At 34.6% G+C, this 72089-nt stretch overlaps 2 protein-coding genes and 1 pseudogene across 2 annotated transcripts; 1 reads left to right on the plus strand and 2 right to left on the minus strand.

The window, feature by feature from the left end:
- Nucleotides 1-21798: 21798 nt before the first annotated feature.
- On the minus strand, nucleotides 21799-23200 carry LOC148565748 (uncharacterized; annotated as a pseudogene).
- Nucleotides 23201-25750: 2550 nt separating this feature from the next.
- Nucleotides 25751-28666, plus strand: LOC107640951 (transcription factor MYB35-like). The gene is made up of 3 exons (XM_016344456.3): nucleotides 25751-25883; nucleotides 26514-26643; nucleotides 27871-28666. Exons 1-3 carry the CDS (start codon nucleotides 25751-25753, stop codon nucleotides 28664-28666), a joined length of 1059 nt encoding a protein of 352 aa, XP_016199942.1.
- An 11104-nt stretch (nucleotides 28667-39770) lies between these two features.
- Nucleotides 39771-40385, minus strand: LOC148565749 (uncharacterized). Its single transcript, XM_088487224.1, has one exon. It carries the CDS (start codon nucleotides 40383-40385, stop codon nucleotides 39771-39773), a length of 615 nt encoding a protein of 204 aa, XP_088343350.1.
- Between the last annotated feature and the right edge of the window lie 31704 nt (nucleotides 40386-72089).

Here is a 72089-nt window from a genome sequence, read left to right on the forward strand (position 1 = left end):
AATTACTTAATTAATTATTAGTTAAATAATTAATATAAATTATTAATTAAATAAAATATCAATATTTAATATAATTAATCATTATAATTATTATTGAATTAATTATTATTTAATTATTTAATATAATTATTTAATTAATTAACATTTTATACAATTATTTATTTTTTACCCAACTTGCCATTTGATAAGTGTGGATTGGCTAATGGGAGTCCCATTCAGAGGGACTCCCTCGTCTTGAAATGAGTGAAGGAACTCACTTGAGTTCTACTCTAACGCTCCAATTCTCTTTTTTCTCTGACAAAATAGTAACCGGACTTCGAAATTTAGCCCGTTGGAGATGCTCTTAGAAGCTTTGAATGGCATTTAAGAAAGCTTCCTCTAATTCCTTGACTAAGGTTACACAAATATCGGTTGTCCGAACTCCATTTCGAACCAGGAGCTAAAAGCGGCTTCTGATGATAATATCATCTATGCTAATATAGCTATGCAAAAAGATGTGCTTTTCACTTTAACACATTGTTTGGATGAGGGGAATTTGAAGGGAAAGAAACTGAAAGGAGAGAAAATGAATGAAAAAGTAAGTTTTTTGTTGTTTGGATGAGAAGAGAAAATAGAGTGGAAAGAAAAAAGCTTGTATGGGATCCACTAAAATATTTTCATCTCAAGGATGAGATGAAAATGAAGAGAAATGTTGCAAACATAAATAAAATTACATATTTACCATTTATCATTAATAAATTATAAGAGGTAATGACCAAATCAGTACCTGAAAGATTCAAACGCTGACATTTTGGTACCTGACTTTTGTTATTGACAAAATAGTCTCTAAAAAATTTTAAAATTTGACAAGCGTGTCCCCAAACTTGCCGGAGCAAATCTCCGGCAAACACAATGCTGACATGGTCACCGTATTTTGGTGACATGGCAAACCACCCCCAAACCCTAAGCTCTCCCTCCCCAACGCAGACTCCCCCTCCATCTCCCTCCCCATCGCAGCGCTCCCCTACCCAACTTATCCCCCATCCTCTCCCCCTCCATCCCCATCGCAGCCCCCCAACACACTCTTCCCTTCCCTTTCTTTCCCCATCGCAGCCCCTTCCCTTTCCCTCTCCATCGCTGCCCCCTTCCCTCTCCCTCCCATCGCAGATCATATAAAGGCACAGATAGAAGGCATGCACAATAGAACACAATATCACAATTCAAATTACAATCTACTAATACCATTTGTGTTTCTTTCCAAATGTATTACAATATTCTATCAATTACATTAAAAAAAAAAGAAAAAAATCCACCTACAAACCCCCCAAATTTCTTACCAAGATGATAATGTAAAGCACTCTTATCAATTCTTTGGTGATGGTAACTACCAACACACCCACAATAACCGTGAAAAACTGCATAAACGAGTTCTGTGTATCAATTGCTATAATAAGCAAAACCAAAAAAATCATGAAGACAAAGTTATAGATGAACATCAAAAGCGTGACCCAGAGGTAAGTGATGAACAAACGCTTGAAGATTTTGGGGATTTCAGAGATGGTGGAGGAAAAGGAGACAGCTTTGTTGGTGTAGAGGGAAGTGACGGTAAAGATGGCGGCGGCGGTGGAGAGGAGAGAAAAGGCGAAGAGGAAGAAAAGGTAACAGATTTCTGGGATGTTCAGGAATTGTAGCTTCTTCTTCAGATTCTCGTTCCGTTCTTCTCTGATCTGAGAGAGAGAATCGAAAGTTTTGGTTTGTAGTTGCTTTGAAAGGATGAAATTTTGAGATATTAGATTGTTGTTCTTTTTTATTGCAGAAATTAGATGAGATGAGATGAGATGATAGGAGAGGGAGGGAGAGGGAAGGGGGCTGCGACTGCGATGGAGAGGGAAAGGGAAAGGGAAAGGGAAAGGGGGCTACGATGAGGAAGGGGGAGGGATTAGGGTTTGGAATAATATTTTTAATTATAAATTCCAACTCAAAATAAATTTCTCTTATCAGCAAAAACCAGTGAACACGTAAGCATCTTACTCGCCGGAGCAATGGTCCGGCAAGCACCAGGACATGCTTGGCAAATTTTTAAAACATTCAGGTACTATTTTGTCAATAATAATAGTCAGGTACTAAAATATCAGCGTTTGAATCTTTCGGGTACTGATTTGGTCATTACCTCTAAATTATAATTTATATATAATATAGATAAGAGTATTAATGTAATTTTATACTATTATGATTTTCTTTCCACTCACTTTTCTTTCCATCCAAACAAAAGAAAATTTTCTTTCTATTTTCTTTCCATCTATTTTCTCTTCATCCAAATATCATACAAATAACTCTACTTTTCCTTCTATTTTCTTTCCTCTCATTTTCTTTCCTCTTATTTTTCTTTCCTTCCATTTTCTTTCCTACATCCAAACAATGCCTAATTAAGGCCGTCAAAACCCTGCTCATATATATTCTCCGATTCCAAAATTTTGTATTTTTTGGGATTTAGTTCAAAAATAGAAGGTGAAGGACGAGCTGCTGGTTTAGCCAAGTTGGGAGGAGGAGGAGTCGGTCGAGAGATCGGGTTAGAAATAACCTTTAGAGAGACTGAGGCACTCGAGTACGACTTCGAAGACAACGACAGGTCGACGGTTTTACGAGCTTCTTTCAACTGTATGTTTCGTGCAACAACATTCTTTCTAGCCGTCTAGAGCATTTTCATGGCAGCTGATTTAGAAGCCATTCTTTTTGCAACACTCAAAAAAGGACACATTAGTCATCAACACAATTTTACAAGCAAAAATTATAAAAGAAAGAGAAAACTACCTAACTCGGATTAAAATTGGCTCAGATTTTCTAAATACCTTTTTGTATCTAGATAAAGAGTTCGAACCCATAACTCCTGGAACACCGTGACCACACCCTCCTCTACCTCGTCTAGATCATCCGAGTTATATTTAACTATCATAGGATTTTCTTTCCAATGCAAAGAAAAAAGGGGCTCTCCTCATCATTCAAAAAAAAAGGCCAAACACCCTCTACAATTCAAACCTTAAAGAAATAATTTTTAAGGTCGTGGAAGGACTCATTAAAAATAGCAAAAAATTTTCTATCCTGAATAGCATGGAAAGAAAGCCAAAGTTATCTTTTAAAGCTAAAGAGTTTGGTGAGCACGAAGAGGTAAAAGAAGATTTTAAGAGAAGGTTGGACATTCAGTTCCCGATAATGAAGCTGGTATATTTTTAAGAATCCCCACGAATTGGGATGCTATTGGGTAGGGCAATATTGCAAAATTTAAGGACTTCGCACAAACTCAGAAAAAAAAGGTAACACCTAACTTCGTAAAGAAACAATCATAGACATATACAAAATGCCTTTCTGACCTATCAAGTCGGGAAAAGCAGATCCTCTCCTCAGGGTCAGCAACAACAATCTCATAATTCTTCGCATCCTCTCGACTTAAACATAACCTATGATGTCTATAAAAGGTTTCGACATATTCATTATCAATAACAGGTACAAGGATAAGAATAGTTAATTCTACCCAAGTCAAGTCGAACGAGACCTTAGACGACATGCTGTGAGCTACTGAATCAAATATACAAGCTACACTTACAATACAACAAAACAAAAATTCATCACTACAAACCGGAGAAAAGAAGGAATATACTAAAGAATTAAGAATTGGTTATCAATAATATTAAAATTTGCACTTCTTCTGCAATGATGGATTGGTCCTTGTTTGTTAATGCTAACATCTCTTGTCTCTTTTTTTTTTTTGGTACGTTTGAGTGATTTGGAAATTTACCCTTAACTTGATATTGTAAAGCATTTAGATATATATGTAACACAATTAGAATAATATTATGAATATAATTTGTTAATAAAATGTTAAAATATGTGTTATATATAGTTTGCGAATAGGGTTTCGTGTGCTTAATTCATATGTTTTTATTCGTTCTATGTTTATGACTGTGATTTGAAAAGATTTATTTTTATTTAAGAATAAATATATCATTTTTTTAATTCTCGATTGAGTGTATGCTAATAGGGTTTATGTGCTCAATTCATATTTTTTTTATTCGTTCTATACATATTTATAATTGTGAGTTGAAAAGATTTATTTTTATTTAAGAATAAATATTGTTTATACCCTAACTTAAAAAAACATTAAGTCAGGCTCAAAAAGAATAAAAGTCCATCCAAAAAGGTAGCATCCTCTATTTACCCGATCTCATATAGGTCGGGTACGACAAAGGTAGTTCTACCCTACTTATCTGAATAAGCAATTGGCTCCTAAAATATCTTCTATTATCTCTCCATCTTATCTAGAAGGGAGATCTCAACAAATTCTCAAGAATAAGAGAACGATCATCCATTATCAAAGATAGAACTACTCTAAAAAGCTGGTTATCTTTATACTATAAATACACTGACAAAATCTCAAGTATATTCAGAATCCAATCTACTAAAAATCTGTTTAAAATCCTTGCTAATTTAGGCATCAGAGTCTCTTGCAGGTACCACCCTCTCCTCCTCCTTACGAGAAACTTAGACAATGACACCAGCATAAGTCAAACGCTGCCTCAGAAAAAGTCTGAATCTCACGTTCAGATCTAAATCACCATTTCAGATCATCTTCAGAACAAATATATAATTTTTTAATTTTCGAATGAGTGTAGATAGTGTATAAATATAATAATATATAATCTACTTAAATAAGATATAACTTAAAATTTATTTATTTTTATTTAAAAATTATTTAAATTAGAGATATTGTTCAAGGCAAACACACGCATAAAGTTATATAATATAATAATATATGATTTAATTTGAGAATACTAAATATTAATATAATAATATATAATTAATTAAATTGTTTGTAATATAATAATAATATATTATTTAAAATAAAACCAAATATAATGCTAATTAAAAATTGATATGTAATAAAGACTATTTTCACGACCACACCTTTACTTCCAAACCAAAAATCACACCTTCACAGGTATATTCTTATTCACACTCGCGCATCTTAATATTGCTTCTTTGTTTTGGTTTTCCCCTGCTTCAGTAGTTGCTGATTCCTTTGTATTTTGATTTGTTTCTTTCTCTCTTATATTTGAGCAATTTGCAATATAGATTTGAATTTTTTTTTTTTGCTTTTTTTTTTTAAATTTGTCCTATTTGTGATTGGGTGTGGTTTACTATAATAGTGAAAACACGTAAAAATAATTAGACTACCTTTATAAAAATAAGTTCTATTTCCAATATAAAGAATCATCAAAAACCAACATAAAATTTGTATAAGTACATAATGATTATTACTATTATCGTTCTTGTTTCGTTAATTTGATTTTCTATGATTGTGCATAATAATCATCCCCTTCATGCAACAATAATTTACTAGGATATCAAGTTCTTAATGTTTTTCTATTATTTTTACGTAGTCGCGAAAAGAATTACTATGTGTTCATAATACGTAGTGAAAGAAAAAAAAATTTTAAAGATCTATTTTATTTTTTTATTGAAAGGAAAGAGTTCAACACAACAAGTAGAGCATAAGAAGAAAACAAATAAAACAAACTAAAACAGTTAAAGCAAAGCAACCAATGCTAAGAACACTCGTAGATATCCTCCTGTCATCTTCGGCATTGTAATCAATAACTAAAGGGATCCGCACCTAATCATTTCTTGTAGTTCATAAAAGACAGATGGATGATCCCGTCAGCCCTTTTTTCCTTTATTCTGAAAAATCCTTCTATTCCTTTCTAGCCAAATGTTCCAAATAATCGCACAGAAACATACCATCCACCTCTTGCGCTCCTCCTTACTAGTTGGTAGCTCAGTCCAGCTTTGAAAATGTTCCTTTAGCGTCCTCGAACACGACCATAACCTTCCAATAAATGACAACCATGTACACTAGACATGGCAAGAAAAATCACAACCAAGGAATAAATGGTGACCATATTTAACACCTTTGTTGCATAACATACATACAACGTCTTCTTAGTTGACCACCCCAAATCGATTCAGTCTCTCCTTCGTATTGACCCTTCTAGTTAATACAAACCAGACAAATAGTTCTACTCTTGGTGGAGCTAGACCTTTCCAGACTATCCTAGTAAAGCCGTAGCTCACTATATCCTCCGGAACCATTTTCGTCTGCATCACTTGCACAAATGAGTTAGTAGAAAATACACATTGTTTATCAAACTTTCACACAACTCTATCCTCTCTGTCATAAGTAAGTTTAACCAGTCTTAAAGTTTCATACAACTGGTTCACTAAATCCAACTCCCGTTGAAAAAGTTCTCGCCTCCATTGGAAGTTCTATCTCTACTCTAACCCGTCCCAAAACCCACAATCCTCAATAACGGATCCTTTTTTGTTTGAAACTGAGAAAAGCCTCAGAAATTGATCTTTCAACGAGTTGCCACGCAACCATACATCCTCCCAAAACCGAGTCCCTCTTCCATCACCAATCTCCATAGACAACCCATCAATCATCTTCTGTCTTACTTGTTGATCATTAAACTGTATATGGAAAATATCCTTTCACGCCCCCCAGATAGATGACACCTGGGATGACAGCATCACATTTGGGTTCAGGTTGTTACAAGAAAAAAACCATCTTCTTCCATAAGGGACAATCCTCTTTCGAGAAACACCACCACCACTTAAATAGAAGGGTTGTGTTACGCACCATGCCATCCCCAATGCCCAACCCACCAAACTTTTTGGGAACCTACACCACCTCCCACCTAATCATTGTCATACCATTCCTACCATCATCCTTACTACATAGAAATCTTCTCTATAAGGAAATCAGTTTCTCTGCAACAGCCTTTGGCATTTTATATAAGCTCAAATAATAGACAGGAAGGCTGTTCAGAACAGATTTAATGAGCACCAACTTACCGGCTTTATTTAGCACCTTGGCTTTCCATATGCTCAGCTTCTCTTTCACTTTTTCTATGATGGACTTCCAAGTCTTCACTAATCTCGGGTTCGCTCCTAACAGGATCCCCAAGTATTTTACAGGAAGAGAAGCTGCCTTACAACCTAACACGTTACACATACGTTGTACCCACTAATCATCACAGTTAATTGGGATCAAGCTAGATTTATCAAAATTAATACTCAATCCCAACATTAGCTCAAAACAACGAAGGATTCTCCTATAGTTCTTAATGGTTCTAGAGGACAAAACAGAAAAGTATCATCTGTGAACTGAAGATGTGACAACTCAATATGATCTCTACCCACCAGTAATGACGATATGCACCGGTTCCTTATTGCCTCCCCAAACATCCTATGTAAAACATCAACGACAAGTACAAAAAGAAATGGAGACAACGGATCAACCTGTCGCATACCCCTTTCATCTTAAACGGCTTAGATGGCAAGCCATTTATCAGCACTGACATAGAAGACGTAGATACACACTCCATAACCCAATTTCTCCATCTTCGTCCAAAATCCATCTTTTGCAATACAAGGTCTACAAATCTCCACTTGACTCTATCATATGCTTTTTTAAAGTCTAGCTTTATTATCACCGCTTCCTTCTTCCTCAATTTAATCCATTGAACTGTCTCACATGCAATAAGAGCCCTGTCATGAATCTTCTGCCCCTTGACAAAAGCACTCTGTGTATCTCTTTGTTCTTAAATTTTATTCGAATAATATAGATCAGATCTAAATATCTAAGTATGATAATAAAAATAACGTTCTCCTTCAATGGTACGAAGATGCTATGCGTATCCATATCGAGACTAATCTTTGCCATCAACTCTTTGACCAATGGATATCTGATCTAAATTGAGAAAACCTCTTTACAACTCTTTACACACCATAAAATTCTTGTCCAAAATTATGCTAGTATATATTTGTATATATAGAAATAAAGGAATAAAACTCTTTTGTGTTTGTTGGTGTATCTCCTCTACTCTTGTCATATATATATATAGTGTGAGATTTATTATTTATTTTAAATTTGAATTTGAATTTCAATTTAAATCATATCTTATTTCGAACCTGAATTTTATCTTATCTCTATTTCAAATTGAAATTTTATAAATCATATCATATCACAATTCAATTTGAAACAGAATCGGTCAAGATCTCATCCAAACTTAGAATTCAAATGTTGAAATAGAATAACTAATTATTCTCAATTCTCATCTAATATTTTTAATTATCATATTATTATTATTATATTTTTGGTGCTAGCAAAGAATATAATAATATTTTATTTAAATTATTTATTTGATCAAATCAAATAATAATTAAATAATTCCTTAGCAAAGGTCAGAACACTCATAAGTGTGTGACCTATAGGTTCAACACTAAGTGAATAGTAAATTAGTTATACTAAATTTATTAATCAAGGTTGGCGTCTAGCAATACTCCTTAACGATTCGATAGTATGAAGTAATATATTTTTACTAGAAACCCGAGAATAACAAAGTATAATTCCTTACATCTTTCTAGCTCTTGGTTAACCTTTAGAGTATAGTTTAATTGTCAAATTCTAACTTGTTACCATTATTATAATAAACTGTGAATAACCTATGAAACTCATTTCTTCATTCATTCAATCTCCTTGGCCAAGGTTTTACTCATCTTAGATATTATAATCATAGAGCTCAAACTCTTTACCGAGAGTTGGCGGATTCTTTATTGACTAATCATTAATTTTACGTGTTTTTAAAATATACCCAATATACATTCAACTAGCACCCTAGGGCATTAGGTGTCCGAAATCAAAGTATAACAAATACATTGTTAATACCATGATAGCCGCAGGTCAAAGGAGAAGGTGGACTCGAGAAGAGAGCGTGATCTTCTTGGTGCAGCGACGGACTTGCTGCGCTTGAGATGGTGCAACAGAGTAGAGTAGAGCAGAAGAAAGATTCAGGCAAGCAGTTAGCAGTGGTACAAGACGGACTTCGTCTCTCGCAGTTGCAACAGATTCGAACCATGCACAACTAAGGAGATGGTGAGTGACTCTGGAAAAAGAGAGAAAACAAAAGAGCCTAGCGTCGTCGTCTTCGTCAGATGCAACAGAAACAATGTTGATTTGAGCTCGGGTAAAAAAGATTCGGGTTAGCAAGTTTGGGGGATTTTTTTTTTTTTTTTTGAAGAGGGGAAGGTGGAGAAAGGGTGAATATATGATGGGGTTGCCAGATAGAGTTGGGGATTAACAGCGACAGGACGCGATGACAAGAGAACCCTCAAGGGAGGGGTAGAGACAGTTTAGATTAAGATTGATAGGGGATTGTCGTGGAGGAACTAGAAGAGAGGTTGCTTTTCTTCTTTGCCAGAGAGAAGAGAAGGAAATGGAGGGAGGAGATGAAGAACATAAACCTTAGAGAAGATGAACAATTTTTTTTATTTTTTATTTTTGGATGTGTTTTTGTTTTTTTAATTATTTAAAATTTAAAAATATAAATTAAAGTTAGTTAAATTCTAAATTTTAATTAATTCAAAAGGTAATTTTTGTCCAATATTAAAAAAATTAAGTTTTTTTATAAAATTAAAAAATAAAATATTTTTTATTTTTATTAAATTATAAGAATATTTTAATAAAAATAATGATATGATATATATTTAAAAAATAATAATATAAAAATTATAATATATATATATCGTATTTTAATTTATTTATATTTTTATCGTATTTATATGTATAAATTTATTATTGTAGCGAAGTAAATACCTTTTAAGAATAGAAGGAATGTCACTATGGCATGAGAGATTTTTATATGGTTCATGGGCTAAGAAAATTTTACTTCATAGAATAATAATTTTATTCATTGAATTTGAAAAAATGAAAGAAAAAAAAAAGGGGGGGGGGGGGTAGAGAAGAGAAGGAATGGAGTTAGCTTCAATGATCCTGGTCATCATACATAATCACAATTAACAATAAAGCTCTAAATAAAGGAACATGTTGCAAAAAGCATCATTGGATTATCCGAATTTGGTTGCGGTTTCGGCCAGTTATACTTGCACCTGTCCATATCGCTGGAAAGTTTTGATTTAAAAAAAAAAAAAATACTTGGATTGAGCTTGAATTGGCTGAGTGCCAGATGTATAATTAAAATATACGGAACAAGAGGCAAACATGGTGGTTGATATACTGTGCTTATTCGGAGAATAATTTAATTGTGGATTCCCTTATCCCTTATATAGTTATATGTTAACTTATCATAATGACTTGAATTCTCCATCATTATTCACTGCTTGTCTTTTCTTTTTGTATGCAAAACGATTACTACTAATCATGCGCATCCTCTCTCAATTCTTATAATGTCTTTATCTTGAGTGATTTTTTTCCCCTTTAAAGTTGATTCACTCCAAAATGACATTTAAGGTTGATTTATTTAAAAAAGATTTCGTTTTGAAAGGAACAAGTGGAGAGAAAATATCTTTGGGTAGCCTTAATTTTGAAGAGACATCTTAGGTGCTTGCCATGTGGCAGTCAATCATAAAAATATGTCCAAGGATTTAAAAAAAAAAAAACTAAACAAAAAATTATACATTTAAATGAAATATATATGGGTATGTTGGAAATCTTTTGAATTAGAATTGATTTAATTTATAAATCAACTTTTTATTTGAAATACCTAAAAAAAAGGAAATAATTTAATTTACAAGATGGGTGCTTAACTCAATCTTATTTTCTAAGATGTTTAAACATAAATATATCCTTTTAAGTCTTATATAACTCTAATTTGCATAATAAGTTATTTATAGAAATATTTTCTAATACTTTAGAATTTGGACACGTCGTTAGTAGAAAATTAATAAAATTTTAAGATTATATTTATTATTTGTTAATCATAAAAATTTAATTTAAAATATAAAACACCAACAGAATTATGACCCAATAATAATTTTCTATCTATCATTTGGTTGAACTATATATATATATATATATATATCACTACAATAAATTCATGGTGAGGTAACTCTTAAAAAATATTAGGTGTATAAATGAGTGTTTCGGCCTAACTCAGTTAGTCGGATGTCTCAATCTGACTAGTATGCAACACCCGAATCGGGAGGAAACTCAAGACACCTCCTCTCTTTCTGTGAGGTATATGACAGCTGAAAAAGGAAGTATCGTGGAAGGTGGGTCTGCTCAAATGAGACCCGTCCTAGGTGCAGATTATATAAGGGGAGGGTCCTACCCCTCCCCAGGTACGTCACCTTACTCTCACTTTTCCTGCCACCTTGTACGGATTTTGATTTGAGCGTCGGAGCCCCTTTTGCAGGTGGTTCTCCTTCTCACCACTCCATCAGCCCGAGAGATCGTGAAGCTCCTTCCCTCCCCCTCCAACGCTTGCTCGGGAGGTTCAATCATGCACGAGCAACCCGCATCCAGGTCCCTTGTCCGCACACGCAACATCATCGACCCGTTTATACACCAATCAATTAAAGGAACAATGGGTTAAGGATATACCTTGATAAAAGGATAAAATTAATTTGTTGTTATGAAGAGTAAAATTAATTTGTTTAAGGATTTTCTGTGTTCTTTCTTTTTTTTAAGTTATTGGTGAGAAAAAAAAAAATAAAATTGAGTATACAAAAGTTTAGAAGGTATTTATAATCTCTTATTAAATTAAAATAAATAGAACTCTAAATCTACTAACATAAAAACCAATCTAATAACTGAATAAACAAAATTAAAATATAAAATTAAATTAAATATTTTAATATTTAAAAATATAAACTGATAACTAATAAATAATATTTAAATTTTTCGTATTATAAATATTTGAAGCACGTATTATATTATTTGAAATAAGAGTTATCTTAAGCCAAAAATAATGTAGTGTATATAATTATTAACATTTAAAATTATAATAAACCTTTGTCCTAACAAAATTGTATGGTTTAAGGCTTAGACCTTTGTAAGTATAACATCCACAATTAATTAACTCTATAATTACTCACTTACATAAATAACACTTTATAATCTTTTGTAGATAATCTATCATAATAAAATATTGATTTAGTATGGCAGTACAACGAGAAAAAAAAAAGTTGTACTAAAAATTGTAGACAATAGAAGATTTTAATTTGGACTGGTATTTAACTTTTTAAATTTTAACTTGTCATGTGATGTTTTGACCCTTCATCTGACTTTTGTAACTTGCAAAATTTTTATTGTATGACGGTGGTGTGTTACAAATTGATTTAATTATCAACAATCTCTAAGGCCTTGAATCTAGGATTGTACATGGATCAGATCTATGAGGCAAACACAACAGTCGCTTATTCATCGAAAAATTTTTTAGCTACCGAATAGATAGTCGCAAATCCATCACTAAACTAAAAGCTAATTCCATAGAAGAAATAGACCAAAAGGTAGTCGTTAATTAGTGATAAACTTTACTATAGCATACTCATAGCTAAATCCAAGCTAACTTCGTAGACAAAATGGAATGCTTAGTTGACGCTAATTAGCGAGAAATTGTTCTGAACCTAACTCGTCGCAAGTTATCCGATAATAGGATCACAAATCTATCACATTTTGTAGCAACTCTATAGCTAATATTTGAAGACCTTCAATTAAATTTGTAGAAATTTTGTCACTAAACCAAAGATATTCTAAATGAGAAAGCAAAGTTACGAAGTAGTCGCTAATTTGCTAGGAAATAATATATAGTGCATTACTTGCAATACTATCTAAACGTCATCGCAAATTCCTTTTAAACTAGTAACAAATCGATAGGTATCTCACAAATATTTTGGTTACAATAGTCTCTAATTTATCACTATCATCAATAGTGAGTATGTTGCTAATCCCCAAAATATTATTTAGAATACCAATTTTGTGGTTATACTAAAATAAACATCACTATGTTTTTATTTTAATCATGAACTAAAAAATTATAACACATACAAATAAAATTAGTTCATTAAAATTATACACGTTTAAAGAAAGTCAAACTATATTTAAAGAAATTAGGTATTAAAGGTTAACCTAATAATAACCAAGCCTTTAGGTTTGATCAAGTGCCTATTCTATCTATTCAATAGCTCTAAAAAATATGACTTAATTATTAAACTAACAAAGAAAAAGGCTCAGTTACAATATCATGTAAAAATAAGTATTCAATCACTTCTTTAGAGATGTTCTAATTTGGCTGCACAAATATTGTGATCCTGCTTCTATAAAATCTATTATGCATTACACATCTCATTGATTTCACATTGCACATTAAATATTAAAAAAAAAAACAAAAAATACAAACAATGCCTAAGACTTGGCATTTTATACAATGAGGTAAATGTATTAAACCTCATACTTACTTCTTCAAAATTATAGGTATGTATCTATATTCACAAACATAGTTGGTGGGTTTGTTGGAAAAGGTAAAAATATTATTTTTACTATCATTCCTTCCATTTATTATTATGCACAAAATATAAGGAGAATCATCTATTTTAGTAAATCAGGCATGAACAAGAAATTGAACAGAGGATAAGTCTAAGCATTAGGTAAATTATTTTTTAAGGAATAATGTTAATAAATACGTTTTATGTTCAACAGGAAGTATATTATAATGAGTTTTTTAGCCTAATGTGTAATGATTTACTCACCAAAAGTGTATCATACAAGCTTAATGTAGTAGAATTATTTCTATGAGAAAAAAAATTAAGAAATAGAAAGAAAAAAAAATGAGAATTCAACTATGAAATATTAGATAGTCAACTATATGCTAGAAAAGCTCACAACAAAACTTTCTTCTCTTTTCCTAACAAATCAACAAATGATAGGTTATATTAATACTTTGATGCAAAGTGACTCAACTACAAGTTTGTAATCATGCACTAGTTTCTAATCGCCTAGGCCTCACAAATAATTCAAGCACAAAAAGATTATAATCTGCTTAACCAATCAATATATGCTATCAAAAGTAGTGGTTTAAAAGGTCACAAAAATCACTTTCAATAAGCAGAAAAAGAAGCAACAAAATTACAATTTCAAGAACAAAATATAAAATACTTACCCTTAAAATGGGAAGAGTCGCATTTCTATATATTTGTTGAAAAAATATAAAATACTTACCCTTAAAATGTCCAGGGAACGATTTCTTTGCAGTTTTGTTCTGTAGAAAATAAAGAGTTAATTGCTATTCCAATAAAATAACCACCAAATTTTTATTAAAACCACACTTTTCCAAGACTCAACCAACCAAACTCCTTCCTTCAGGATAACTAATATTATGTTTGACCTCTTCTATTTTGACATTCTAGATTGAAAATTTCCATCTAAACATAAGTGACAACATGCACCCAATAGAATATTTAAATAGCAATATATAGATATATATGAACAAATAGTAAGCAAGTGTTTCGCATTCGAATTTCATCTTATGTTTACAACAATTTATTGACTAACGACAAATTATTAAATGAAACTTCGATCCATGGCAGATTAATTCTTGACTTGTCGAGTTAGAGAATACCGTAAAAAACCAAAAAATAGTAAAGGCATATATAAGATATACTATTTAACAAAAAATTAGTTTGTCAACTGCGAAGTGCGAACTACTAATATGTATAAAATACAATCACAAAAAATATATTTTTTTTCTTTATTAACAACTAGTTGGCAGTTAGCAAAAGCTCAATTTCGTTGGTAAAATAGGATTTTTGTATATTAAATGGATGACCACTTTAAAATGTTTTATGGATTTTTAGTTTAATTTTAATCATTTATGTAAAAAATTTAATAGTTCATATATATTTGACCCGCATACTGTAATATATAATCATTTTATACATATTCCTCAATATATTTTCATACATAGGTATTGATTACTTTTTGTATCCATGTAGCTTAATTATTAATTCTAAGGTTATTAAATAAGTCAGCCCGATCCATTTAGACCCAACCTACTGTCTTAGTCCGTAAGTTATACGAGCTTACTCATTTTTTTTGTTTATTGTCTTTAATTTTCTAGTCCAGACCATTTATAGCTAACTCAAATATCCGACGATCTTATTCAACATTTTTGTGTTTTTTTTAAATAGACAAAATAACCAATTTTTGGAGGGAGGGTAAACAATGTTTAAGTCAAATAAACAAATTGGTCCGACATATTTGACTAATTTTATCGGTCCAAATTAATTCTAGAGCTAACTCAACTTAATTTTTATTTAATAAATTTTTAAATGATTCTAATTAATAATAAACTTGTACGATAAATCACATGCAAATAAATTCTCATAACAATTTAATTATCTTAACCATTATATTTTTTTAAAGATATTTTGTGATTGCAAATGATTAACATTATACCCCTATTTATTAAAATTATTGAATTCTTAAACTTAGTCTTTAAGTTATACTAATATTAAACTTCAATTCAACGTAGCAACAGACTTGTCATGAAAATAACAACAAATTTGCGATTGCATAAAAAATTTTTTAAAGAAAAGCTTTTGATTTGAGTTCTTTGTGAGAATTTTGTGATGATATTTGCTATAATATTGTAGCTTATTAGATATTAAATATTAGCTAGCTAATTAGATACAACTTTAGAAATTTAATTAATCTCTTGTAAAAAATAACTTTAGATTAGTGACAATATTGTAACAAATTAATCACACTAACTTGTTTGGCTAATTTGATTCAAATTTTTCATGAAATTTTCATGAATTTACCTAGAGATTAACGATAAATTTACGATGAATTAGATAGAACATATTTGATAGCTACATTTTTCATGCAATTCATCGTCACCAACAAACAACTTGGATTTTACGATGAATTTGCGACAACTTATTCAATTGCTAAATTAAAGTAACGATGAAATAAGGACTAACATTTTTTTCACAAATTAGTAGCAACATATGAAAGAAGTTAAAGGAATTCAAGTTAGAGAAGAATTATTTCTTAGTACATTCAAACCCTTTAGAATGAAGAATAAACACCTTTTCTTAAGAAGATATCAATACATAAATCAAAAGTAGGAAAAGCTAGTGTTCAACAGAGCTCCTAACTTTAACCAAGAAGAATTAGTTGCTCATGTTCTTCAGAGAAATTCTAGAATGATCAAAAGTAAAGAGTGTCGAAGAGGAAGAGAAGATAGTGATCAATGTGTCTGATTTCTCTCCTTAAATACTAACCCTAATAAAATTCAAATTCCAAACTTAAAACAGAATCAAAATTCAAATAAAATCAAATCTAACTGATTAATATTTTCCTCCAGCCAAAGATCTCTCTCTTTTCTGTTTGCAAATCTTCAATTAATGCTGTGATTGATGGACCTTTGATTAACCACACAAGTGATAAAGAATTGAAGATTTAGTGACTTAAGTTGAAGTCTTTGGAAGGTATATATCCATCATCCCACGGCGCACATGACACGTGCAACATGAAGCTAAATCTTGATTCAAATTACTTCCTATGGATAGTTCACTTTGGACGTGGAAAGTCTCACGTGGTACGTGGCTTAGTTTTCCTTCAATCGTGGCCTTTGTTCGCTCCAGGCGTTGCACGTAGAAAAACTTACGTTCCACACGAAAGTATAATCATACGTATGCATGATGGTTCAAATCTTCTTGTTGTGCGTACGCATGGGTTATGCGTACGCACGATAGCCAACGTCTTACATGAAAGCTAAGCATTCACGTCCCACGTCTACTACGTTCCACGCGAAAATGGGGGTCATGCATATGCATTGGTCATGTGTACGCACGGATTCCATTTTGGCGTTGCACCGAAATGCTCCCACGTCCCACGTTAAAGTTCCTGATGCCCCTGGGAGACTTAATTGGTTTCGTGTGGCATGCTATTCTCTCCCACGTTGCACGTGAAGCTTGATTTCCAACACTTTGTGTCCAATGAGCTTTCTGTTTAATTCAAAAGGCGAATTTGCTCCAGTGCCTTGCACTCAGTGGCGGAACTTGAAACAAAATTTTGGGGGGGCCAGATAGAAAATAATTGTCAAAATATTTTTGATATGGACCTCATTTAAGATAAGCTAGTCTAATCTCATCTCTCTAGTTTGGGTGATATTGCCAAATTTAAAGCCGTTTTTCAATATCTCGTTCCAAAAAGTTAAGATTAAAGTCATCATATGTAACTTTTTGAACTTTTGAAGGTTATATCTCACTTTCTTCGTGATTCATTAAAGTAGAAAAACTATCTACATGTGTTGATATTGTAAAAGTTATATGTTTTTCTTCTTAAATATTAGCCTTCCTCTTAAAAAATGTATCAATTTTTTGATTTTTCATTATTATTTTATATAAAAATTTGAATATATATCCTGTAAAATATGTAAAGAAGAAGTTAGAAGGACAAATATTAAAATTTATAATATTTATTGAATTTTTTTATCAATTTATACAAATACAATAATATTAATACTTATTGAATATTCTATTATTTTTTATCATATAAAAAATTAAATAAAATAAATAGTAAAATATAAAATAATATTAAATTAAGTAAATAAAAAATATCTAATTTTTTATATTTGAACTTAAAGATAGAGAGAGTGTTGTTTATTGAACTTATTAGATACTTTAAGTTATAGTAAAGTATTTTTTTTTTGGTGACTAAATAGAAAAGAAAGAAAAAAAAGAGACAAAACCAAATTAATTGGCTAGGGTCATATCTAAATCTATTAGATGTTGAAGCTCACTCCATGGTTGGCTCCAATTCGAGTGAATGTCCGCGACAGAAGCAGCTGCTTTAGCCATACAATCTGCAACACTATTTGCAGTCCTCTGAATTAAAAGAATAGAGACTCTCCAATTCCAATTCATAACCTCCTGTATATGTTTTGCCAAATCCCATTCCGGAATATCCTTACCAAGCATTCTTTGGTTTACCAAGAAAAGAGCTTCTAAACAGTCTGTTTCACAAATAACCTCACGAAATCCACTCTCCCAAGCAAGAAGTAAACCTCTCCAAATTGCATACAATTCAGCAAAAAGAACACTGCACACTTCGACTTTCCCAGTGCAACCTTTCAACCAACATCCATCAGGATTGCGAATGATACAACCAAAACTAGCATAGCCAGAAGGAGCAAACCAACTAGCATCACAATTCAATTTAACAGAATAAACTGGAGGTGGAACCCAATGCAAACAAAGTGAAGGAGGAGACAGAGATTGATGCATAGCAAAAATAGTGTGAAACTCCCTTACTGAACTACGAATCAAACTCACCACTTTACTAGCACTCCATGAATCATCTATATTAAATAAGTCATGGTTCCTGCTTCTCCAAATCCACCAGATGGTCGAAAAGAAAAGAAAAATATTTTCACTCCTTGCACCTCTATAGAGCCAATCATGTAAATTCGAGTTATCTGAATACAGGCCTAAAAGGTTCCAGACCTCCTTGGCACTAGGGCACTCCCGAAGACAATGAAGAATTGATTCAGAACCATTCTGACATCGATGACAGGTGCTAGATAAAGCTAAACCACGACCCAAACGAAACTCTGCCGTAGGAATAGCATTATGAAGACTAAGCCAAATCAAGAACTTGTACTTCTCAGGAATATGCAGTCGCCATATCCACAACCAATTATCATGCTCATTCCAGTCAAACTTTCTTTTGGCTAGCCAACTATACCCACTCCTAGCTGAGTAAAGTCTAGAAGATGCCACACCCCACGACCAACCCGAACTCTCTCCAGCATTCAAATCTGGATTATAAGCATTCAAACGCTGTTTGACATCTTCTGGAATGATAGAGAAAATATCATGGAGATTCCATTGACCATCTTTCCAAACGTCTCTAATAGTTAAATCAGAGTCAGATATATGTACAAAAGGGACATCTTGAGCAATTGGACCCTCAATACTCCAATTGTCAAACCAAAAAGATTGATCAAGTGACCCAACGCACCAAGAGAAGGCATCCTTAAGAGCACCAAAAGCCTTTGAGATACTCTTCCAAACATGAGAAGCATTGCAAGGGACAGGGCCATCTAAAACTCCCTCATTCCTCATATACTTCGCCCTCAATAGAGCAACCCAAGGCTTGTCCTGACAATGAAAAAGTTGCCACACCAATTTACCAAGTAAAGATATATTAACACACGCAGGATCTCTAACACCCAGGCCACCAAATTTTTTTGGAGTGATCACGGTCCTCCAATTAACAAGAGAAAGACCTTTACCATCAACTTGACCCTTCCAAAGGAACTGTCTCATCATAGAAGATAATTTATCGCAAACCCAATTTGGAAAAAAAGATACCTACATATGATAGACAGGAATGGATGCTGCAACAGAATTGATCAGGCAAAGTCTCCCTGCTTTATTTAGAAGCCTTCCTTTCCAATTAGCTAATCTTCCCCTCACCTTTTCAATCACCGAATGAAAAGAAGCCCTACTGGTACGGGAATGATTAAGGTTAACTCCAAGATATCTTCCTAAGTCCAAAGCAAAACGTATTGAAGAAACACTAGTAAAAATATCTCTTCTACGAGCAGTCACATTTTTAGAACAAAAAGCTTTAGACTTTTCAAGATTCACTTTCATGCCAGATGCCTTGCAAAAAATGTTAAGAGAATGCATGACCATTTGGACCTGACTCTTTGTAGCCTGACAGAAGAGTAAGAGATCATCTGCAAACATCAAATGAGAAAATTTTGGGCCACCCCTAGTGACAGAAACTGGTTTCCACACACCCTCGACCACCTTATGAGATATATAGCAAGCAAGTCTTTCCATACAAAGCACAAATAAGTAAGGAGACATTGGATCGCCCTGTCTAAGCCCCCTTCTAGGAGCAAAACTATCCAATCTATTCCCATTCCACATAATAGAAAGAGATGATGCACGGACACAAGTCATAATCAAATTAACAGTGATGATAGGAAAACCAAAAGCAATGAGAGTACTCTCCAAAAACCTCCAATCCACCCTATCATAAGCTTTTTCAAGATCAATTTTAAAAGCAAGAGTACCTTTCTTGGATTTTGTATGCTTCATGAAATTCAGAATTTCTTGGGCCACAATAATATTATCAGGAGCACCACGACCCGGAATAAAACCTCCTTGTAAAGGACTAACAATATCTGGAAGAAAAGGCCGAAGTCGGTTAGTCAATACTTTTGTGATAATTTTATAAACAACATTACACAAGTTAATAGGCCTGAAATCCTTCATAAAGGTAGGGTTATCAATTTTAGGAATAAGCACAATCAGAGTTTCCATGATGCTAGGATTTAAGAACTCTCCCAAAAAAGCGCTCCGGACAATATTCCAAATCTCAGTGCCTACTATCTCCCAATATTCTTTAAAAAAATAAGCTTGAAAGCCATCTGGACCAGGAGCCTTAAAAGGGCTCATACTGAATACTGCTGACTTGACTTCCGCAAAAGAGACAGGGTCAATTAACCTAGCACAAGCCTCAGTACTTAGAGTGGGCATCGGAACATCCCCTAAACAATCAACCTCAACCTCTTCCGTGGTACCAAAGAGATTCTTGTAAAAAGAGAGAGCTTCTTCCTGGAGAATATCTGGATCAGTAGACCAAGACCCATCTCTAACATATAATCCATGTACTCTATTATGGTTTCTACGTACCAAAGTCTGAAGATGAAAGAATTTAGTGTTTCTATCCCCAAACTTGACCCACTGCTCTCTAGATTTCTGGTACCAAAAAAGTTCCTCTTGCAACAAAAGCCTATTGTAATCTTCCCTCAGTTCAGCTTCTTTAATTCTCAGAGATAACACATCGGTAACCTCCAAACGCCGTTGAATCTGATCAATCTGATATTCCAGCTTATTTTTTCGCACAAAAATATTTCAAAAAATCTTTGAGTTGAAGTCCAAAGAAGCCTGTTGAACCATCTTAAGCCTTTCGGTAACACTTCCAAACTCTTGATTCCAAGCCTTACTAATAACATGTTTATAAGAAGGATGTGTTGCCCACGCAGCTTGGAACCTAAAAGGACGTGAGCCTTTCACTCTGGGGCTACCATGACAACGAACTAAAATAGGACAATGATCAGAATGAAGCCTGCTAAGAATTTCAGAATAACCCTCAGGAAACATTGTCATCCATGCCTCATTAACTATAGCTCTATCCAACCTTTTAGCCAAGTCCCTGCCAGCCTGAACTGCTCTATACCAAGTATATCTCCTACCAGTCACTTTAAGATCAAAGAGCTCACAGTCATCTAGAGTAGTAGTTAATAGACTAGCTCTGTGAGAAGAAAAATAAGCACCTGTACTCTCATCTGGTGCCACAATCTCATTAAAATCACCAACGGCCATCCATGGTCTATTATGGCCTGAATTAATAGAACGCAAATGATCCCAAAGTATACATCTTTTTTCGAATTAAGGACTCCCATATACTGCACTACAAAGCCAAACTAAGTTACTCACACTCACTTTTACTGTGATACATTGGTCAATTTGATCAATAACCACACAAGAAGCATTAGCAATAGAAGATAGAAACCAAATGCCACCCTTGTGTCCTACTGCTTCCTCAATACCAACACAATGAAAACCCAACTTATCCCAAAAATTCTTCAAATTATTAAACATGGTATGAGTCTCAAAGAGAAAGAAGAAAGATGGTTTATATATTCTCACCAAATTTTTGCAATGCACACAGGCCATCTTGTTAGACGCACCCCTCACATTCCAGGCTATGATATTGAAACTATCCATAAAAACAGCAAAAAGGGAGCTCCAATAACAAACCCGAGACTCAACATGATGTCCCTGTCTTCGACGATCCTGCCTTTAATGGACTCTCAAGTTGCAGCCCAATTTTCTCCGTCGAAACTTGTACCATACCCGCCGTCGATGCTCCATCCTTATCTACTGGTGAATTCTGCAAAGAGTTTGGGCGAGGACGCTTTCGCACAGTGCCATTTGTTGTCTCACCTTGCTGCTGATGATGAACATTGTGCCGGGTCCCCGAAGAAGCCACACTAACCGGTTTTCCAATATTGATGCCCCTGCTTAATTTTACTTTGGATCCAGTTGCATGTGTTGTACGTTGGTGATTAGGCCTTGTCCAAGTATTGGTAGCCTTGTTAGGAGTCTTCTTTACTTTTGGTTGGACCTGATGGGTGCTAAGAGAAGGCTTTTGACCCATTTTATACTTTCCTTTCCTAATCACTTGAGTCCAACCTTCCAAATCCTCATGTTGTGCATGGTCTACATGAACAGCATGCAAATCACTCTCCACCAAATCCGGGACAGTAACATTTACAGTCTCATCTCCAAGATTCTTGCCAAAATGAAAACTTGCCTTTTCTACATGTACTGGATTTTTTGAATTTGAGCTTTCTGGCTGCTTTGCTACATCGCTGATCACCTTGGTATTAGTTCCTCCTCCTGCATTGCTGTCAGTCTTGCACACCTTCATATCATGACCAAACTTGAGACAGGAGCCACAAATAAGGTGAAGACTTTCATATTCAACCTCATATTCAACACCTTCAACAAGAATCTTCTTAGTCACTGGCAATCCTAAATCTATCTGAACACAGGCTCGAGCATATCGTCCTCTTTCAGCTAATTTTGTTGCCAAATCAACCTTAACGGGAATGCCAACTGCAGCCGCAACACGGAGCATTGCATCTTCTTGGTAGCACCAAATTGGTAATCCGGAAATTCTAATCCACACTAAAGTTGCTCCAAAACAGTTTTCACTTGATCTAAACTCTTGATCCCAAGGCTTCACAGCCACATAATTTCCCTCGATCATCCACGGACCTCCTAAGAGAACCTTTTCTCGCTCCTCAGCTACATCAAACTTCACAAGAAAGTAGTCAAATCCCACGTCCAATAAATCAAAACCTCCCTTAATCCTCCATACCGTTCGGAGTTTATGAGACAATGCAGTGTAGCTATAATGTTTACCTAGCACCTTAATCACTATAGCATCCTTATAAGGTTCTGCCAAGCAATTCTTAGCTTCTTGGGTAAACGTGACACTCGGTGGCAAGAGATCTCCTTGCTTCCCAGAAACTACCGCAATGTTATCTCTCGATAAAGTTTCAACAAGTGAAAAAGCTTTAGCAATCTTGGAACCCACAACTTTGTCCCTGAAAGAAACCTTCAAAGGCTTAGAAACCCCTCCCAAAATATGATCCTCCTTTTCCCCTGATGCAATCCCTCCCCCGCTCTCCCCCTTATCTCTTCCGCCGATATTACCGGCTGCCTCACCGTGTTTCACCCTCAAAGTCTCTTCCCCGCTCACTCCACCGCTCATCTTCAATTTTCAAAATTGTACAGAGTACGGAGTACGTACTCCCACTAAACCCTAGTTTTTTGGTCTATAGTAAAGTATTTAAGTCAATTGAATTATTTTTTATCTTTTGAAAAAGTACTACTACGTTTTTTATAAAAAAGTTTGGGGGGCCATGGCCCCCCTTTGTCTGAACTAAGCTCCGCCACTGCTTGTACTTATTGTATTTGATGGCTCTTATCTTTTGTTTTCTCTTTGTTTCTTGTCAATTTCCTTTCAAATTCTCCTGTAATAAATGAATTCAACTAATTTAAAGTAATGCTCAATTAATCATAAAATTATTACTAATTTAACAGAAATTCTTAGCAAATTAAGCAAAAATTATGAAGAAAAAACAATAAAGACATCGATGCAAACGTATCAGTGTGCAGCCTTACTAGGATTCCGTTTCCAACGCTCGTGCGTCCGGACTTTGTTCGGAATAGACCACACTATCTATAGTTTGATGTGAGTTAGTTGATTTTTAATAAATTTAACTACCATTAACCGAGTTAATTGCAATTTCAATATAATTTATAGTTCAAATTGAATTGGACAGACTATTAGATTTTACTAGTGTTTCGATTGAATTGGTTGGTCTGGCTTAATTCTGATAGCTATGCCACAAAGCGTTGGATGGTGGAAGCTAGGATGGTGTACGAATGTACGTGATAAAAGATAGGTTTAATTACTCTATTGGTTTCTATAGTTTCGCAAAATTTTCAATTAGGTCCTTATACTTTTTTTCTTTTAATTGAGTCCTTGCATTAAATTTTTTTTAATTGGGTCTCTACACTTTTTTTTTCTTTTATTTAGGTCCCTGTACCAATTCTTTTTTTTTTTTTAGTTGAGTCTCTATAAAATTAAGCCAATTACTACTAAGAGGGACTTAATTGAAAAAAATAATTTGGTGCAAGGACCCAATTAAAAAAAAAAGTATAAAGATCTAATTAAAAATTTCACAAAACTATAGGAGCTAACAGAATAATTAAACCTAAAAAATAAGCACACAATTGGAAAGAAATTCTAATTAAATAAATCAACAATAACTATATGCATGGCAACTAGGAATAAGTGAAGGTTTTAGGGTACATTGCCTAATTCACAAGACATTATCACTGCAGTGAACAAATTCGTGCATGAAATCTCACACTTTTTAATTTTATTATGGAGGTGAGAATAGGGTAGGACCCCGTTATAGAGTTCAAGTGTGCTTTACATGCATGTAGTGTCAGCAAAAGAGAAATCGGACAGTACAAGTGGGAAGGACCTTGTCAGACGGTCCGATTTGTTCCAACAACACGAATTTCTAAAAAAAATTAACTATACATAGAATACGAACGGTTCGATTTGCTTTGTCGAAAATTCAAAAATTCTCTATTTACAACTCGGACTCTCCGACTTAATCATCACCTTTTCCATACACACAATTCGCATGATCCGAGTTCTTCACACTGCAGCTCAAAAAAAATTACCCCACACATTAGTCTAACACCCCAAAAATCTATAACCAATAACAACACATTTGTGGTTTTCATAACCGAAAAAATGAGCCAATCTCATTGTTGAACTCTCTTCCTCTTTACAGTGTTTTTGTAGTTGTAATGGTCTTTGAATAATCATTTCGAATAGCAATTTCTATATATATATATATATATATATAGTTCCAATCAATTTGAGGCATATTTTCATACAACACATACATTTGGACGAATCAAACATTTTGATGAGTTACATTAGAGCTTATTTTAAACCAGCATTATAAATAAAAAAAAAATCCATCCTTAACGAATATTTATTTATAATGCTGGTTTTTATAAATAAAAAATAAAAATAAATATTCATTTTTATAATAAAATAAATATTCCTCCTTAACGAATAAACAATAATTAAATTTTTATATAAAATTTTGTTATATTATATATCAGGCCGGATTAACGCTTTCTATTTTAAGAGAACCCATTTAAAAGAGTCTTTAATATTATCAACTTAATTAGTTGAATAGTTAGTTTAAAAAAATACAATCATCAAACTTGTGAGGAAATATCATAAACCAAATTTAGTAATTTATGAACCAATCAATTTGTTCTAGTCATAATTTAATTCACTTAAATTTAATCTACGTTTAACCAAATAATTCACCGGTTTCAAACCTATTCTCATCAAAATGCTACTAGAGCCAAGCATGTGATTAGTATTACTGGGTTAAGAGTGATGTTATCTTTGATACCAATCATCATGCAAATTAAGTTTAATTCATAACAATTCTCTCATGCTTTTTTTGCTTACCTAATTACTTGTAATTATACTTTTAAACCCATCTCGTCCTATACTATCTTTCATTGCAAAGAGTGTCTTGAAGAACAAAGTTATTACTTGAAGCCACATAATAATTAGCACACTTGTTGTTTACTTGTTTATGTGCTTATCTTACACTTCCTATTTTCTTTTCTTTTCTTTTTTTCCTTTCATATGCAAGTCTTAGGCGTTGCTTTGAATCCCATATGACTTTGGATTAATAGGGAAATAAAAAAAATGGTGAGGTCTCAGTGCTATGACAAAATTAGTGTCAAAAGGGGTGTTTGGAGTCCAGAAGAAGATGCAAAGATAGTTGCATTTGTGTCAAAGCATGGACCTAGTAACTGGACTTCTGTCCCAAAAAAAGCGGGTTAGCATTGTTTTAAGAATTCAAGTTAATGGAATTAATTTTATTATTTCTACCTGGCCTTCACTAGTAATGTTGAATTCACTATTTGTCAACTATTGACTGTTTAATAGACTAATAGTAAGTAAAAACATAGCAGTGTAGGATTTGGTTTATCATGGTAATAAGTTGTCATCATTTTCCTAATTCGAATTTTGGAAATGCAAAAAAATTATGGTTAGAAGAGAACCTTTTCTGCAAATTTTAATGAGTCAATTAGGATTATTCTTGTTCTTGGTAATAAGTTCCAATGAACAAGTGATTTCTTGTAATGGCTAGTAACATTTTTTTTTCATTTTTTTTGTTGGATGCGAAAGGATGCTTATCTAATGAACAACATATAATTCTTAATTGATAGTTTACCAGATGCGTGTTTTGGAACTCCAGTAGGATTGTCTAAAATGAATTATATAGAACAAAACTTCACAGTTAACTGTAATGTCAAATTGATTATAATAATACCCTTGTTTTTAATTGATTATGGTTGCAAAATCACTTTTCTAATATGCAAACGTTTTTGTAGAATATATATATTGCTGAGATTTGAAATCTTCTTAATTATATGTGTTGCATTTGAGGCCATTATTGACGCAGGGCTCAAGAGGTGTGGAAAGAGTTGCAGGTTCCGGTGGACTAATTATCTCAGACCTGATCTTAAGCAAGACACGTTTACATCCCAGGAAGAAGATCTAATCATTAAGCTTCACGCAGCCATAGGAAGCAGGTGAATATTGTTGGTTAATCATTCTTCTATATATAAGTCTTGCTTTAGCTAGTTGATTATTTTGTGAACTCATTTATAATATATATATATATATACTTTTTTTCGTGTTATCTTGTTGAATATATAAAAAAAACGAAAAGGAATTGAGATCTGATTTCTATATATGAAAAAAAGGAAAAGCATTGAGATCTAATTTCTATTCGGTTAAAACTTTGTTATCGTGTACCATGCATGGACACTGACACAAAAATAGGACACGACACGATACAAGACACAGACATGCGAATTTAAAATTCTTATAAGATATTGGGATACTGCATATATATAAAATATAAAGTATTTTTAGATAAATTATAATGATATTTTAGTATTTTATAATATTAAAATATGAATTAATTTTTTAATTATTTTTAATATTTTTTAATTATATAAAGTGTTTAAAATGTATTTTGTTTTAATAATTAATAATATATATTATTTTTAAACTCATTTAAAAAATATATGTTAAGAATAAGACTGGACAAGCTGACATGTGATAGTATTTAGGTGTGTTTAAACATGTTTGACAAAAAAAATTTATTTTTTATTAAGATACAATTGAACACAAAAAACACGCTTATCAGACGAGTGTCGATGTGTGTCGTTCCAAAATATATTGGACACAGAAACACAATAAATAAAAAAGTGTCCATATTTTGTCAAGTAACTTTCTAGCTTAAGCCAACCTCTTGTTAATCTTGATTGGTATTTTATTGTTCTAGATGTTACCACTTTGTGTCATAGTCATACATAATGTTAAATAGATCATGTCTTTGTATTTGGCCCACCCAACAAGTTTTGGGTGTTTGGGTGCACTAAGTTGTAAGAAAACGCCAACATCCCTCCATGTATTTACACCGGCGGCTAGTATTTACATCAAATGCTTATTTTGCCCCATTTATAGTGTTGATCACCAGCAGTATTGTCTATATCTTGGGACTTGGGAGAGGAGCGGTAGCATTCCATTGAAGAACACTAAAAAACATGTTAGTCCCATATACATACAAGATAAATATAATGAAAACCCACATTAATTAATTTTTCTCTCATTTTATGTTTCTACACTGCACTGGAGCAATCACCGTATTATTACACATATTTCCCTCCTAGTATAAAGATATAAAACTACACCTTAGTTTTGTATAATTATTAATGTAGTTGTCTACGTGTCTTGTTAATGTATCACAGGTGGTTCATAATAGCCCAGCAACTCCCTGGGAGAACAGACAATGATGTGAAGAACTACTGGAACACAAAGTTGAAAAAGAAGCTCTCTCAAATGGGAATAGACCCTGTTACTCATAAGCCCTTCTCAAAGCTAATTGCTGATTATGGAAACATTGAGGGTTCTCATAGCCAAAAACCAACTAACCAAACTAGCTTTATCAACAACAAAGACTTAAAAAGAAGTTCAATTCTCTTAAATGCAGAGCCATACCAAACCCTGAAGCCACAGGGGGTTATTTCTAGAATCACCAATAATAATAATAGCCAACAACAAACCCTGCAAATGGAACCAATTACTGATAAGACTAATCTTTCATTTAACTCCTTAACGGATCTTACAATGATGCCAACGGTGATAGGTTCAACAGATTGTTGCATAGAGACTGAGAATGAGACCATTACTTGTTCGTCTTCTTCAAGTTGTTCCACTCCAGACCAAGACGCCTCGCCGGTGGCATCACATTTCCGTTGGAATGACTTCCTTCTAGAAGACGCCTTTGTGCCAACTGCCGATAACAATGATCAAGAAATGGTGAAGGCTGGTTTCTTGTCAAAGGAGTTACTTGTATGCCGAATTGAGAATGTGTCCCGACAAAGTTGGAACAACAAAGAAGCAATAAGCAATGACTTTCAGCTCTCGTCATCATCGTCGTCATCATCTTCCTATGAAACTTCGTTTGTAGAAGCCATGCTTGATCAAGAAAATGAGATGTTTCTGAACTTTCCTCACCTAATGGAGGAACCATCCCACTACTAAGCTTATATTTAATTTCTTCGTAACAAAAATTTGCGGATAACGGTCTTTTATTTGCCAAAGCATCAGCTGACCAATTGCATATTATTAACTTGATATGTGTGAAATTCAGAATTTTCTTCTCTAACAATGTTCACCATACTAGGAAATAGGAAATTTATAATAAATATGGGAAGATACTTCGAACCCCTCTCCTTCATGATAGGGTGACTAAAGGGGATCTCCAATTCATCTTTCATATGATAAGGAACAAGCTGTAATGGTCCTCTCGCTTGCAAGTAGTAGGATTGCTCTACCCTAGTCTTCTTTCTCAACCATTGTTGGTTAATAACTGATTCTCAGCTAGTTAATTGTTAGCTGCTCTTAAGATATCTTTTATGGTGCTTAAATTTCACGCCTAGAATTTAGGCAAATTAGACACAATTTCTATAGGTGTCAAAGAGTTCCCCTACTTTCAATTTGTTAGCTAGAGTAAATTAATTACCATGGTTAGTTGGAGTTTGTAAACTATACTTAGATGTAAGATTAAGATTTAGCTTGTATATAAACAACACTCTACAACATGTCTGGCCTCAATCAAAGCTAATTTCTCATTCTCTAACTTCACTTGCTGCTTCTTTGCTCGAGCTCCGAATTCTGTACCAGTTAAGAAGAATTTGTCATGGTGCGGTGAGCATAGAGAAGAGAAAGAGCGATTATTAAGACCTTGTGTAGTCATTCATCAATCGCAAGGTTGAGTCGTGAGTTTGACGAGTTTAAAGAAGTATCCATTAATGAAGATACCTTCAAATGTAAATATGAAAAATCTAGCTTCTCTAACGAATTCACAAAATCATATCGTCTTAGAAGTAGTGTGTTTGATGAGTTAGTTGATGAACATTCAAGCTCAAGCCTTAATATCGAAGGTTAGTCCGCTCCAAGATCCCACCAGTCCCTACGTCCAAGCGAAAATCCCAGTATATCTTTAACACCTTTTCCACTTAGAACTCACACATGGGCAAGATTTGCATGGTTATTTGTTAAATTGAAGAACAAGACAATTTTTATTGATGAATTTGCGAACAAACCTGATACAGGTGATGAAATGTTTGAACCCTGATGCAACACTTTCTTGATTTCATGCTTCATTGTGTTCTGAAATTTTGCATAGTGTTAGGTGGTGCAATGTTGCCTCAGCTCTTTGGAGGAATCTTAGACACAGGTTCTACCAAGGTGATTTGTTTAGGATAGCTAAGTTGGAGGAAGAATTGCTTGTATCCAAGTAAGGAGATTTATTTGTTAGAGTTTTTTACAAAGCTTAAGAGTTGCAAAAGGATCCTTGTTCATGCAGGTTTAGAGTGGTTAGAGAGTATTAAAAACAAGCACAGTTAAGATTTTTAAGAAGCTTGAATGAACAGTATAGAAGTGCGCGCTCTTAGGTCATGCTCGTAAAGCCATTACCAGATGTCAATACTACTTACTCGTAAAGCCATACCAGATGTCAATACTATTTTAAATCTAAACTCAAATATCCTAACAAAAACCACCACATCCAAGCCACCAATAGTAAGTTTCTCATCCTCAGTCACTTCCCACGATTTTTAGTATTCCCCTGCCCTAAGGTTGGAAACTCATTAACATGAATTGCTTTCTTTGTACTAATAAATTGATAATAGCATCGAAAAAGAGACAACAAAATGAATCCAAGCAAAAGTCAAGAGAGCAACAATATACATCCTTTTTTGATATAAATATATTAGTATATGGCATGGATTTCTTTATATAATTATATTAGCACAAGAGTGCAACATTAAACGAACTATTCCTCTCTTTGGTTAAGATGTATGTACCTTAAAACAATAAAGCAAAGGATCCAAAGGAAAAAGAAGAATGATCATTCACCTTGTATTTATCAAAATTAAAAAATTTAACATAATTTTATATATTAATAAATAATTAAATATCTAACTTTATTTTTATATTCATATCTATTATTTTTATTAAATTTTAAAAATTATTTTATCAAACATAATTATTAGGGATAAGTATTGTTTTGGTCCCTAACGTTTAGGGTCAAAATCGAAATCGTTCCCAACGTAATTTTTTATTTAGAATCATCCTTAACGTTTTTTTCCGTATTAAATCGTCTTTTTTAATAAAATTTTAAATTTTATAACTAAATTACCCTTATTCTAATAAAAAAATTTAAAATAAAAAAGGAAAAAGAACGCGGGAGGAGGGGAGAAAGGAAAGGGAAAAAGATGAGAGGGGCAGGAAAAGGGGAAAGGGAGAGGGGGAAGGGGGACGGGGGACGGGGGATGGCGCCTGCGAAGAGCCACCGTCGCCGTCGGAAATTGCGAGGGAGAGAGGAGACGCGAGCCACTGCCGCCGCTGACCTTGCCGCCTCGCCGCTGCATCTGCACCTCGCCGCCTAGCCGCCTCGCTGCTGTTGCACCTTCCTGTTCCTGCTTTTGCTTCTGCTTCTTGTTTCTGCTTCTGTTTCTTGCTTCAGCTTCTGCCTTCTGCTTCGGCCTCTGCTTTCTGCTTCTACTTGAGCTTTTGCTTCTACTTCTGCTTTTGCGTTTGCTTTTTCTGCTTCTGTGTCTGCTTCTGTTTCTATTTTTGCTTCTAATTTTGATTTTGATTTCTTATTTTTTGATTTATTATTTTTTGATTTCATTGTTGTTGTGTGTTGATTTTGTTGTTGAATTTGATGTTATTTCTGAATTTGAATAATGTGTTATTATTGGTGTTTTTGAATCTGATTATTAGTATTTGATGACAGTAAGGGAAGTGGTGGTGGTGGTAAAGGTGATGGTGCTGGTGGTGGTGGAGGGTATTTTAGGGGTGGCAACGGGGCGGGTTTTTGCTCTACCCGACCCCGACCCTGCCCCGCCCAACAAAAACCCGCATCAAACCCGTCCCGCCCCTACTTGCGGGTAGTAAAATGTTAAACCCTAACCCACCTCTGTGGGTACCCGCCCCGCCCCTACCCGCCTCTATAATTATTAAATCCAACAAATAAAATTAAATTTTAAAAATTATATAACCACCGTTTACATACATAACATAAATTAAAGTAAAAATTTAAATATGATAGAATATTATTAATCATTTTACTAATTATTTTATATATGTTACATATATTATATATTAAAATATATATATATATATATATATATATATATATACCGGGGCGGGTAGGGGCGGATTTAACCTAAACCCGACCTCGCCCCGCCCCGCCCAAGAAACCACCCCGTTAAAACCCGCCCGGTGCGGGGGCGGATAATTACCCGCCCCGAACGGGTAGGGGTGGGGTAGGTACCTGCGGGTTTAGGTAGTGTTGCCACCTATGTTTGTCCGTAAAAAGTTAAAAGGACGATTTTAATACGAAAAAAAATGTTAAAGACGATTCTAAATAAAAAATTACGTTAGGAACGTTTTCAATTCGAACCCTAAACGTTAGAGACCAAAACAATACTTACTCCTTATTATTACAACTTATGTTTATTAAAAGTGATTTTAGTTTGATTTATCAAGCACAAACGCAAACAATTTTCAAAAAGTTATTTTAGACGTCAACATTAATAAAAAAATTTTAAAAATAAAAATTTTATCAAACTAAATCTATATATAAAGGTAAGCCTTGAACAAAAGAATGGGATAAACAAAACAAACTGGAGTGTTGAATTGTGGGATTACAACACAAGAGTTTAAATAAAAAAATTATGAACAATAATTTAAAAAAAATAAATCATATGAACAATTTTGTATATTACCTCAATATTTTATATTTACTACATGAATTTATTGGAAGTAATATATGTATTAATATCACAATATTTCTTAAGATAAAATAACAACGTACAATAAATTAAAATTTAATGAAAATTCGTTAATTTGGTGAAAAATTTTAAAAATTGGAACCATGCATATGTGCATCAATTAAAAAAATTGAAAACTACTCAATTAAAATTCTTGTTATTTGAATAATAAAACTATATGTACCCGTGTCCTACACGCATAATATATAAAAATATAAAAAAAATTAAATATTTTGAAAAAACACATAGTATTTATTATAATGAAAATTTTATAAAATTAATTAAATTCAATAGTTAATTTGATTTTAATATTAAAAATAATGAATAATTATTTTACTTGGTTCATCTAAGGCTATCTTAAAAATTGGCTTCGCGGAAATTTTGAGAAAATTTCTGATAGCAGTCTTCTTTGAATAGAATTACAAGTTATATGGTGTGATTTAATTTTAGTAAGAGATTAGCAAGCTACTCAGATTGTATGCGAGGCAAATTCTAGAAAAAAAAAAATTTCTTGGTGAATAATTGAAAAACACCTAACCTCATGCGGATTTGTATTTAATAATAAAAGGTATTTGAGTTGAAATTATAGCACGGTTAGTGTGTTAGGTTAATTTTGATTCAAAGGGAGACAAATAAGCCACCAAATTGGTTAGCTAAGCATGGAGCCTTAAGAGCTATAGAATCGATCGAGTAGATTTTTCTAATAACTTTCCAGATTCACTTGCTAGAGATGCACCTTCTTTAGGAGTTATTTTTTCTTCTTATTATTTTTTCTTTTTTTCTTCCTTTGTCTTTTAGGTTTTATGCCAACAAAAAAAAAAAAGAATAATTACTCATTGATTACATAGTTTATGATTAAATTGAAATATTTACATTAAGATTTTATTGTTTTAAAGATTTCTCTTTAAACAACATTAGTAGTTAAATTTGCAGGCATTTTATCATAATTCATGAATAAAACTTTTAAGTCTTTTTATTCTTTTATTAAAATCGATTTGAGTAAGTACAATCTAACATGAGATAAAATTTGCTTGAACCTTTTTGTATTATCATAGGAATAGCGATAGGTATCCATAAGGTAGATACCCCTTTTTACCCCATTGTTGTTTATGAAAATGCCCCTCTCATCCCATTTCTATTGTAGATCCTCTTTTAATTATTCCAGTGGGAACGGTGGATACTCGCAAATATCCATAGGTAGTGTCTTTATTTTTTTTTTAAAAAAATTAACATATAACACATGAAGTAACACAATCTAAAGTTTCAAACACAGTTTAACATAATCCAATACAAACGTTAAATATCCAACATCACATCTTATAAATTTTATATATAAGTGGGGATATTTTAGTAAAATTTTCCTTCGTATGGATTTTTTGGGCCTCATGGGACAGGTATATCCACTAGGGGTGGCAAAACGGGTCGAATCCGTTGGATTAGGATTTGGAATCCGCCAAATAACAAAAAATTCGCCAAATTTACAGATTTTGGCGGGACGGGACGGGTCGGGCCAAAGATTTTTATTTTTTCTTTTTTATTAAATAAATAAATGATTATTACTATAAAATTAATAATTATATAATTTTCAAACACTTTTTTTTCATTTTTTTGTTATTATTCTTTTAGTTATTAACTTTATTTATTTTTATTTTATAATTTCGTATATATGCTCAAATTATGTGACTTATTTTTTAAAATAAAGATAGTAAAAAAATTATATTATAATTTGACTATTTTTTATTTGTATTTAATTTTTTAATTATTATTTTTTAGTTAATTTTAATGAATTTTATTTTTCAAAAAAAAGAAAAGAAAAGAGTGAAGCGGGCTAGCCCGCCGGCCCGCTAATCTGCCATAAAGTGGGGCGGGCTAGCATTTTAAACCCACTTTAGTTGGCAGGACGGGCCGGGCTGTCCCGTTTATGATGCGGGTCTAGGCGGGTTGGGGCGGACCGGCCGCTTTGCCATCCCTAATATCCACCCATGTCTCCGTCTCCATTTATTCATGGGGCGGGTCTCCGTTTCAGTGAAAATTTTGCGAGTTTCCATTTAACTTCCGTCGTAGATAATCCCTGCAAGTACCTATTTTTACGGGTATTTTCGTCATCTCTAATCATGGCAACAGATATTAATATATATATTATATATAGAAATATCATTGTTAAAATTTAAGTGGGACAAGATTATTTATGAGTATCATATTCATTCTTAAAAATAAAGTAATAGAACTAAATGTTATTACCTGCTAAAACTTACAAACTTATTTTATTTCTTCTTTAGTTAAAGTAGTTGTATTTGTACCTAAAGAGAGTTGTATACTTTTTTTGTCAGTTTAAACACTTAACAAAATTGCTAAAGATTATAGAAATACGCAATTGAATGCACAATATCTTGTCTTGAGTCTCGTGGAATAATAGAAAATAATTCATCTTAAGTCGCTACCTAGTACAACGATTAAAAAATTTGTATCAATGTAGTTAATAAAACTCACCCTTCATGTTTAGAATTTTTTCTTATCGATACAAAATATTATCTGAAAGTTCATGCCAACAGCTATTCTAAATGTGTTTTGATATTGAGATGTTGGAAGTTAGTAGAATAATAATCAACCTTTTGACATATGATATTAAGGTATATGAATTTACTTTTTAATGGCATCTATGAATTTTCTATCATTTTATAACAATTCAAGAGTAAAATAAATATCTTTATAAATAGCATAGAGCATTTGCATCCTATTTGAATATTCAAAAGGAGCCGTGTGTAATATAAAGCAACTACATATTCATAGAATTTTTTTCTTTTAGATAATAATGATAAAGTTTTATAGTCTATGAAGAAATCGTGGTCTAGATATGATTTTAGTGAAGAAAATAATTTTGAGGTGGAAGAAGAAGACTCAGTAGATTTATCATATGAACAAATACAAAACCTAAAATTGAAAATGAACAACTGAATACAAGGGAGTACATATTGTTATCCACTATTTATAGCTATTAGAAAATTAACCTTACTAAAACCTAACTCAATATAGTAAATAAATTAACTATAGTTATTCAACCATAATCAATTACAGCTTGCTTTTGTGAGCCATTAGACACCAGCTTAATATCATCTCCAACATCCTCCCTCAAGTTGAAACTAATTGAATTAGTTGCAAGTTCAGCAACATTATTATCATCCTCCCTTGAATTAAGACTTGTTGAAACATTTATCCTCTTTTCATCAAAATATCCTCCCTCAAGTGGGGCGTGTAAGTCAAGCATGCCCAACTTGAAAAGTAAAGATTCGAAGACACCCGGTGATAATGCTTTAGTAAGTAAATCAGCCGTTTGATGAGCTGATTTAATAGGTAGCAATTTCAGCACCCCTGTTTGAGACTTTTCATGAACAATGTGACAATCTACTTCAATGTGCTTGGTTCTTTCGTGAAAAACTGGATTAGCTGCAATGTACAGCGCAGATTGATTGTCACAATAGAGATTGATTGGGTGAGGATGAGATACATGGCAGTCATTAAGAAGATAAAGAAGCCATTGACCTTCCCGAGTTGCTTGTGCCATGACACGATATTCAGCTTCTGAGGAAGAACATGCTACAGTTGTTTGCTTCTTACTCTTCCAAGACACTAATGAAGAACCTAAGAAAAAACAATACCCAGTTATTGATCGACGGGTATCGGAACAAGTTGCCCAATCCGAATCAACATAACCAGTCAATTTGAGATCATTATTTGAAGAGAAGAAAAGACCCTTAGAAGGAGATTTCTTAATGTATCGAAGAACATGTAGTGCTGCCTTGTAATGGTCATCAGTTGCACAATCCAAAAATTGGCTAAGCTTCCCAACTGCGAAAGCAATGTCTGGACGAGTATTGGTGAGATATAGAAGTCGTCCGAGCAGTCTTCTATATTGTAATGGATCTTGTAATCTTGTGCCACTCTCCTTAGAAAGTTTCCCATTATACAGCATAGGAACTGAAGCAGGTTTAGCTTCCAACATACCATATTCCTCAAGCAAATCAAGAGTGTACTTACGTTGATACAAAGCAATCCCTTTAGAACTACGAGCAACTTCTATTCCAAGAAAAAATTTTAACCAGCCTAAGTCTTTAATACTAAATTCAGCATCAAGAGCCTTTTTAATATCTTCAATTTCAAATAGAATATCTCCAGATAAAACAAGATCATCAACATAAACAACAATAATAGCCAAGCCGAGGTTAGTGTGCTTGGTGAACAAAGAGTGATCATGAGGAGACTTGATAAAGCCATGTTGCTGAAGAAAACCACTTAATCTTAAATTCCATTGACGGCTTGCCTGTTTCAAGCCATATAAAGAACGATTCAACCTACAGATAGCACCATTTGGAACATCGAGACCTTGGGGGTTTCATATAAACCTCTTCTTGCAACTCACCATGCAAGAATGATGTATTAACGTCTAATTGGTGAAGTTTCAAGTCATGTAGCGCAGCAAGAGTAAGAATAAGTCGTAAAGTGGTGATTTTTACAACCGGAATGAATGTATCAAAGTAATCATAGCCAACTCTTTGACGAAAACCTTGAGCCACAAGACGTGCTTTGTGGCGTTCAACACTACCATCTGGGTGAAACTTTACTTTAAAAACCCACTTGCATCCACTGAGACGCTTTCCAAGGGGCAAAGAAGTGATAGACCAAGTTTTATTCTTTTCAAGAGCAAGCAATTCCGCACTAATTGCATTTCTCCAGCATTCGTGCTGCACAGCTTGTTCATAAGTCTTCGGTTCAACTGTTGTGGTTATTACTAGGAAAAAGGCTCTATGGGCAGGGGATAGCTTCCCATAATCCACCATGTGAGATAGACCGTACCGCTTGGAACATGATTGGTTACTAGAGCTTCCTGTTCTAAGTAACATACAATGATAATCTTGAAGATAAGAAGGTAGTTTATGTGTACGAGTTGATCTTCTAAGATCCTGATGATGCATGTTATCATTTGAATGAGAATTAGATGATGCATTATTTGGTGGACTAGTAGAAGCTACATGTGAATCAGTGAGTGAGGTAGGGTCCCTAGGATCATGAAAAGAATCAATATTTACATGAGATGGATGAAATGCATCTAAAGAATCATAAGTGAAAAGATCAAATTCATTAAAATTAGAATCAGCAATAGGTAGAGAAGAAGCACTTATAAAATTTTTGGTCATGTCATCATGAAAGGATTTATAAGGAAAATAATGTTCATAAAACTCCACATTTCGAGACAAAAATAGTTCTCTAGTGTGAATATCAAACAAAATATATCTTTTTGTGCCAGGTGGGTAACCAAGAAAAATACTCTTTCTTGCTCGTTTATCAAATTTTTTTCGTCCATGAATTAACGTTGAAGCAAAAGCCAAGCATCCAAACACTTTAAGGTTACTAATGTCCGCATCCTTGCCAAATAAGGTAGCATAAGGGGTTTTATTTTTTAAAACTGGAGTCGGAAGTCTATTGATTAAATGAACAGCTAAACCAATAGCAAAATTCCAAAAATTATTTGGCAAGGATGATTGAAACATTAATGCTCTTGCAATGTTGAGAATATGTTGGTGTTTTCGCTCAACAATACCATTTTGTTGAGGTATCTCAACACATGATGTTTGATGCACTATACCCTGTGAATTATAAAAAATATCAAGTTTAAACTCAGGACCATTGTCAGTTCGAATAATCTTTACTTGAGAATTAAATTGAGTTTTCACATAGGCAACAAAATTTTGAACCAAACTGCTGGCCTCTGACTTTAATTTCATGAAATAAATTCATACAAATCTGGTTTTATCATCTATTACAGTTAAAAAATATTTATAACCTTGTAGAGAAATAAGTGACATTGGCCCCCAGATATCGATATGTATTAAATCAAAACTGTTTAAACTTGTTGTTTCACTAAGGGTATATGGTAACCGTTTTTGCTTGGCATAATGGCAAAAATCACATGGTTTAGAGCAAGTAGATATAGGAAACTGCACACAAGGATATATTTGTTTGATAATATCAAATTTGTTTTGTGGTACATGACCCAATCTAAAATGCCATAAATTCTCAACAGAAAAACGTGAAGTTTGTGTAACCAAATTTGCTGTCCTAAGATTAGAAGAAAGTAAAATCTTGTCACTATGACTTTGCGGATCTAGAATCCTAGTACTCCTATTGTATGTTGTATTTTCCATGTTGTCCTTGTGTGCTAACTCTAATGCAGGAAAATCCATCATGTATAATCCATGCTTTGCTCTAACTGTGCCAATCATTTTCAAAGAGGTCCGATTCTATATCTCACAAAGTTTGTCAGTAAAAACACATTCATAATGCAGGCCTTTTGTAAGTTTGGAAATAGATAAAAGATTGAAGTTAAAACTTGGTATGTACAGCACATCCGTGAGATAGAATGTAGCTGAAAATACCACAATTCCACTTATAGTTGCAGTTGTGTGTGTTCCATCTGGTAATTTTACCAGAATCGGCCTAATATGTCTAAAATTTGTAAAAAAATGCAATGAGTGTGATACATGATCAGTAGCTCCTGTATCAAGCACCCAAGAATTTGAGAAAAAGGTTTTTACTGACAATAATCGTGCAATATGAGAGCTCATGCAAAGTGTATAAGTCTTTAAAGGTATACCTCCACTTCCTGCATTTGATTGATTGACATCTCTCACACTTGCTCCTTGAGAAGACTGTGCACACTCCTGCCGAAGAAAAGTAAGCAGTGCATCTCTCAAACTCTGATTGAATTGGGATTGATCATCAGCTTCCTTGTCCTGCTTGACATTGTTGGTACTGCTCTCTTTAATTCCAGCAACAATATGATTAGCCATACCTCCGTTGCTAGTCTCTCGTGGCCATTTCTGCCTCTGTTGATGAGGTGGAAATCCATGTTTGTGGTAACAAGTATCCACAAGATGCCCTGCCTTGTGACAATAAGAACAGGTCTTAGGTGCTGAATTTCTTCCTCCTCTTCCACCTCTACCTCCATGGGTTCCTCGTCCTCTTCCTCTAGAAACACTGCTTGAATTATTGTTGAAATTATGAATTGAATTGGCCAAAGCTGTAAAGTTCTGAGTCTCCAAATCTGATCCATTAAACTGTCTCTCTTGCTGAATAAGTAGAGAAAAAATTTTATTGATGTTTGGAAGAGGCTTCATCAGCATGATTTGGGATTTCACAGTCCCATACTGCTCATTCAATCCTCTTAAAAATCTCACTGCATAAGTTTCATCTCGATAATCTCTCATAGTTCCTAAACCACAGTCACATTTTTCATAGCATTCTTTGCATTATGAAACTGGTTTGAAACTGTCAATATCTTCCCAAATAGCCTTCAACTTGGTGAAATAATTTGTTATGCTTAGATTCCATTGTTTCATAGCATACATCTCTTCTTCTAATTCAGCAACCCTGTATCTGTCTCCATGATAATACCTGTGCTTCAAATCAAGCCATAAATCTACCGCAGTTTCATTCCAAACAACACTCTGTGCAATCTCAGCACTCAATGATAGATTTAACCAAGAAACAACATAAGTATTACATTTATCCCATGCTACATATGCAGGATCATTTTTATCTGGTTTCACAATGGTTCCATCAACAAACCCTATCTTATTATTTGATTTCAGCGCTAATTTCATAGCTATTGACAAGAAATTGTAGTTCTTAGCATTCAACACAATTGGGACAATAGAAACTCTAGGATTCTCACCTGGATGTAGGAAGTAAACACTTGCTGGATCCGCAAGCAAATTGGTACTCGATTTCGCGCTCTGTGGCTGCAAACTCGAGAGTTGGCTTAGAATGCGAGCTAGATTTTGAAGCTCACCAGCTGAAAGCTCCTGGTTCTCATGTGACCCGTGATTTCTCCCAGACATTAGGTCGGAAGGAGTGTCGGCCATTGATGCTAACTGTATTTGTGGCCAAAACTTCACCTCTTTCACGATCTTCCACGCTCACGCACCATGAAGAAATCGTGGTCTAGATCTGATTTTAGTGAAGAAAATAATATTGAGGTGGAAGAAAAAGACTCAGTAGATTTATCATATGAACACATACAAAATCTAAAATTGAAAATGAACAACTGAGTACAAGGGAGTACATATTGTTATCCACTATTTATAGCTATTAGAAAATTAACCTTATTAAAACCTAACTCAATATGGTAAATAAATTAACTATAGTTATTCAACCATAATCAGTTACAGCTTGCTTTTGTGAGCCATTAGACACCAGCTTAATATCATCTCCAATAGTCTATATAGCACTATGTTATAATAGCTGAAAGTCATCTAAATTTTTTTTATAGTATCAATAAATCAAATAAAATTGATGCGAAATACATGTTGTTAAGACTTTAAATTTAAACCATTATACATATATAGAAACAAAATTGAATATAAACTTATTGTTACTTGCAAGCACATAAGTTAACTTTTTAATTGTGAAACTTCTCTTCTTTCGAATAAATTTTGTTGGAAACAATATAAGTCAAATTTTAAGTATGAGAATATAACCTCTTAGTTGTCATTTAACCTAAACACATAGACTTGTGATATTTTGTCTTTTTAACAATATTATACATATAAAAAGATTTTTTGTAACGTAAATCATGGAATAAAAGTCTAATCACAGATAGTTCTTTTTCTTGGATATTATAACCAATTAATAGTTATGTTGCATCACATGTCAAAAGGTCACTTTTTAATTTACAAATGAGAGTCAGGTTGGTGCATTGCACCATTATGGGGGAGTAGGGTGTTTAACGCAGCTGTGATGTCAGGGAGAACAAATCAGACCATTCAATTTGGGGAGGAAGTAATCAGACGGTTCAATTAGGGTACACAAATCAGACCATCCAATTTGCATACCATCGTCAACGTGTTATCTATGCAGTCAGCTCCTCGACGATTGATATACTTACTCCCACACATACACTCTCTCACTCATCAATCCCTTTCAGAAACTCCACCACCCCACCAACACCTTTCTCTCTGAAGCTATTCTTCAACAACTTTGAAGAATTAAAGCCATCATTTCCAGCAACAACTGAAGCTTAAGCACGCCAAGAAGACCAAAAATTAGAGAAACTGATTGTCAAGAGTTACACATTATTAATTATCTCAGTCATTCTAATTATGTAAGTTACTGTTAATTAATTTTTTAATTTAATAAAAATAATAGAAATGATAGTAGAGATTAATATTATTAATAATAATTAAACGATAGTTAAAATATTATTAACCATGTGATATATGAAACTGTCAAATATGTATTTATTTATTTAGTTAATGAATAATATTTCCGATATTATTAGAGAATATATTCATTTGGTAGTTAATATTATATGTATTTTTGTTAAATTAATTTTTGAATGTTTTAGAGCATTTAATATGTTAATTGTTTTTATAAATATAGATATAGTTAGTTGTTTTAATAATTAGTTAATTGTTCTTAGATATTTGATTAGTAAGTAATAAATTGTTGTTAGATAGTTTATTAATATATTTATGATATTGTAATTATAATTATGTTTTTAAATATTTGGATATAATAATTATTGTTATTAATATAATAATAGTAGATAAGTTGTTAAGTAACCAAAAGTTGTTAAGAAATAATTGATAAAATTATTGAGTTAATTAATAATTATGAACACTAAACTTGGAATTTTTAAGAAGTTATTTATTATTATTAATAAATTTAATGTTAAATTTTAATATAGTGATATTAGAGTTATTTAGATATTTAATTAATATATTTATTGTGGTATAAATAAGTGTTTAAATTTTTGGATATAATAATAATTATTGTTGTTATTATAATAATCAATGTTCTGAAAATCAGATCGGACTAGTTAGTCCGACCGGTTCAACTGCGAATCGGATGTTTTTACGGTTTAGTTCAACTTATAAAACTGCTAATCATAAAACCACCTGAGAACTATTGAACCGGCTGGTCGGATCGAACCGGAACCCGACCGATTTTCCTGAAACAGTGCCGTTTTGTGTTTTGTATAAAAATGAAAACGGGAAAGCCTTCAGATGTTAGCCGCCTCCTCCTCTCAAACGAAGCTCTCTTCCCCCAAAAACCAAAACCCTAGCAGTAGCCTCCACCGCCATGGCAAGGAGGGCTGTCTCCTTCCATCCGTCGCACTGTAGTCGTTCTTGAGCTCTCCAACCCCTGTTCACTCCAACTCCTCTCAACTCTCACTCTCTCAAGCGAAGCTCTCTTCCCCAAAAAGAAACCCTAGCTTACAGCAGCTTCCGTCCTCGTCTGGTCATCGTCGTTGTGCTCCAAGTCTCCAACTTCTCTCCTCATTAGGGATGGTAATGTCCCCCCGGGGGAGGGGTATCCGCGGGGATTTACCCGCCGGGGAGCAGGTTTGGGGAGTAATTTTTCCCTGTGGGGGCGGGGGCGGGGAGCGAGATACCCGCTCCGTGAGTACCTGTTTAATACTTGTAAAGTTGAAATTACAAAAATATCCATATATATATATATATATATATATATATATATATATATATATATATATGCTGACAGTTGAAACCCTAGCCCCCAACCCCAAATCAGTCTCAGTGCCTCTCTTCTCACTTCCCTCTCTATCACACAAGCCTCTCCCTCATTCAATCTCTCCAGCACCTTGCCACCTCCTCCTTTAGTCCTTCCAATCTTCCTTCTCAGAATGTCGCCGGCCTCCTCCTTCTGAGTCCCTCACATCATCGTCCCTGACCTTCCTCCGTCACAGCTGCCGCTCACTTCGTCGCTCACTGTTGGTTACTCATAGCTTCGCCGCCTCTTCCTCTGCTTCGCGACACCTCTGCCTCAGATCTGCTTCACAACGCCTCTACCTCAAATCTGCTTCACGACGCTTCTACCTCAGATCTGCTTCACGACGCCTCTGCCATAGATCTACTTCGTGACACCTCTGCCTCAAATCTGCTTCGCGACGCCTCTGCCTCAGATATGCTTTGCGACTTGCTTCGTGATGCGTCTACCTCAAATCTGCTTCGCAACGCCTCTGCCTCAAATCTACGTTGTCGACGGCAATTCTACTTCAGCAACACCTTTGCTCCATGAGGACTCTGCATCGCCTCTGCTCAGCAAAGCTGATGACGGCGCTGCTCCGTAGCCGGCCACCTTGTAATAAGTTGGATACTTCTGATTTTCTATTAATTGAGAATATATGTTCTGATTTTTATTTGATGAAATTGCTATGAAATTGGGATTAAGTTTTGAATTCTGTTAATGGAAATTGGGTTTAGGTTTAGGATTTGGATTCTCTTAATGTGAAATTGGGTTTAGATTTGGATTCTGTTAATTGATAAATTTGGGTGTAGAGTTGGATTTTGTTGCTGTAAAAGTAAATTTAGGGTTGTGATTCTTACTATAAAATTGGAAGATTGGATTATAAAACTGAGTTGATTGAGATGTCATTGTTCACTAGATTTTTGTTCTTTTTATTTTTTTCTTATTCGTTTCCTCTAAACCCGTGGATATCCGAATATCCGGCGGGTAGAAGGTCTCCGTTACCCATCACAGGGATGGGGCGGGATGGGGGAGGGTTTTTGGAGGCAGAGGCGGGGGCAGGGGCAGGGGGCATGTCCCCGCCCCATGGGGATCCGTTGCCATCCCTACTCCTCATTCACCAATCGCAGCTTCTTCCTCGTTGTCCGAAAAACAGTTGCAACGGCAAGAGGAAGAGGAGGAAGGCACCATGGAGTTTAATGTAATGGGAATAGAAGTGATGTCCTCACTCTCACTCACTCTCTCTTCCAATTTTGCACCAAATTGGTTTTTTCATTTTCCCCTAACAGTAACAACTCACACCTCAAAATCTCTTCTTTCTCTTTTGTTTATCTTCATTTTATCCAATTCTTTTCATTCTTTGCAGGATTCTTCTTCCAACAACTTCACTTTCAAAACTTCACCTAGGGTTCCACTTCGCTCTGCCTCTTAGGTCAGCTTCAACTTTATTATGCTCTAGTTCTTTACACATCCATTTGTTCCTACGTTTCTTTGTATCTCTAGTAAATTGCAGCAGAAAGACACAAAAAGAAAAAAATAAAATAAAAAGTGAATTTGTGATTGGTAGCAGTTGGTGGAATAAACAATTTGGGAAAATTATACTTGAAAATTTGGAATATGAGTTCATTGGAAATGACCTAGTTAACGATGTACATGATTTTAAAAGAGATTGAAAGATTCACACACTTAACAAGCGATGGTTCAATCATAGACTGAAGGAAGAGTTTGTGGTGCTTCATTGCTTGTTTAAGAACTAATCTTGGTGTGCACTGTGCCATTGAAAACAAAAAAAAATGCTTTCTGACTTAGGAGTTACGAATATTAATGTACAAGTTGTCTATCATTATGTTTCTAGTATTTGTTTGGTTGTAAAGTATGGAAGCAAAAATATGGTTCACTGGGGTAATAAGAATAGTCTCATAACTTGGATTATATGAGACAATTGATTTTCGAGTGTTGTTTTGTTTTTGTTTTAAGGTCCTGTTTTGTGCTCAATTTTCATTTTGTAAGAAACTGTTTGAGGTATATAAAATTTAAGAAGGAAGACTGTACCAACAGCTATTTTGTTGATGGATTCTAGTCCACCACAAACTAAACATAGAATAGAATTGAAGAAAGAAATCCTTCATTATTTTATCATTAGTCTGTTTTTGGCATTGCATATTATTATAGTTTGTTTGTTTGTTTATTCATTAAACTTTCATAGAACAAGTTGTTTATAATTCCCTTTTGTCTAGAATAAATTATTACTATTTGAGCATGCAAATACTTCATTTTCATTACTGAGACTTCCGTTATTATTTATATTGGCAATCTTGTTGAAATAAAAAAAATGCAGTGCCATGAGTGTTGAAAAGTTGTAAAAAATTGAAAAGAATTTTCAATAATAATATAACAAGTAACTAATTAAACCCTTTTTTATTAATACAAACCCCTATCCTTTGCACATTAAAAGATATTAAACTTATAATATGCTTCTGAACTAATGCCAATTGATCCACTTATTCACCTTTTATTTATTATTTTATTATAAAACGGTTATTCCGATTGGACCACGGTTGAATGGATTCGACCAGTAAACTAATAAACCAGTAACTAAAACAGTTCGATGATCAGTCCGATTTTCAAAACCTTAATAATAATAATAGTTAAAATATTAATATATGTTATTGATCCATGTATGTGTTCTTTTAATGAATAATTAAATTTAGAATAGTTATTAATGGTTATTAAGAGTTACTATTAATACTAAATTTGGAATTATTTTAATAAGTTAGTTATTAATAATAAAAAATTTATTATTAATATGTTAGAATTGTTTAGAAATTTATTAATCTTTTTAGTTATGTAAATAGTTAGTTTTTAAATTTTATTAGTTATATATTTATAAGTATATTTGTTATAATAAAGTTTTTATGAATATTTTTTATTGATGTGAAATTTGGTTACGTTATGTAGGGTTTACGGATGTTGACGTGTAACCACTTATTGCCGTCGGATCCGTATAATCTTATTGTGGAGGGGCATTGAACGATCGGATTTCTGCTAGTAAAGAAATTTATTAAAAATTATCGCGTTGTAAGTATAGTTTCTAAACCAACAGAGAATCTTTTCGTACAAAAGTTTAGTTGTCACAAGTAACAAAAACCCCAGGTCGTCTTCTCAAGGAATTGCAAGGAATTATGATTTATTATTGGTTATGGAAAAGGTATGTTTTTGGGTTTTTGAAATAAGGAACAAGTAATTTAAATGACAAGAAAAATAAATTATAATTATAAAAATCTCTTGGCAAGGTATGAGAACTGGAAGTCCTATCCTAGTTATCCTTATCAGGTGTGATGAGAATTGGGTTTTAATCCCACTTAGTTAACCCTTACTAAACAAAGGAAAGTCAAGTGGACTAATTAACTTGATTCTTCAAGTCCTAGTCAACTCCTATGGAAAGACTAGCTTTAGAGGAATCCAAATCAATCAGCAATCCCAATTTCTAATCAACTGCTGAGTTTGATAACTCAAGTGTTACCAATTACTCAACCAAAGCTAAAAGAGAAGAAAATCTACTCGAATGAAAATAATTTGGATAAATCGAAAGCATCAATAACATAAATAGAACAAAATGATCTTATATCTGAAATACCTCAATTTATATAAAAATATCAATCCTAACATAGAAAAGTTCATAAATCAATTTGGAAGAATAAATAACAATTAAAGTAATAGAATAAATAATAGTAGAAAATAAATTAAAGGAACATTGAACCTGTCATTGAAGAGAAGTAGCCTAAACATAATAGAAATCCTAAATCCTAATCCTAATCCTAAGAAAGAGGAAAGAGCCTCTCTCTCTCTAAAACTACATCTAAAAGCTAAAATTATGAATTATGGAGTTGTATCTGTTGTATTTATGAATGGATGCATTCTTCCACTTTATAGCCTCTAATCTGTGTTTTATGGGCCGAAAATTGGGTCAAAAACAGCCCAGAAATTGCCCCCAGCGATTTCTGGTACGTACAGGTCGCTGCAAAGTCACGCGGAAGCGTCGTCCACGCGTTCGCGCAGATTGCATTTTTTCCAGGTCACACATCCGCGTGATGCACGCGTTCGCGTCGCCTGGCTTCGGGGCAGCTATAAAAAATTATATATCGCTGCGAAGCCCCGGACGTTAGCTTTTCAACGCAACTGGAACCGCGTCATTTGGACCTCTGTAGCTCAAGTTATGGTCGATTTAGTACCAAGAGGTCAGGCTGGAGAGCTTTAGCAGTTCCTTCAGTTTCTTGTATTCCTTCCACTTTTGCATGCTTCCTTTCCATCCTCTAAGCCATTCCTGCCCTGTAATCTCTGAAAACACTTAACACACATATCATGGTATCGAATGGTAATAAGAGAGGATTAAACATAGCAAATTTAAAGCCCAAAGAAGCATGTTTTCAATCATAGCACAAGATCAGGAAGGAAAATGTAAAACATGCAATTAGTATGAATAAGTGCGCAAAGACTTGATATAAACCACTCAATTGAGCACAAGATAAACCATAAAATAGTGGTTTATCAATCTCCCCACACTTAAACATTAGCATGTCCTCATGCTAAGCTCAAGAGAAGCTATAAAGAATGAAGAGGAATGGTAGAATGTATGAAATGCAACCTATTTGTATGAATGTAACTACATGCAGAATGTTTCTACCTACTTGGTTAAAAGTAAATAAGTTCTCCAAGACAAACATAAATCAAATTTCACTAATTCAAATTATACAATAAAAGACAAGTAAACTTGTAAGAAGACAACTCATGAAAGCAGGGAACATAGAATTAAGCATTGAACCCTCATTGATGGTGTATATGCACTCTAGTCTCTCAAGTGTATAGGGTAATTCACTCTAGTCTTCCCTAGTCATGCTTTCTAAACTTTGTTCTTCATCTAACCAATCAACAAATATTTAGTATACCAATGCAAACATCATGAGGTCTTTTTAGGGTTGTAATGGGGCTAAGGTAAGGGTGAGGATATATGTATGGCCAAGTGAGCTATAATATGAATATTTGACTAACCTAAGCTCTCACCTATAAACACACTCTATATACTTTTAAATTCATGCCTAGCTACCCAAAATTCCCACTTTTGCATTACATACTCATGCATCAACCTTTATTTTAATTTTATCGCATATGCATTGATCTTTTCGTTAATTTAACTTAGCATTGGGGTAATTTTGTCCCTTTATTTATTTACTTATTTATTGAATATTTTTTTTGGGATTTTTTTTCTCTTTTTTTTGAAGACATAAAGGCAAAAATAACATATCAATGCACATGAATTTTTAATTTTTCTAGTTTCACATGAGTAGGTACCCAAATTCCCGATATTTTATCAATTGTAAAAAAATAACACATTCCCTTATTAACCCATGTTCCCACGGTTTTCCCACACTTAATTGACACACAATTTCTATCTTAAGCTAACCAAAGATTCAATTGGGATATTTAATTATTTTTCCGCTTAAGGCTAGTAATGTGGTAAAATATAGAATAAAGGGAATTTAATAGGCTCAAAGTGGCTAACAAAGGTAATTGAAAGGGTAGGCTTATTTGGGATAAGTGAGCTAAACAAGTAATGGCCTCAATCATATGCAAGCATGTAAATACACTAAACATTGGACATATAGACTGAAACAAAGTAAAGATTGCAATCATAGAGAAGAGAACACACAAGAATAAAAATTTATGGTTAAATAATGTAACCATATAAATAAGCTCAAAATCTCACAGGTTGTGTGTTCTTAGCTATAATTCATGTTCCAATTTACAATCTTCAAACAAATTTAACATAAAAAAATTTTTCAATTTAAATTAGTGAAATACTATAAAAATTTCTTGAAAAAGAAAATATTACTTCAACCAAGTAGTAACTAAATGCATAAAATCAAACAAACATGCAATTAAACATGCAAATGCAACAATGAACTAACAAATAAAGTAAAATATTGGTGTTGAAAAAAAAGTAACTAACCCATGGAGATCGGTATCGACCTTCCCACACTTAAAGATTGCACCGTCCTCGGTACATGCTAAGATGTGCAAGTGGACGGGTTATTCCAACTGATACTTTTCTCCAAAGATTGTGCAGATGGACTTGTTTGTTGCCCCTTTGAGAAGCTTTCCCTTTTCCTTTCTCGGTGGCCAGCCTGAAAGAAGAGGAAAAAGAAGAAAAGTAACCCAGAAATAAAGATAAGAAAATAAATAAAATATGGGTGGGTAATGCTAAGTAATGGGGTCTTAATTACATGGTAGCTACAACATGCAAGTGAAAAAATAATAGAAGCACATGGCATACCAGTGGTGCAAAATTTGCAACAAAGGGAGGAGTGTGGGTAATGAAAGATAGTATAAGATCATGTCAATGCAAAAAGGAACACAGGTATCATAAAAGATTGGCACTGACAGCTAAATAATATCACCCAACAGTGTAAACAAGTCACTAAGTACCAAATAATACCAAAAAAGATATAACAGTTGAATAAGAAAATTTAACACCAATGGAAAAATAATAAAGTTAGAAAAGAAAATAAAAATATGCAAAAAATTAAAATGAAATGGATGAAAGTATGCAAATAAATTAAATAAAATAAAATGGAAGTGAAGAGGGATGAGAGGTTAAATGGATGAAGAAGAAGAAGGTAAGAGGGAAGGAAGAAGAAAAGATAGAAGAAATTAGGATTAGAAAAGAAAAGATAAGATAATTGGCGCTGATCTGGATAAGTTGTGCGACGCAGGCGACGCGGACGCGTGGGTGACGCGGTCGCATGCTGTGCAATATTTGTCAGGTGACGCGGATGCGTGGGTCACGCGATCGCGTGGCCTGATTTGTGCTATTGGCGCGAGTGCAGCCTCGCGTTCGCGCAACTCTCTGTTTCAAACTCATTTTGCCAAAATTTAGGGCGACGCGTTCGCGTGGTTGACGCGATCGCGTGAATGATCATATTTTAAAAATGAAGCGGACGCGTGGAGTACTCGTTCGCGTGAGAGGGCTTATGCTTCTAGCATCATTCCAGCCCAACTCCATCATAACTCTCTGCCATACACCTCTTTACGTCGATTTTGCGGGGCCACGTGTTCGCGTGGGGGACGCGGACATGTGGGAGGCTCTTTTTCAGAATGACGCGGACGCATCATTGACGCGGTCGCGTGGGCATGGTTGTGCCTAAGGCACGCCTCCAGCCACGCTTTCGCGTGACTTTCTGTTCAATTTTATTTTCTTCCCAACGCACCTGTGACGCGGACCCGTCAGCGACACTTACGCGTCACGTGCGTGTTTTTTTTATGCAATATGCAGCTGCAAATGCAGAATGCAGATGACTATGCAGAAATTATGAATGAACACGAGTGAAAATAAAATAAAATAAAACTAAGAACAAAAAGGAAAGAATATACCATGGTGGGTTGTCTCCCACCTAGCACTTTTAGTTAAAGTCCTTAAGTTGGACATTTGGGGAGTCCTTTGTTATGGTGGCTTGTGCTTGAACTCATCCAGGAATCTCCACCAATGTTTGTGATTCCAATGGCCTCCGGGGTCCCACACTAGTTGTATAAAGCCTTCAAGCAGGTTAAAGCAAGTGACAAGGTCCCAAGAGTGGTGATTGGTAGAATGAATTCCGGGGTCCCAAACCTTGCTTTTACACCCGTCTTCTTGTTGATCATCATGATTCTAACCGGGTGGTGAACAGTCGGAATTCTCACTCAGGCATCCAAACAGCTTCCTAGACCCATTCAATTTAGTATTCTTCCAACCTTGATAACTCAGCCGTGAGCTTCCTACCACAATGAACCTAGGATTGTGTTGCCAATCACTAACCATCTCCCTCTTACTCTTATAGCCACAAAGAGCTCTAAGTTGCCCATCCGTCTCAAGCAAAGCATATTCAAGTGAGATAATTAAGCTTGAGATGAGAGATTTACCCACTTGAATGAAGGTATGGATGGTGATGGCTTTGGGGGAGAGGTCTCCAACAATTTTAGCAAGGTGATTTCCAGCTCCATTCCCTTGAGCTCTTCCTTGACAACTTCCACTTCTATGCAAGCTTCTTCAATATCAACCTCTTCTTCTTGGTAGCTTTCTTCCAATTTGATCTCTTCTTCATTTTTCACCAAGGGTATGGGAGGTTGTGCTTCTTCTTCTTTGATCTCCATGTCTAGTCCAATGGGAGAGGATTCAAATGTTGATAAGAATTCATCAATGATTGAATCCATCTCTTGATCATCCCCTTCAAAGTCTTCAAACATGATATGCCTTGGAGGTTGTACACCCTCCTCAACATCAAATTCAAACTCCTTAGAAGGGGGCTCTATGACTGGGCTTTCCCATGGACGTTCCGCATCTCCTAAGTCTTCGACCACTTCTTCCTCTTCAATAATTCTGGCTTCCTCCAGTTGTTCCAGTACAAAGTCATGCTCCTTACTGTCCACTGGAGTTTCTAGTGTCTCCTTCATGCTACGTTCTTCATTAGATTCTCCACATGAAGCCATGGGGGTTTCTTGAGTGTTTGAACGTCTGGAAGGTAATCGACTTATTGCTTGCTCCAGTTGATAAAGGGTTGCATGAAATTTTTCTACTGTTTCCTTGAGGTGAGCCTGTGATTCTCGGGTCGATAGATATGGACATGGTGCATATGGAAGTGGTGGTTCTTGGGAGTAATTGGATTGAAATTGGGTTGGGTAAGGGTTAGGGTCATATGGAGATGAATGGTGATGGGTGGCTTGTGAGTATGGTGGTTCATAGCTATGTTGAGGAGGTGGTTCATAGGCATATGATGGGGCTTGCTGATAACTACAGGGGGGTCTACCATATCTATCATCTTGGTACGCACCTCGGAATGGCTCCTGACCATAGTAGTTTGGTGGGTGTTGGTTGTCACGAAAGGGTCTACCATAACTATTGTCTTGACATGCATTGTGGAATGGTCGTGGTCCATGGTATCTTGGAGGGTATTTTTGCCTAAAGGGTTGATAAGATCCTCGTGGTTCCTTCCATCTTTGATTGTTTTGACCTTGATGAATGTTCCTGTTATAGCTTCCATTCCTTTCAACAACATTAGAACCAAATTCAAAGCAATAGGGGTGAGAACTCATAATAGCTAATAAAAATTGAAAACAAAAAAAAAAACAAATAAACAAGCAAAATAAAATATTTACAATAACCAATAATAAGGCACACGTTTGCAATTCCCCGGCAACGGCACCATTTTGAACGATCGGATTTTTGCCAGTAAAAAAATTTATTAAAAATTATCGCGTTGTAAGTATAGTTTCTAAATCAACAGAGAATCCTTTCGTACAAAAGTTTGGTTGTCACAAGTAACAAAACCCAATAAAATTTATAATCGAAGTATTCAAACCTCGGGTCGTCTTCTTAAGGAATTACAGGGAAGTATGATTTATTATTGGTTATGAAAAAGGTATGTTTTTGGTTTTTGAAATAAGGAACAAGTAATTTAAATGACAAGAAAAATAAATTAATAACTATAAAAATCTCTTGGCAAGGTATGAGAATTGGAAGTCCTATCCTAGTTATCCTTATCAGGTGTGATGAGAATTGGGTTTTAATCCCACTTAGTTAACCCTTACTAAATAAAGGAAAGTCAAGTGGACTAATTAACTTGATTCCTCAAGTCCTAGTCAACTCCTATGAAAAGACTAGCTTTAGAGGGATCCAAATCAATCAGCAATCCCAATTTCCAATCAACTGCTGAGTTTGATAACTCAAGTGTTACCAATTACTCAACCAAAGCTAAAAGGGAAGAAAATCTACTCGAATGAAAATAATTTGGATAAATTGAAAGTATCAATAACATAAATAGAACAAAATGATCTTATATATGAAATACCTCAATTTATATAAAAATATCAATCCTAACATAGAAAAGTTCATAAATCAATTTGGAAGAATAAATAACAATTAAAGTAATAGAATAAATAATAGTAAAAAATAAACTAAAGGAACATTGAACCTGTAATTGAAGAAAAGTAGCCTAAACATAATAGAAATCCTAAATCCTAATCCTAATCCTAAGAGAGAGGAGAGAGCATCTCTCTCTCTAAAACTACATTTAAAACCTAAAATTATTAATTATGGAGTTGTATCTGTTGTATTTATGAATGGATGCATTCTCCCACTTTATAGCATCTAATATGTGTTTTCTGGGCCAAAAACTGGGTTAAAAACATCCCAAAAATTGCCCCCAGCGATTTCTGGTACAGGTCGCTGCAAAGTCACGCGGAAGCGTCGTCCACGCGTTCGCGCGGATTGCAATTTTTCTAGGTCACGCAGACACGTCGCTTGGCTTCGGGGAAGCTATAGCAAATTATATGTCTTTGTGAAGCCCTGGATGTTAGCTTTCCAACGCAACTGGAATCACATCATTTGGACCTCTGTAGCTCAAGTTATGGTCGATTTAGTACCAAGAGGTCAGGCTGGACAGCTTTAATAGTTCCTTTAGTTTCTTGTATTCCTTCCACTTTTGCATGCTTCCTTTCCATCCTCTAAGCCATTCTTGCCATGTAATTTCTGAAAACACTTAACACACATATCACGACATCGAATGTTAATAAGAGAGGATTAAACATAGCAAATTTAAAGCCCAAAGAAGCATGTTTTCAATCATAGCACAAGATCAGGAAGTAAAATGTAAAACATGCAATTAGTATGAATAAGTGTGCAAAGACTTGATATAAACCACTCAATTGAGCATAAGATAAACCATAAAATAGTGGTTTATCAGGAATTTATGGGAGACTGGTTTTTTTCACGTTTCTTATGTTGAAGTAATCTAGTGTCAGGGAGCATTGGTCAATGCATCGATCGAAAGATGGTATTCCGATACGCATACATTTTACCTTCTGGTTGGTGAGTGTGTGCCGTCACATTAGAAGACTTGGCTATGATACTTGGTCTCTCGATTATTGGTTTTCCAGTGACAGGAGTGACAGTAAGTAGTTTTGATGCCCTAGAAGCTGAATGCTTGGATCAGTTTGGGGTGGCACTTAGGAAGGTGTAACACCCTAATTACCCTAAGCCTTACCTCATGCAGTAAAGCAAAGGTTAATCAAAGTTTACAATAATTCTAAAACTTATATATATATATATATATATATATATATATATATATATATATATATATATATATATATATATATATATATATATATATATAAGGAGTAATAATTTTTAGAAGCCCGATGAAGAAATTAAGCTCAAATACGGAATTACAAAGCACGAATGTTCACACAAAACCATGAGCGAAAAAGGCAAGATCCACTATGTAAGATAACAAGACATATGTAGTTATATACGAGTATAATAATCATAAGATACTAGCCACAGCCCGCGGAGTTTAGGCTGACTAGTTAGATACTAACATACAGAGTTTTGACAATAAAACAGCTTATACAGAATATTTCTCGTAAAGTAAGCCTCTAAGGCAAAATAAAATACAAAAGTGAGAATACTAATAAGAATGAATAAAAAAACTCCAAAACATGATAAAGGTCCTCCGCTCTGTCACCATTAGGCAACTCATCGAGGTGGGTTGCGACCTGCATCTGAAAAACAACAACACGGCATGGAGTGAGAACCGGAGGTTCTCAGTATGGTAACAGTATCCAGTAATGTAAGATGTAAGACCCCAGGATGCTATAGGCAATTCTAGAGCTTCACACCAACATATATTCAAGCTTAAATGAAATAAATAACTTACACCGTAAACAAATAAACAGGGTTTTCTAAAATTAAAGGATTTCTAACTAGTACTAGTCACACCGCTGTATCCCACAGCCTTCGCCCACCTAACCTCCGTGCGATCCCATCGCCACCACCTACCCAACCTCCTCAGCACCAGACAAACACAGATAATGCAAGCAAGGAAAACATAGATAGTATTTAGATATATAACAAGTAATTCAAGAAGTAAGTAGGCATGTTATACAATTAGGCAAACCCAAGTAATCAAAGCAAGCAAGCATAAAGAAGATGCATATGATGAATGTCTGTCCTATTGGCTGTGATATCACATGTCGGTTATAGTGCCGAACCCGACACAAAATTCGAACGGCAACTTCCGGATTAGTCTCTCTGTTGTGCATACTCAGGAGGAATAATTCCGAGGGATAAGTGCCCTACGACCTTCTCCTTTCAGAGGAAAATGTTTCGAGGGAGAGTGCCCTACCACCTTGCAACCAGAGAGAAACCCATGCTCAGGAGGAATAATTCCGAGGGATGAGTGCCTTACCACCTTCTCCTTTCAGAGGGAAACGTTCCGAGGGAGAGTGCCCTACCACCGTCCTCTTGAGCGATAACTATGAGTGAGAAGCCCAGCTTCAAGCCTCACATCCGAACATAGGCAAGAGACTGCCATAGCCCCTACGACGGAGAACAACGCATATCATAATCACATATTCAATCTCATAGACCACTGCTCATAGCACACTTCCGCTCATACTCATTCCATCAACAGTAATCATAATGTTCCATTCCGAACTCATTGGTTCATCAGTTTCTCAATTTGTTGTCAGTAATCACCAAGTTCACTACTCTTCCTTCTCTCTCAACCAAACTCATCCTCAATACACCAGAAACCTAAACCTCCATTCTCTAAATTTTCAAAGTAAAACCCAAATTAAATCTCCTAGGACCTTTTCCCATGTTTTAATACCCAAAAAAGTAAGCCAAAGGATCTTAAATAGGTTTCCCAGAAGGTGACAAGCTTGTTGGGAAGGTGAAATAGTTAAAAACAAGAATTTAGTTGAAAAACAGGGCATGTGCGTACGCACAAGGGTGTACGTGCGCACGCCCAGGAAAGTTTTCAAATGTGTGCATACACATAGAGGTGTGCGTACACACAGGTAGTAAAATTTTCAACACTGTTCATTCACACAAGGCATGCAAACGCCCTCAACAGAGTGCACCTTCCAACGTGTGCGTGCGCACAGGTTGCAAAACTTCATTGGTTGTGTGCGCGCATAGGTCGTGCTAGCGCTCCCAACAGCAAGCCTTCCCCTGTGTGTGCGTGCGCACATAAACCAAAAATCATAAAACTCTGCAACATTGCAGAATTCATCATAAAGACTCATAATTCTCCTCATTCACCAATAACATTTTCACAACTCATCATCAATCATGAACAATACCAAAAACTCTCAACAAACATAATAATTCTCAAGATTCATCATCAAACCATTAGGCTCCCTAACATTTCACAACAACATTGCACATCAATAATTTCTCGTACATAGATCCATCACTTACCAACCATCATGATCATAAAAATCACCCAACACTTATCTCAACACAACATCAAAAATCCATCATCATGCTACATATACTCAAGTCATCATACCTCATATTCACCAACATTCAATTTTAATCCTATCCTAAGGTCCACTAGTCTAAGTGTCCAAAAATATTACATATTACATAGAGGAGACCGAAAGTATACCTTGGCCGCTCCCCAAAAAGTACACCACACAAAGATTGGAGTCCAACAAGCTTTCAACTCACCAACAAGCCACCAAAGCTCAAACTAACATCATATATATATCAAAATCAAAACCTAAGATACACAAAACAACTAAACACACGAGTTTAGTGAAATCTTACCTTACCCAACGAGATTAGGAGTAAAATTCAACAATTATCTGCTACTAGAAATCACCTAAACAAGCAAAACCACAAAATCTACTCAAAACAATAACCCCAAAAATGCAGAATTCTAGGGCTGGAAACTAGAGCTTGAGACACGATTTCTTACCAGATTTTATTAAATAGAAGTGAAGAGCTCGACAAGAGCTTCGCGTGGCCGCAAACGGCTCGTCAATTGGAGTCCGTAGCTCAAGTTATGGCTCCCGGAGGGTGGATGTGAATAGTGACATCTCCTCTTCTCCTATCTTCTCTCAAACCACGCCTCTCTCTTTGGGCTAGAAAATGAACTCAAAGCTCATTTAACTCACTTATATATGTTGGGCCTTGGGCCTGATTTGGGCCCGGTCCAACCCGTTAGTGTTTTAGGTCCGTTTGGCCCACTTTGGGCCAAAACCTTTAAGATTAGTGCCCGGTTTTCAATTCTAAAATTATTTTTTTTGTCCTTTCAAAACAATAAATCAATTTTTAAAAATCTTATTTTTCAAAATACACGGTACTGGACAGACTAGAGCTGGTACTGCCAGTTTAAGCGCTAGTATACATTTTTACAAAATTTTTTTTAAAAAGATACATTTTCCAACTCAGAAAAATTCATTGAAATCAAATTTCAGCTTTATATTTTCAAATTAAAACTTCTAAATTTTGAATCTAATTCGGGCACTAAAATTATGATTTTTATTAAAACGGTTTTATGTGAAAAACTCCGATTCTTACAGAAGGCGGATTGCAGAGGTAGTTTTATAAAGTTGACGTGGCTATAGAATCCGAAAGACTGTTTAGTCTTGAAGGATAAAATTGAAATTCAAAGGTACGTAAAGTGCCACATCATGTTGTTATTCAAGACGATCCTGTTTGGAGACAAGTATGGGATAGCGGCGCACTAAAAATTTTTTCCTTTGCTGCGGGACTTTGCTAGAATCGGTGAATTCAGTTGGGGATCGACTTGCCTGGAACACTTGTTACAGATCTCTTTGTAGGGCATCTCATTTTGACTATAAGGAGGTCGATGGTCCACCAACACTTTTGCAAATCTGGGCATGGATCCATTACCGTTTCTTGTGTCGATTCTTGTCAATCCCTGACTTTTTCCACTTGCAAACAGGTAAAATTATCTAGCAACAACTTCAGCTATATGTTATCACCGTATCTTAATGTTTTAGTTTAGCGTTTGTTAACAAAATAAATGATATCTGGTGGCGTAATTGAGAACATACTGAATGACCATATAGATTTCATTCTCTTGCTCACTTTAGGAGGTCGTTAGATGAACTACAAGAAGGCCAAGTATGTTTTCATGATACAAGTCTCTGTCTTTGGTACGACCTTGTTATTAACAAGTGCTTAATTATGTGTGTCTGTTATGTGTGCAGTTTATTTGAGAGGCTTATGGTGTTGGTCTAATTGAGCCAGACGTGACTCCGACAGACATTCGTCAGCATTCAATAGTGTAGAGTGCTTCAGTACCGTTGATATCATTTGAATGCATTGAGTGACATGCAAATGACAGGTATAGGCGACAGTTTGGTTTAATCCAAGGCGTTCCTCATCAAGAACGGAGTCTAGAATGAGCAACGAGGAAGTCCTGACTGGCCCTAAAAATCTTGACTGGTCCTCCGAACATTCATTCTGGGTATTGCAATGGATGAACCGGTTTAGTCATGTTTTTGCTGATCTTTCCGTGCAAGCACTGCATTCCCTAGAGTTTTACATGTACTAGTACCGCAGAAAATATGGCCACCACTTGAACTTGTCAATTTTTATGGAGTAGGATAACCAAGAGGACAATCCAGTAGGTGATAATGAGAATCAAGTGCCACAGACACCTTCACCACCACAGTCACCCCCCACCACCACTGCCACCCCCAAAACCACAACAACAAGCCACGATAACACAAGAACCAGCTCAACATTCCTCGAATCCATATATTCCTCAAACATATTACACACTGCGGTCATACCCATTTGATCAGTAATATTGGAGGGTTCCACAGTTTGACACAGGAGATGGAGCTTCATTTAGCTAGCTACTTGGGTTCATGGCTTCATACCAAGGCCAATCACAATCTAGCCATCAGCCTGGTGTGATTCTGGGTAGGTATTCTTTGGACTTGAGAAGTCGACAACGCCTGGGAGCACGCAACATTCGAGTGTCCATCTTATTCAAGAAGCGTGTCATCCATGGGCGACCTTTGGTAACTCGTCTAAGGAACGGATTTGGTACGAATCGAGGTCTGTGGTAAGTAGGCCATGTTGCGGGATTACCTAGAGTCTTAAAACTAGCTCTGTATACTCTTTGAACTTGGTCCATCTTATAAACTTCATGAATATACACTTTCCAATCTAGCCGTTGATTCACACAACATGCAAGTACACGTCGACATGGAATCCGGTCCACTTGAAATTTGCCATAGTCACAATGTTGACAACGTAAGTCAACATTGTACTCCATCCCACTAGGAATCTCACGCACTTCAAAAATCTCGCTCTGCTTGTCGAAACAATTAACTTGGATGTTCCCTGATGCACGTTGGTTTGCATGAAATTTTTAGGTCACAAGCTCAAAAAAATATGACCAGCATTAATGCGAGCCTCATCAGCCTCGGCTCTTTTCTTGGTAAATAACTCATTAAGTCTGTAAAATGTTGCCTTTACTAGTGCAGTCACAGGGAGATTGTACACCCACTTCAAGACTGAATTGATGCACTCCACTAGATTCGTTGTCATATGATCCCATCGGTAACCACCATCGAATACTAACACATACTGTTCACATGGAATACGGTTTAACCAGTTAGTGTAAGCCTCACTCCTTTCTCATAAATGCTGATAACACATCTCGTATTCTCGCACCGTCCTCAAATATCCTACAATATAATACAGACATGCACAAATACCATGTGTAAATGAGATTCATAACAATTACAACTCTAACAACAACAAAGTTTAATATATTCATATTTACCTATGTTGACGATGAGCTTTTGCAAGTACGGTGCTTTGAACTTCCTCAGGAAGTTCGACTCTATACGCCTGATGCAGAACATGTGAAAAGCTCTAGGAGGCAACCAAGCTCCATTACTACGGGCAATAACTGAACTGATGGAGTCGTGTCGGTCAAAAATAAGTCTGACACCATCCCGAGTCACCACATGTTATCGCAAGTTACTAAGAAAAAAGTGTCGCACATCAGAAGTCTCTCCCTCCACAATCGCAAATGCAATAGGCACGATGTTATTGTTACCATCCTGTGAAACTGCAACTAACAGGCAACCCTTATATTTTCCATACAAATGTGTCTCATCTACCTGGACAGCTGGTTTGCAATGTCTGAATGCTCTAATGCAAGGGTAATAACTCCAGAAGACTTGATGTAATACCCAGATATCAGTAACCAAGTCATCACTCTAATATGTTGGCATAGTTTCAAAGTGGATGGCAGCTGATGGCTCCTTGTGACACATGGCCTCAAACCATATTGGCAAAACTTTCATACGATGCTTTCCAACCTCCGAATATTTTTTCACCTCCTTTTACTTTGCCCAACCATGCTTTGTGATAACTGATAGTGTAATTGAACTTCGACTATACTTCCGCAATAACTGATTTCACCTTTATCGAGGGGTCAATCTCTACCAACGGCTTTATTGCTTCTGCAATTGTGTTAGAATACAACTGCGAATGGTCTTGAGAAATGGTGGCTCTGGTACAAGTGTGACTACCAATATACGTCCTTATAATTCAACAGTACTTTCTGCAGTTCATGCTAACCCTGATTAGCCAATCACAACCTGACCCATACTGTGTATACTTGGCATAAAATGTCAACAGTTTTGACTCATACACCCGATAGTCTATACCTCTGCGGATGGTATAATCTTTCATCGACATGATGACAGCTTTCCTAGAACTAAATTCCATTGCCACAACAAATTTACCATCCGCCACAACAAAGAGTTCTGCTACAACGACACCATGCGATAAATATTTAATAAATAAATATTAAATAAGTGAAATCTGTCGATAAATTATATATCATTATGAACTTATCTTATATTTATACACATCCTGAATAAATATTCACTAAATTAACATAAATATATACATATATTTATTTAGAATCTTGTAATTATCTCAATTTCAACAAAATAAATAATAAATAAGTAAATATATAAATAAATACTAATTAATATTAACTAAATAAATAATAAAATACAATCTTATTTTAAATTTAACTAAATAAAGACATAAACAAATGCTAATTAATTATATTTTCACATGTCACATAACTAATTAATCCATTAATAATATAATAAACAACAAAATTCTAATCTCTAGGACAAATATTCAAATTACTTACCTGCATTCATATATTCAGGAAACTTTGGTGTATGCATAGCCTCCAAATCCAACGCGCGCATCAAAGATGGCTCCTCAAACGGATGTTGGTTTGTTAGTGCATTTACCGCTTTTGTCACATCTACCTCCATAGTGCCGTCAGCTTGATCTTCGTCTCCATCTGGACCAACGACCTCGTAGTTGCTTTCAAATTCTTCCTCACTGTCATTATTGTAATCTTCCCGTTCAATATTTTGATCAGCTTCAGATTGTTCGAACTTAATATACAACTCAATGAACGACATTTGGGAGTGACTTTCAATATACATTGAAAACATCTCTTGCATGCTCGCTTCATCAGTTATATATTTGGTTTGAAATTGAACAAATCCGCCAAATACTGATATAGGATATCTATATAAAATATATGACACTCTCCTTGACATTTGAGAATCTATCTTCTCACAAATCACACCTTTTAGTTCTTCAAATGAGACTGTGAATGAAATAACAATATCTAACGGATTCTCACATACAAGTTTCACTTCTTCAGATGTTTGTAACAAAATCTGACCAAAATAATATATTTTTAATACAACTCTATCATCTATTTTTTTCCTCACTTAAAAATGAATTTTAATGCTGTAATATTTTGAACAGAGACAAAAATCTAGCCACAAGAATAGAGAACACTCGGGGGCCAAGGAAAGAAGACTCGGTGAAGAAGAAGAAGAGAGATCTCGGCAATTAGGTAATGGGCTGAACGTGTGTATATATATATATATATAAGTAAAGAAATCGGATGGTCTGATTTTTATTCAACAATTTAAATGATTTTTTTAAAGCAAATCGGATGATTTGATTTGCTACATCAACGATTAAATTTTTTTTAATATGCCTGTAATCGAACGGTTCGATTACTCATGCAAATTCAAAATTTCAATTTCATACAAATTGAACCGTCCGATTTGTGTCCCTATTTTCACCATCAAATAAATCAGACCGTCCGATTTCTTCTACGTTAATTTTAAAACCCAGCCGCCACATCTGTGTCTAACACACCCAACCTTCATAACCAAGCATAACTCACATAAATTTTTCATATAAAAAAAATGAGCCTCAAAATGTATTTACAATTATTGAACTAATTTTTTATTTTATCAACAACTTATGTTTTTTCTAATAAATCACTAATATTATATATATTGATTGTTACACGACATTTTGCTTGCGTACCTTTTAATGGTTTAGTTTTAAGCAACTCATTTGAGTTTAAAGTTGTGTATTTAATTTTCATAATCTTTATTTTTTCATTTTAATAAAAAAATTTAAATTACTTTTTGTAATCTTTGCTTTATGAATTTTGTACTTAATACATCGACAATCTTTTTTTAATACTCAAAAAATATTCAATATAAATTTATTCTCATTGATTGTTATTAATTTGTCATCTTATTAAAAATAAAATAATTATTAAAATTATTGAGTTAATACTCAAATTGGTCCACAAAATTACACTCGCATCTCAAATTAGTTTTTACAATTTCAATTTACTCAATTTAATTCCTGAAATTGACATTCATGACTCATATTAATTTCTCAAATATTTTTTTTACAGCATGTTGACATGACATATAAATATGACATACTGATATGGATCATCAATGTCACGTGTTAGAAAATGGTTCGACCATATGTAATCGGATGATGACATGTCAGTTAGTGATACATGGTATATTAATGTGGATAGTGATGTTATGTGATAAGAAAACAATTGTTCATGTGTTGCTTTATGATTTACCTATGTGTCAATGACATGTCATCATTGTAAGTGACTCGATTTAATTTCTAAATTTGCTAAACTAGTCAATTTAGTCTCTAAACTTAAAAGTTGTGAGCTAAAGTGGTCGCTTCACAAATATGTAAACAATAAAAAAGTTTAATATATTTAAAAAAATTAAGAATTTTGATTCGTTTAACAAAATTTAGGAATTAAATTAAGCCACTTGTAATGATGTCATTTTGTAACACCTGAACAAATGATAATTAAAGTATTATGTGGATAAACTGTATTCTGCCATGTTGCACCACTATCCATATTGATATGCCACATGTCACTATCTAACATGTTATCATCCCATTAAGTATGATCAAATCATGCTCTGATATGTGGCACTAGCGATCCACATCAATATATCATGTTAGCACGCTATTAATGAAAAATATTCGAGGGGCTAACGTGAGTCATATAAGTCAACTTTAGAATTAAATTAAGAAAATTAAAACTTTAGATCAAATCCGAAGTATTAGCTCAACATTATTTGATAATTTTATTAATTAATCAAGAAATATAAAAATAGTGTTGAACAAAAAACAAAAAAAAAAGGAGAGAAAAAGAAGAGCTAAAATAGTAAGAGCAATAAAAATGATAATTTTTATAATTTTGTTTGGTCATCTATATATAAAAGACCAAAAGACCATAGCTATCTAACCAAATCAATTTGTATTTATTGTATTCAATTTGAATAAGTAAAACTTATCTTATTCTAATTTAGTTCTAAATTCACATTATTTGAATTTGATTTAATTATTAATTAAAAATATCTTAGTTTTTTATTCTATTCGTAGATTTATTATTTTAATGTCTAACAAATTAATCAAATTAATTAAGTAATACACATAATTAGTATAATTGATTTGGTTTAATAAACTAAAAGAAATAAATTAAAAAAATACTTAGGGGAAGAACTAGCATAAAATTTGAGGAGGGCCCAAAGTTTAATATTTGAATATAAAGAAATTAAAATAAAAATTTTAAGGGGGCTAAATCAGACTTTACATATAGTTTATAAGAAAAAATTGAAGTTTAGGGAGGTCATTGCCCCTTGAGGCATGAGAGGCTTACTCTCAAAACCTTTTTGTTTCTTCTTTTATGTTCTTCTTTTTCTTTGCATTGTGCTCAACTCTTTCTTCTTCCTTTTCTTTCAATTTTTTCTTTCTTCTTCCTTCTCTTTTAATTTTTTTTGCATTGTGCTAGACACATTTTCTTTCTCTACATTCTGTTCAAAAGTACGTAATGCTTGTGAAATCAGATCTAAATTCTCATTAAATACACAAATCTTTGGTGATTATGAAAGATTGTAGTTTAAATGAGTTAAATCAGTGTAAACTGGATGTTTTTTCCATATCGAACATAATTGAGGAGTTATGAATGACTTTTTTTTGCATTGAATGATTCTATATATTTAATGATTCTGACAAATTAGTGTGAGCTATGAGGGTATTAGCTTCTATATTCGATATTTATGTGCTATTTGTATATATTTTTGTTTTTTTGTTCTTGATTCTGGTTATTTATGATGATCTTAGTTTTTGTTTGTTGAGTTGTTGTTTGAGAAATTAGTGTTGTTCTATGATTTTGATTTTTGTTCTATATATATGAATTTATGTGCTATGCTACCCGAAATATGTGCTATGCCTAAGTATTTGTATACTGAGCTGAACCAAAACGTTTTTTTTATGTAATGATCATTGTGGCTATTACAGGATCAATTTTTGTATGCCTAAGATTATAAATGCATCAAAGAAAAAAAAAGTTCTCACTGAGGTAATTTTCATATGCCATTTTATATTATTTGTTTAACTTGTTTTTAATTCTCTAAATTTAGTTTTTTTTAAGGATTTGAATTTGGTAGATCATAGATAAATGGTGGAGCAATGTTCAATTCTTTATCATGAATAAAGCATGATTCAATCAGATCGAACATAAATTTATAAACAAAGAAAAACAAAAATATTTGTAATTTTGTTTTTTTTTTCATTATTTTAGTTAGAAATCATGATGAATTTTGGTACATGTTAGAATAAAACAGAAAATGAGCCATTTGTGCTGATAGAAATATTTTGTGTGCCACGTTACACAATTTATGTGCTAGGCATGATTTTTTTGTGCTAGCATAACAGTTTTTGTGATATACAATAAAGACAATAACAAAAAAAAATTATAAAATATTTGTATTCTTGACATTGAATAAAGAGAGTAAATTTATACAATAAATTTTAAACCAAATCCCCCAAAAGTTTAGAATAAGCAGAAAATAAATATTTGTGATCTTGACATTGAAACCATTAATCAATATTTTCTTTCGTTGTTGATCTACTTGTGTGAGAACTGCTTTCTCAGTTGATGACTGTGTATCAATTCCAAAGTCAAAGGACGGAAATGAGATCTCAAATCTTTCTCCATTGCAATATTTTCAACCATCCACAACTCAATAGCAATATCTACTTGATTAGTGATGAGCGGATATTTTATATACTTTTTGGTGATATTTTCATGTAGTTTTTAGTATGTTTTAGTTACTTTTTATTATATTTTTATTAGTTTTTATGCAAAAATCACATTTCTGGACTTTACTATGAGTTTGTGTATTTTTCTTTAATTTCAGGTACTTTCTGGCTGAAATTGAGGGACCTGAGCAAAAATCTGATTCAGAGACTGAGAAAAGACTGCAGATGCTGTTGGATTCTGACCTTCCTGCACTCGAAATGAATTTTCTGGAGTTACAGAAGTCTAATTGATGCGCTCTCAATTGCGTTGAAAAGTAGACATCTTGGGCTTTCCAGCAATATATAATAATTCATACTTGGCTCAAGATTTGGTAGCGCAAACTGACGTTTAAACGCCAGCTCCTTACCCTTTTCTGGCGTTAAACGGCAAAACTGGTATGAAAGTTGGAGTTAAACGCCCAAACTGGCACAAAAGCTGGAGTTCAATGCCAGGAATAGTCTATGCACGTGAAAACTTCAGTGCTCAGCCCAAACACACACCAAGTGGGCCCCGAAAGTGGATTTCTGCACTATCTATCTTAGCTTACTCATTTTCTGTAAACCTAGGTTACTAGTTGATTATAAAAACTACTTTTAGAGATTTATTTCGATCATCACGGCATTTTTACATATGAATTTTGTATCTTCTATAGCATGAGTCTCTAAACTCCATGGTTGGGGGTGAGGAGCTTTGCTGTGTCTCGATGGATTAATGCAATTACTACTATTTTCCATTCAATCACGCTTGTTTCTATTCTAAGATATTCACTCGCACTTCAACATGATGAATGTGATGATCCGTGACACTCATCACCATTCTCAACCTATGAACGCGTGCTTGACAACCACTTCCGTTCTACCTTAGATTAAGTGTGTATCTCTTTGGTTCCTGGTTCACGAGTTTGATTGCCTCTCCTGATAACAGAGCATTCAAATATGTGAGATCAGAATCTTCATGGTATAAGCTAGAATAATTTGGCAGCATTCTTGAGATCCGAAAAGTCTAAATCTTGTCTGTGGTATTCCGAGTAGGATCCGGGAAGGGATGACTATGACGAACTTCAAACTCACAAATGTTGGGTGCAGTGACAGTGTGCAAAGGGATCAATGGATCTTATTCCAACACTAGTGAGAACCGACAGATGATTAGCCCTACCAAACCCGTAGCTGGACCATTTTCACTAAGAGGACGGATGGTAGCCATTGACAACGGTGATCCACCAACATATAGCTTGCCATGGAAGGAGCCTTGCGTCCGTGAAGAAGAAGACAGAGCATCTCCAAAACCTCAACCTGTATGTTCTCCATTACTGCATAACAAGTATTATTTAATCCATGCTCTTTTACTCATTCCAATTAAAACTGAGAATTATTATTGATATCCTGACAAAGAGTTACAAGATAACCATAGCTTGCTTCAAGCCGACAATCTCCGTGGGATTGACCCTTACTCACGTAAGGTATTACTTGGATGACCCAGTGCACTTGCTGGTTAGTTGTGCGGAATTGCAAAGTGTGATTGTGATTTCGTGCACCAAGTTTTTGGCGCCGTTGCCGGAGATTGTTCGAGTTTGGACAACTGACGATTTATTTTGTTGCTTAGATCAGAAAAAATTTTTCTTTTCGGTTTAGAGTCTTCTATTATTGTTTTTGGTTAAAATTTTAAAATCCTTATTTTATTTTTCTAAATTATTTTCGAAAATTTTCAAAACCAATAACTTCATAATGTAATCTTCTGTTTGAGTTTAGTTTCATATTTTAAGATTGGTGTCAATTGCATAAGTTTATTTTTCTTTCATTTTTTTCGAATTATTAGTGCTCAGAGTATAAAAATTTTTAAGTTTGGTATCCTTTGTGTTTCTGTTTTTTTAAAATTTTTTTAAAAGTTGCTCTCAGTGTTTATCTTGATATTCAAAGTTTTCCTGTTTATTTTCCTTGTTTTGATCTAAAAATTCTAAGTTTGGTGTCATTTTATTGTTTTTCTCTTTCCTCATTGAATTCAAAAATATCTTTCATACTTATTTAATTGAATTTTCGAAAATTTCATTTAAAAATTCAGATTTTTAGTCTAGAAAATTTTTATTCTATCTTATCTTAGTTTTGAAATTTCAAAATTCAAATTCCCTTTCAAAAATCATATCCAAAGTTTTTCAAATCTTCTTAATTAAGTAATTATTTTAATTTTCAAAATTTATATCTTAATTTCTAATTATTTTATTTTATCTTATTTATTTATTCGGTTTGTTTTTAATTAAATAAAATAAAAATAAAAATATATTTTATTTGCAATTCACATCAATTCCTTTTTCTCCATCGTGGACCTAAGTGGAAATGAACAGTCCAGAAAGACTCTGGGGTCATATGCTAACCTCATTACGGCTGCATATGGGAGTAGCATCTATATACCTCCCATCAAAGCTAGCAGTTTTGAACTAAATCCTCAGCTCATTATCATGGTACAGCGAAATTGTCAGTATTTTGGTCTTCCACAGGAAGAACCTACTGAGTTTCTGGCACAGTTCTTACAAATTACTGACACAGTACGTGATAAAGAAGTGGATCAGGATATCTACAGATTATTACTGTTTCCATTTGTTGTAAAAGATCAAGCTAAGAGGTGGTTAAATAACCAACCCACAGCAAGTATAAGAACATGGAAACAGTTGTCAGACAAATTCCTGAATCAATATTTCCCTCCAAAAAGGATGACACAGCTAAGGCTAGACATCCAAGGCTTTAAACAAGAGGATAATGAATCTCTTTATAATGTCTGGGAGAGGTACAGGGGGATGCTAAGGAAATGCTCCTCTGAAATGTTTTCAGAGTGGGTGCAGTTAGACATCTTTTACTATGGGCTTACAGAAAAAGCTCAAATATCTCTAGATCACTCAGCTGGTGGATCTATACACATGAGAAAGACAATTGAAGAAGCTCAAGAGCTCATTGATACAGTGGCTAGAAATCAGCATCTGTACTTAAGGAATGAGTTCTCCCTGAAAGAAGAGGCTAAAGCAGTATCCACTGAACTTAGTCCTCAAGAACAAGTTGCTGAACTCAATCAGCAATTGCTTATTATAACAAAACAATTTGCAAAATTCAAGGAGATACTCCAAGACACTAAAAATGCTAACCAGAATATGGAAGCACAATTGGATCAGACAAGACAGCAGCTATCTAAACAGATAACAGAAGAATGCCAAGCTGTTCAATTAAGGAGTGGGAAGACATTGAATGTCTCAACTCAAAGCAGCAGAAAACCAAGAAAGGAACAACTGACAGAGGATGACCAACCCACTGTCCAAAATCCCTCTGAGGACAGTAAGATCCCAGAGAAGAATGATTCTGGCGTTCAAACGCCAGAAAAGGGCAAGAAAGTGGCGTTAAACGCCCAATGGGTAGCCAAATCTGGCATTCAAACTCCAGAAAAGGGTGGCAATCTGGCGTTAAATGCCCAAAAGCACCCAATCGTGGCATTCAAACGCCAATAGAGGATCAGACACTTGCAAGTGCTGATAACAACCCCCTTAAGCAGGCTTCTCCAACCACTTATGTAGGAAATAAACCTGCAGTAACCAAGGTTGAGGAATACAAAGCCAAGATGCCTTATCCTTAGAAACTCTGCCAAGAGGAACAGGATAAACAATTTGCCCATTTTGCAGACTATCTCAGGACTCTTGAAATAAAGATCCCGTTTGCAGAGGCACTTTAGCAAATACCCTATTATGCTAAGTTCATGAAAGAGATCTTAAGTCATAAGAAGGATTGGAGAGAAACTGAAAAAGTTTTCCTCACTGAAGAATGCAGTGCAGTCATTCTAAAAACCTTACCAGAGAAGCTTAAGGATCCCAGAAGCTATATGATACCATGCACATTAGAGGGCACTTGTACCAAGACAGCTCTATGTGATCTTGGGGCAAGCATCAACCTAATACCTGTATCCACTATCAGAAAGCTTGGCTTGACTGAAGAAGTCAAGCCAACCCGAATATGCCTCCAACTTGCTGATGGCTCCATTAAATATCCATCAGGCATAATTGAGGACATGATTGTCAAGGTTGGATCATTTGCCTTCCCCGCTGACTTTGTAGTGCTAGAAATGGAGGAGCACAAGAGTGCAACTCTCATTCTAGGAAGACCCTTCCTAGCAACTGGACGAACTCTCATTGATGTCTAAAAAGGGGAAGTAACCTTGAGAGTCAATGAGGAGGAGTTCAAGTTAAATGCTGTCAAAGCTATGCAGCATCCAGACACAGCAAATGCCTGCATGAGCATTGATATTATTGGCTCCTTGGTGGAAGAGATCAATATGACTGAAAGTCTCGAATCAGAGCTAGAGAACATCTTTAAAGATGTTCAGCCTGATCTGGAGGAACCAGAGAAAACAGAAGAACCTCTGAAAACTCTTCAGGAAGAGGTGAGGCCTCCTAAACCCGAGCTCAAACCACTACCACCATTCCTGAAATATGCATTTCTAGGAGAAGATGACACTTTTCCTGTGACCATAAGCTCTGCCTTAGAGCCACAGGAAGAGAAAGCACTACTTCAGGTGCTAAGGACACACAAGACAGCTCTTGGGTGGTCCATAAGTGACCTTAAGGGCATTAGCCCAGCCAGATGCATGCACAAGATCCTATTGGAGGATGATGCTAGGCCAGTGGTTCAACCACAGAGGCGGTTAAATCTGGCCATGAAGGAAGTGGTGCAGAAAGAGGTTACTAAATTACTAGAGGCTGAAATTATTTATCCTATTTCTGATAGCCCCTGGGTGGACCCTGTCCAAGTCGTCCCAAAAAAGGGAGGTATGACAGTGATTCATAATAAAAAAATGAACTGGTTCCTACAAGAACAGTTACAGGGTGGCGTATGTGTATTGACTACAGAAGGCTCAATACAGCCACCTGAAAGGATCATTTTCCTTTACCATTCATAGACCATATGCTAGAAAGACTAGCAGGTTATGACTATTACTGCTTTTTGGATGGCTATTTAGGTTATAACCAAATTACAGTAGATCATCAAGATCAGGAGAAAACAGCATTCACATGTCCATCTGGAGTATTTGTCTACAGAAGGATGCCTTTTGGTCTGTGCAATGCACCTGCAACCTTTCAGAGATGCATGCTCTCTATTTTCTCTTATATGGTGGAAAAATTTCTGGAAGTCTTCATGGATGACTTCTCAGTATTTGGAGACTCATTTAGCTCCTGTCTTGATCATTTAGCACTTGTTCTGAAAAGGTGCTAAGAGACTAACCTGGTTTTAAACTGGAAAAAATGTCACTTTATGGTGACTGAAGGAATTGTCCTTGGGCATAAAATTTTGAACAAAGGAATAGAGATGGATCAAGCTAAGGTAGAGGTAATTGAAAAATTACCACCACCCACCAATGTTAAGGCAATCAGAAGCTTTTTGGGACATGCATGATTCTACAAGAGGTTTATAAAGGATTTTTCAAGAATCGCAAAACCTCTGAGTAATCTGCTGGCTGCTGATACACCATTTGTCTTTGACACAGAGTGTTTGCAGGCCTTTGAGACTCTGAAGGCTAAGTTGGTCACAGCACCTATCATTTCTGCACCAGACTGGACATTACCATTCGAGTTAATGTGTGATGCAAGTGACCATGCTATTGGTGCAGTATTAGGACAAAGGCATAACAAGCTTCTACACGTCATATACTATGCCAACCGTGTTCTAAATGATGCACATAAGAATTACACAACCACAGAAAAAGAGCTGCTTGCAGTGGTTTATGCCATTGACAAGTTTATATCCTATTTAGTAGGATCAAAAGTGATTGTCTACACTGACCATGCTGCTCTTAAATATATACTCATGAAGCAGGATTCAAAACCCAGGCTCATAAGATGGGTATTACTTCTGCAAGAGTTTGATATAGAAATAAGAGACAGAAAAGGGACAGAGAACCAGGTAGCTGATCACCTATCCCGGATAGAACCAGTAGCAGGGGCATCCCTCCCTCCTACTGAGATCTCTGAGACCTTTCCGGATGAGCAACTCTTTGCCATTTAGGAAGTACCATGGTTTAAACGCCCACAATGGCCAACATATGGGCGTTTAACGCCAGAAAAGGCAGGGGGAGGAGATTTTGTTTCCACTTCAAATTTTTTCAAACTTTCATGTTTTAATTCATAATTTTCTGCATAAACATGTTACAAATTTTCATCAATCACACTCAATTTTCAAATATTTAATAATCTTCTAAATCCCTTTTCAATTTTCTTTCAAATCCTTCCCAAATCTCTTTCAAAAACTCATTTATCTTTTCAATTCCTTTCCAAATCTTTTCCAACTCATCATATCTTCTTTTAATTCTTAGATGCATCAACAAATTTTCAGATTTAACTTCTTTATACCTTTTTCATATATTTTGAATTTTAAAATCTCATCTTTTTCATCCCATGATTCATTTTTTTACCAATCATATCTTTCTATCACATCTTTTTCAAAATTTTCGAAACTCTACCCCTCCACTTTTAAATACACGTTCGGCCATCCCCAGTCCTCCACCATTCGAATCTGTCTCCTCCTATTCCTCTCCTTTCATTTCTTTTGCTTGAGGACAAGCAAACCTCTAAGTTTGGTGTGTTTTTCTGTGATCATCGAGCTAAGACTCATTAAGATCATGGCTCCTAAAGAAAAACAAACCACTTATAGAGGAAAGAAAGAGAATACTCTAAGCCACTTTGGAATCAAGAGAGGTTTT

Source organism: Arachis ipaensis, chromosome B5 (assembly GCF_059453495.1).
Source record: "Arachis ipaensis isolate K30076 ecotype BB chromosome B5, ASM5945349v1, whole genome shotgun sequence".
NCBI lineage: Eukaryota > Viridiplantae > Streptophyta > Magnoliopsida > Fabales > Fabaceae > Arachis > Arachis ipaensis.

Excerpts from the sequence above, each read along its gene's own strand:
- LOC107640951 (XM_016344456.3), top strand. The coding sequence starts at position 25,751 with ATGGTGAGGTCTCAGTGCTATGACAAAATTAGTGTCAAAAGGGGTGTT. Across the intron at positions 25,884-26,513 it reads TTCTGTCCCAAAAAAAGCGG|GGCTCAAGAGGTGTGGAAAG; the intron begins GTTAGCATTGTT and ends TTATTGACGCAG. Across the intron at positions 26,644-27,870 it reads CACGCAGCCATAGGAAGCAG|GTGGTTCATAATAGCCCAGC; the intron begins GTGAATATTGTT and ends AATGTATCACAG.
- LOC148565749 (XM_088487224.1), bottom strand. The coding sequence starts at position 40,385 with ATGGCCGACACTCCTTCCGACCTAATGTCTGGGAGAAATCACGGGTCA.